The following is a 72,089-nucleotide window of genomic DNA, read 5'->3' as shown; positions in this document are numbered from 1 at the left end:
CGGTTCCCTCTTGGTGAGACTTCATTTCGCATTCTTCCTGAGCGATCAATCTCTCCAACTCTGGTGAAAGGACGTCCTCTTCCTCTTCCTCGTTTATTGTTTGACTTACTTCTCGGTCAAAATCGATTATCAAACCCTCGTTGTTAGGATCCTCAAAGAATCGACCCTCACATCTATACCATTCAAGACAAAAAAACAAAAACATGCAAAATGATATGAGAAAAGGTGGAATCGCAAGAACAGATGAAACAAAATCTCTTTGTTATTTAATAAGGTAGGTTTCACAAAACAAAAGAGAAAGGAATCTATAGCCTCTAATTACATTGAATCAGCGGTATAGACTTCCGACTGGCTCATCACGCGCCAGTTCCCCACTTGGGAATTGGGATGGCACGGTCGTACGAAACTTGGCGGATCTTGTGGAAACTCCTCTCCTATTGCCGCCACCTCTTCCTCGAACATTATCTCGGCAATTGTGAAACACTGGCTAACATGGCTGGGCCATGCCCTATTTGCCCGGAGTCTTGACGGCGCATTCCTTCTTCCCGGTTTCCCGGGTTCATACCCCAACCCATATTTGTACGGGTTCCCCCTAATGTCGACCACATTCCGGGCTCATAACCGTGCCTGAGCATTACCCGTGCCACCATTAGGGCCGCATTAGAGAGATAAGGTAGTAACGGACTCATTTCCACAGAGGCACAACTCACCACCTCGAAGGATTGGAAAGCTCTTTCCAATGATTCCTCCGCTGCTTCTACATATGGCGCGGAGGAGGGGCAGCTCACCAACATATCTTCTTTGCTTGACACTATAACCAAGAGTCCACCAACCGCGAATTTCAATTTCTGGTGAAGCGTCGAAGGGACCACTCCTAGCGCGTGAATCCAGGGTCTCCCCAAAAGGCAGCTGTAGGCGGGATTTATGTCCATCACTTGAAAAACCACATTGCAAGTGTGGGGGCCTATCTGAATAGGGATGTCGATTTCCCCCATCACCTCCCGCCGACTACCGTCAAAGGCTCGTACTACCATTGAACTTGGTTTTAGACATGACGCATTAAAAGGAAGTTTCTCCAAGGTGGTTTTTGGCATCACATTTAAGCTTGAACCATTGTCGATGAGCACCTTAGCGACGACATGGTCCATGCATCTGACAGACACATGTAGAGCTTTGTTGTGCCCTCTCCCTTCAACGGGAATCTCTTCTTCCGCGAACGCGATATAATTATTGGTAGTAATATGATTAACAATGCCTTCAAAACCCTCGACTGAGATGTCGTGTGCTACGTGGGCTTTATTGAGGACCTTTACCAATAATGCACGATGAGGCTCGGAGTTTATGAGCAGTTCGAGCAAAGAGATCCTTGCCGGAGTTTTATTTAGTTGCTCAACTACTTTAAACTCACTTTGTTGGATGAGATGAAGGAACTCATGACCCTTTTCCAAGGTCACCGCCTTTCCTTGAAAACCTTCTTTCTTTTCAGCTCCTTTTACCACCGGGGGATCCACTTCTTTTGAGGGGGTGGCCGTGTCTGTGGGCTCTTGGATCATGGGTGCTTTCCCCTTGGAGGGCAATTCCGCCGAGTGAGGGGGAGCAAACACCCGGCAACTGCGGGTTACGCCACTAAGGCCAGTGATGTTGGTAACCTTGGCTGACAAGGAGTCAACCTCGGTTGCAGCCCTTTCTTCAAAAGCGGGAGGGGTATACTTCCATGGAACGACCTTATTGCTTTGATAGGAAAACAGCGTTGGCTTGGGCACTGTCAGGGGGTACTTGGACCTGGAGCCGGTCACATTCCTAGTCAAACATATTACTAGGGCTTTGGGGGTTTGGGGAACCTTCCTTTCTTCCGATTGCATGCAAATCTATGGTTCTTCCCTATCTCCCTCGGACACTTCGAGCTGCCCCCAGTCCATGAGCCATTGAAGTAACTCTTCCACCGCGGGGCAGGTTTCCATGTCGTGTGATTCCCCGAGATGAAACAGACATTTGTCACTTTCGCCTCCGCCACGAGAGACCATGCATGCTGCCTGCAGCGACTGGTAGATGAATTGTCTAGACGTAGCCACATCTTCTAATCTTTTTGGCCCTGACGGCCTATCCTTGTCGATGGCAATTACGCTAGCCCCTCCATGACTGGCTAGTGGATTGGTTTTAACGTTGGGGCCCTCTTCTTGAAATGATAGCTAGCCGACATTTATTAGGTGTTGCACCTTATACTTGAATGGCAGGCAAGAGTCAATGTTGTGTCCGGGGGCTCCACTATGGTATGCGCATGTGGCATTTGAGTTGTACCACTTGGGGTATGGTGGCTGGAAGACCTTCCCGGGTATGGCCACCACCAAATGATTTTCCAATAATGAGGTCCACAACTCGGAATACGCCATGGGAACATGAGAGAACTCATCTTTCGGGGGGTGTTGTGCATTGTTATAGCTCGCGCCAGGAGTTGTATTATTGGCTGGCCGGGGAGTGGCTGGAGCTGTGTGTTGGGCAGGCGTTTTTTCTGTTGCGGGAGTTCTTTCCACTTGAGTTGGGAGGGAACTTCTGGCTCGGCTCGAAAAGTTCGGGTGGTTGTGTTGGTATGAGTTGTGGGCATTTTGGGGCGTTTTCATCCATGTTGGGGCGATGGTGACCGCATGGGTATCTCCTTCCTTTTTCCGTGTGCCCACCACTGGGGCTCTTCTATTGTTGTTGGAGGCGACGCTGGAGGCATATTCAAACTTGCATTTTCTCAGTCCGGACTCTATTCTTTCTCCGGCGAAGACGAGGTCTGCAAAGTTAGCCGGCATATATCCTATCAGCTTCTTGTAGTAGAACGTGGGCAACATATCTACCATAATCGTGATCATTTCCCTTTTATTCATAGGCGAGACGACTTGGGCTACTAGGTCTCTCCACCTTTGAGCATATTCTTTAATGGACTCATGTTCTCGCTTGGTCATGCTCTGAAGTTGGTTTCGATCAGGAGTCATATCCGTGTTGTATTGGTACTACCTAATGAAGGCAGTTGCCAAGTCTTTCCATGACCGGATCTGAGAAACTTCCAGATTGGTGTACCATGCCACTGTTGCTCTGGCTAAGATGTCTTGAAAGAAGTGCATTAACAGCTTTTCGTCCGTAGAATATGCCCCCATCCTTTGGCAGTACATCCGAAGATGACTTTTTGGACACGTCGTCCCTTTATATTTATCAAAATATGGTACTTTAAACTTGGGGGGAATGATGATGTCAGGTACCAGACACAGATCCGCTAAATCCGAGAATGGATAGTTGTCGAGGCCTTCTACCGCTCTCAGCCTCTCTTTAAGTAGATCAATCTTTCCCTTGTCTTTTGCAAAGGGAACGAGTTCCTTAACGGGTGCAGATGGAGACGAGACGTGGCGAACTATGTTTGGTTGGGGCAACTCATGGGGGGCTGGTTCCTTAAGGGGAAGTAGAGGGCCTAAATGGGCATCTCCTTCATCATCCTCTTGCAGAGGATAGTCGGCATTAGGAGGGAGCTGCCCCTCGAAGGTAGGGGCTTGGCTCAAATCGTCTGGAGCGGTACGGGGAGTGAAGTCTGGAGGCAAACCATAAGGGTAGGCCTGAGGACTATACCTCCGATTAAAACCCGTCGTGTTTCTATCTCGGCCCAAGTTTATTGCGGGCTGTAGCACCTGTTCCGCTTCCCTAGCTATATTGGAAGCGGCCGTTGTAGCATTATCTTCTATAGTTTTTTGAATATTTAGCATGGCCTCCGTGATAGAAGCCATTTGATCTTTTAAGGCCGATAGGTCGGCCTTCATCTGTTCTTGCACTCCCTCTTCGTTATCCATCTTACTTTTGGATCGGGTGTTATAGGGGTGCCTTTGCGCTTTTTTAGTTATGGTGAGTTTCCTAAAGAAACAAACAGTGGTGAGTATGTCACCAAAACATGAATATGCTAATGAATGATCAGAGCACTTGGATCCACCTCAAGGCCTTTTTAGACAACGTGATGAGTTTCAGAACTTCTCTTTTTATAAAAAGGAACAAAAGCTTTTATCTAGCCAAGATCATACAAAAGTGTTACAACAGAACCTAACGGTTTCTAATTATATGGGCCATTAAATCTATCATGTGTTGACAGTAATTGATTAGCCCGTGAATTTCCTCTGGGGCTGAGCACACTTCGGCGATGGCCTTTGCTTTGGCTAGTAGTCGCGGGAGGTCTTGACTTCCATTTAAGGACGAGGCGAACCTATCCATCCACATGGTCGCTTCTTGATGCAATGCATCAATCACCCTCCCTCTTGCTTCCTTCTCGGTGTACGCTTGTGCGAAGTCCTCTACTAGTTTTTGTTCATGGGTCATAGACTGGTTTAACTCTTCTTTGTACTGCCCTGTTATAGCTAGCATGCTTTGCTCCATGGCTTCTAAGTGTTGGGCCAAACTCCTCTTGGATCTTGAGCAAGCAGCTAACTCCTCCTTTAAGACCATGCCATGTACTCGTGACTGGTCTCTTTCCTCTCTTCGGAGCTTGAGCTCACTGTTGCTGCCCCACAAAGCCCCTCGGAATTTATCTCGGCCATGCTCTTCCTTGTGAGCCCTCTTGGTTTCTTGTTCAAGGGCTCTTGCGGTAGCCGCATTTTCCTCTCGTAACTCGACACACTCTTTCCGGATGTCTGTAGCGACTAACTTGAATTTTTCTTTGGCGAGTCTTGCCTTTCCTAGCTCTGCTTTTAGAGCTTGGACTTCTTCATCCTCTTCCGGAGCTTCAAAGTTCTCCTCGTTGATAATTTTCAACTTGGAGAGCCAATCTAACCCTCGTGTATGAACTCTTAGGCATTCATGATAACCACCGATGATGCCATTACGAATGCCCCTAAGTTCTTTATCTTTCCTTAACGGGCTTTCCCACGCCTTGTGGACTCTTTGTACAATCTTGAAACTTTGCGCGCCGAAATCTCTCACAAGGAAAGGCGAGAGGCTCTCTTCCGTCGGTGCTCCCCTCATGGGGTACCCTAACTGTCTTATAGCAAGTGTGGGATTATAGTTAATACAACCCCTCCTCCCTATCAACGGATTGTTTGGGTAGTCCCCACATGAGAAGAGGACTCCCTCCTTTCCTTCCTTCCATCGAGGAAACCAGTTGATTGTGCTGCCTCCTATCCCAGCCAAGTATTGGTCCCAATCTACTCTTCTCTTTTCGACGCACGAGCGATAACTTTGAAGCGGACACGGGTGCCTTATGTCTTGTTGGAATAGGTGCGAAACCAACCACACACAAAGAACGGGTAAACAACAAATAATCCGTGTGCTGTTCTTCTCGCACCTTCAGTCAAATGTATCAAATAAGTCCGCCAAGATAGCTACCACCAGGCTCTCCTTGCTATGGTGATATGCAAGGAAAGCATCAATTGCGGCTAGGTCCACCAAACCGACCACATTTGGAAAGAGGACAACCCCAAAGATTAGCAAAGCTAGTATATCCGCAAACGGGACCCACTCTTCTTGATTCGCCATATCCCTTGCCTTGCCTTCCAAGTATTTTCGCAGTAGGCCCACTACGCCGTTTCGAGTTTGCTTCCTACGATCCAACTCTCTCGCCGAATCTTCGACCACAGTCGCAATCTTGCTCAAGGAGGGAAGAAACCCGGAGAAAAGATACGGTTTTCTTCCCCCAAGAGGGCATCCTAAAATCTCCTCTAATTCTTCAACAGTCGATACTATTTGGAAGTCCCCAAACGTGAAGCATCTCAACGGGTGGTCATAGTATTGGGCGAGGGATACAACGGCTTCTGTAAATACCTCCGCTGTGGTCAAATCTAAAATCTTTCCGTACACTTTGTGAAAGGCTTGCCTTTGGAGGGGTCCCATCAACCATCCCAACTCCTTAAGGCTGGTGACATCTAGGCCCTTAATCTTGACTTGATAGAATCTTTTTCCGTTTTGATTTGTCCCCATCATTTACCTAAAAAAGGGGTGAATCAAGGCTCCGACATGAATGATGCAATGCGCATGCATGAAACGAAAAGAAAAACAAGTGGTAATTTACATATACGAGACCGAAAAAGGTCCATCTTTTTAATACTACGTTCTAGGCATTGTGGCGCCCCAACGTATGCATTAAAAAGTGACGCATTACTCTAAAGAGACAAAATATCACTAGCTATACAGCAAAACTATAATTTATGTGCTATTCGCAGAAGAATGCATGAGAACAAATGGCACAGAGCGCGTTTGCTCCTTGCCCCTATTTGGGGACCTATAGGATAATATCTAGGGGTCTCTAATAACTACTCCCAACGATCCATATCTCACATGGCTGTTTTCTAGAGGTATCATCACCCAAGATAATAATATTGTGGCGGTATGGAATACCAGCGACAACACATTATAAAGAGAGAAAGTTCTAGACGTGGTTTCACTATTATCAAGCAAGTCGGAGACCTAGCATGACCATAGATTCACCTCCACTCCTTAGATTCCTATGGACCTGGGTATAGCCCCCCCCCCCCCCCCCCCCCATTTTTTTTTACTCAAACCCGTGGGTGCTTAGAATGCAGTGTAAAAATGTGGAAAAGACAACATTTATTATATTTACACAGTTCAAAAAAAATGCATACACAAAGTTTCACAATTCCACACTTTCCTAAAATAGGCCTAACTCACAAAAAAAGTCCCCAGTGGAGTCGCCAACTGTTGCAACCTACCCTTTTACGGGCGAGCGACGCGAGGGCTCACGGGTGCGTCTTCCAAAGGAGGAAAATGCACGGAGTCGCCACCAACGTTTATTTGTGGAAAACGTCGGAAAAACCGAAGGAAACCGGTCATGAAGAATATTCCAGATTCGGGAGTTGTATTTACGTTTGAGGAAGGTATTAGCACCTCTCACGTTTGTCCCAAAGGACAACAACCTTATTTTTAGAATTGTGTGAAATTGTGTACCTAAACTTTTATTTCCTTTTTTATTTTTGAGGTCGACAAAAGCAGGGCTCTTGCTCCTACGTACCCTCCATCGAAGAGGAAATTAGACCTACGTAGTTCTTTCTAAGGGGCAAATCAAGCGATTCTTTTTACTTAGAAGGAGGTCTTTTTAAGGCGTTGGACCTTAAAATGACCCATTTTACTTGGTGAGAAAAACTGAGGTATCGAACCTTAAAATCCTTTTTAGTGATTTTTTGCGGATGAGCTTGACTTTGCTAGTTGATTTTAGCCTTAGTTTCACTTTAGTTATTAGTCAATTCAATTAAGAAAGAGAAATCCCAAAGAAAAACGTCCGATTGATTTTTTTTTTGGTTTATTTTACTAAAAGATATTTTTTGATTATTATATTATTATTTTACCTCTTTTTGGTTTCCAACGTGGTTACGGCATGACCTAACGGTCGGATTTCATTTTAACAGAAATTAACGGATATTACAATTCAAATGATCGGTGGAAATTTATTTTATTTTTTGATTAGGCGAGAAAATGACTTAAGTAAACGACTAAAGCACGTCAAAAGGGGGTACGGAAAGTAAATGAAACGAGAATAAAAGTACGCGAAACAAATGGGGACCACCAAGGGTACATAAAATGAATTGAAAAGTTCGATTTCGGGAACTTATTGGTTGAAGACCGAAGAACGACGAAGAACGAACAACGAACGATGAAGAACGGTTGAAAATCTTCGCGAAATCACCCACGGAAACGTTACGGAAGTGCCTCAGCTTGGATTTTCTTCACGGAAACAATTTTCCTCACTAATTTTAAGTGATTACGAAGTACCAGAAGGGATGAACCCTTTTCTCCTCGACTCCTCCCCATATTTATAGAAAAATAGGGGAGGAGCTTGCCACCCAGCTCGCCCAGGCGAGCCAGGTTGCTTCCTTCAGAAGCAACCGCCTTCTGGAGGAACATCCTGGAAGGCCCAAGTGGGCCTGATTGCTATTTGCACCCTTTTTTTTTACTAAATACACCCCCTGTGCTTTTTTGGTGATTCTTTTTCCGTAACGTTACGAAACTTTACAAATTTCGTAACAATACTTGTTTTGTTTCCGTAAGGTTACGGAACCTTATGGGTCATGTAATTACTCCTTTTTTAGCTTTCGGAATGTTACGAAAACTCACAGATTGCGTAATAATACTTCCTTTTGATTTCCGGCATGTTACAGAATTTCACGGATTGCGTAACAATGCTTCCTTTTGATTTCCGGCATGTCTCGGAACTTCACGTATTGTGCAACAAAGGGTGCCAAGTACCTCGAAGCGGTCAACCAAAGGTTGCATGCCATCAAACAATAGTCCCCGGACGAAATTAGGGTATGACATCATGCTATCATGGAACTTCTTGGTCTTTTCTTTGTAGAACTTGGCATTCTTATACGCTTCTAGGCGGATTTCATCTCACTCAGTTGCAACTTTCTTTCCTCACCAGCTTGATCCATAAAGAAGTTGTAGGTCTTCACTGCCCAGTATGCTTTGTGCTCAATCTCCACTGGAAGATGACATGCCTTTCCAAAGACAACCCGATAAGGAGACATTCCTATGGGTGCTTTGTAGGCAGTCCGATGTACCCAAAGAGCATCATCAAGCCTGGTACTCCAATCTTTCCTGCTTGGCTGCACAATCTTCTCTAAAATTCTCTTGATCTCCCTGTTAGAAATTTCTTCCTGGCCATTGGTTTGGGGGTGGTATGGTGTGGATACCCTGTGTACAACCCCGTACTTTTTAAGCAAGGCATGCATTGATTTGTTGCAAAAATGGGTTCCTTGATCACTAACGATTGCTTTAGGTACTCCAAACCTGCAAAACAGATTAGATCTAACAAAATCTACAACAACCTTAGCATCATTAGTTCTAGTGGGCTTGGCTTCCACCCATTTTGAAACATAATCCACTGCAAGGAGAATGTAAACATAACCAAAAGAGACAGGAAAAGGGCCCATGAAATCTATGCCCCAGACATCAAACACCTCACGTAATAGCACAGGATGCTGAGGCATTTGTTGTCTCCATGTAAGTGCACTTCCTGCTCTTTGGCACTGCTCACAAGTGCTACAGATCTTCCACGCATATTTAAAGATGGTGGGCCAATAAAAGCCACAGCCAAGCACTTTGCGAGTTGTCCTTTGAACACCCAGATGTCCTCCCGGTGCGGAAGAATGACAGAACTGCAGGACTGAGTCAGTCTCATGATCTGGAATGCATCGTCCAATGACCTGATCACTGCACAATTTCCACAAGTAGGGGTCATCCCAAATAAAATGCTTAACATCACTTTTAATTTTATCTTTTTGAGCCTTAGATGCTAAGGGAGGAAAAATAGAAGCAACTAAATAATTGACAATGTTAGCAAACCAGGGAGTAGAAAGAGAATCAGAAATACTATACAATATATACAAATGATCATTTGGGAAATCATCCCGAATGGGTGAATCCTCATCAGACACACGTTCGATCCGACTCAAATGATCAGCAACTAAATTTTGTGCTCCGCTCCTATCACGGATCTCCAAGTCAAACTCTTGGAGCTAGAGCATCCATCGGATCAACCTAGGCTTTGAATCAGCCTTCTTCAACAAGTACTTTAGAGCTGCATGACCTCAGTATAAACAATAATGCGAGTACCAAGCAAATAAGAACGGAATTTTTCAAGAGCAAAAACTATGGCTAGTAGCTCTTTCTCAGTATTAGTATAATTCGCTTGGGCAACATCTAAAGTCCTAGAAACATAATATATCACTCTAGGCAATTTATCAATTTTCTGAGTAAGGACAGCCCCTAATGCATAATTTGATGCATCACACATAAGCTCAAAAGGGGCTGTCCAGTCGGGTGCTTGGATGATGGGGGTGGTGTCATACCCTAATTTCGTCCGGGGACCTTTGCTTGGTGGCATGCAACTTTTGTTTGACCATTTTGAGGTACTTGGCATCCATCATTAGGCAATTTGTGAAGTTCCGTGACGTACCGGAAATCAAAAGAAAGTATTGATGCACAATCCGTAAGGTTCCGTGACATACCGAAAATCAAAAGGAAGCATCGTTGCATAATTCGTGAGGTTCTATAACATTCCATAAGTCAAAAAAGGGATGATTATGTAATCCACAAGGTTCCGTAACATTACGGAAAGAAAACAAGTATCGTTACGAAATTCGTAAGTTTCCGTAACTTTACAAAAAAAGAATCACCAAAAAAAGGTAGGGGGTGTATTTAGTAAAAATGGGGGTGCAAATAGCAACCAAGCCCACTTGGGCCCGGAAGATTCCTCCAGAAGGCGGTTGCTTCTGGAGGAAGCCACCTTGCTCGCCTGGGCGAGCTGGGTGGCAAGCTTCTCCCCCATTTTCTTATAAATAGGGGGAGAAGTGAAGAAGAATTTCATTCAGCTCTCCTGGTAATTCAGAATCACTTAAAATTAGTGAAAAAAATTGTTTCCGTGAAAAAAATCCAAGCCGAGGAGGTTCTTCGACGTTCTTCATTCGTTCTTCGGTCTTCAACCGGTAAGTTCCCTAAATCAAACTTTTCAATTCATTCTATGTACCCTTAGTGGTCCTCATTTGTTTTTACGTGCTTTTGTTTACATTTCATTTACTTTCCGTACTCCCTTTTGACGTGCTTTAGTCATTTGCTTAAGTTATTTTCTCGCCTAATCAAAAAATAAAATAAATTTCCACCGATCATTTGAATTGTAATATCCGTTAGTTTCTGTTAAAATGAAATCCGACCATTCAGTCATGCCGTAACCACGTTGGAAACCAAAAAGAGGTAAAATAATAATATAATATCTTTTAATAAAATAAATCAAAAAAATCAATCGGACGTTTTTCTTTGGAATTTCTCTTTCTTAATCGAATCGATTAATAACCAAAGTGAAACTAAGACTAAAATCAATTCATAAACCAAACTTTTGTCATTTCCTAAAAAGCCAATTTCAAAGGTCCATTGCCTTGAAATGGTCTTTTCCACTTCTATTGGTTTAAATGTGGATTTCTAAAAAACCCTAAAATCAATATGTAACTTTATTACCTCTTTCAAAAATAGAGAAATCATTAATGGTCCAAAGCCTTAATGTTTTTCTCATCTTTCAAAAGAATCGAAAGATTATTTAATGGTCCAACGCCTTAAATGGTTTTTCATTCAATAAAAACATGTTTTGCAAAAAGGATAAAAACAACTTAACCAAACACTTTGTTCCGAAAGAACTACGTAGGTCTGATTTCCTCATCACAATTGAGGAATACATAGGAGCAAAGGGAAACACCCTTGTCGACCACAATAAGAGAAAAATATAAAAAGGGCATAATAGATATAAGAACGTAAAAGGGAAGATAAAAATTGAAGTCATATTTGCACATTTGATTAAAGGTTGTCGTCTCTTGTGACGGGCGTATTGGGTGCTAACACCTTCCCCGTGCGTAAATACAACTCCCGAACCTTTCACTTAAGAGGTCGTAGATCACGTCTTTTTCGGTTTTTCCGACGTTTTCCTTAAATAAACGTTGGTGGCGACTCCGCGCGTATTCCTTTCGTGGAACACGCATCCCGCGAGTCATGCCTCGCCCTCCCGCCGAAGGGTAGGTTGCGACAGGTGGTAGTCAGTGCTCTTTTGAGGCAATCAAAAGCCTCTTTGCATTTATCATTAAAGTCAAACTCCACCTCCTTTTGCAACAAGTTGGATAGTGGAAGGGCTACTTTGCTAAAATCTCTTATAAAGCGCCTGTAGAATCCTGCATGACCAAGAAAAGATCGCACCTCTCGCACGCAAGAGGGGTAAGGCAATTGTGAAATAATAGAAATTTTTGCAGGATCTACTTCAATGCCCTTATTGGAAATAATGTGGCCTAAAACTATACCTTGCTCAACCATAAAATGACATTTTTCAAAATTTAGAACAAGGTTAGTTTCAGTGCATCTATTCAAAACCTTTTCCAGACTATCCAAACAAATATCAAAAGAGGATCCATATACAGTGAAATCATCCATAAACACCTCTATGCAATTTTCTAAAAAATCACTAAAAATACTGATCATGCACCGCTGGAATGTACCAGGGGCATTTCACAGGCCGAAAGGCATCCTCCTATAGGCAAAAGTGTCAAAGGGGCAGGTAAATGTGGTCTTTTCCTGATCCTCAGGAGCAATAGTGATTTGCATATAACCAGAAAAACCATTAAGGAAACAGTAGTGAGATTTACCTGCCAGGCGTTCAAGCATCTGGTCAATGAATGGCAGGGGAAAATGGTCCTTTTTGGTAACCTGGTTCAGCCTCCTATAGTCGATGCAGACTCTCCAACTGTTCTGCACCCGAGTAGGAATCAACTTCTTCTTCTCATTTTTTATCACGGTGAGGCCGGTTTTCTTCGGGACTACCTGGACAGGACTCACCCATTGGCTGTCGGAGATAGGATAAATGATTCCAGCTTGCAAAAGCTTGGTTACCTCCTTCTTCACTACATCAAGAATCACCGAGTTGAGTCTTCTCTGTGGCTGTCTTATTGGTTTAGCCCCATCCTCTAAATTTATCCGATGCATACATGTGGATGGGCTAATACCAGGAATGTCCACCAGGGTCTAGCCTATAGCCTTCTTGATGAGAATCCTGAAACTGGCCAAATACAGGCTAAAGGCCTAAGTGGAGAAGGGCGAAGGCCCAAGTGGAGAAGGACAAAGCCCCTGAGTGGAAAAGGATGAAGGCCCAGAGGCAGAGACACTATCAAGACTATTAATTGTTGCTGAAGGCCCAAATTAATTTGAAGGTCCAATTTAAATATGTATTTTAGTTATAATTTTTATTTATTGTAATTTTGGCCCAAACTGTTTAGAAGGCCCATGTCTATTTTTATCTTTTTGTTCAGATACACTATAAGTATTGGTTTTTGTTTTGAATAAAAAAAAAACCTTTTGGCATTTTCATAAAATTTGGTGAGAGCTTCTCTCTGGGTTCCTTGTTGAACCAATCTTAGACTTATCAAGGTAATCCTTGTGGCGTCTACCCTGACTTATCTTCCTTCACCGAAAGTGGCGTCTACCCTGACTTATCTTCCTTCACCGAAAGTGGCGTCATCCAAACTCTATAACCTGCATCAAGTGATCTGCTCCTAGTCAGGATCACATCATCTAGTATCAGAGCTTCGGCTCTTGATACAAGTTCTATCTTATCCTATCCTATTTTTTTTTTCTTTGTAATTTGTCTAGGTTCATGTTTTTGTCCTTGTTTTGTTATTTGCGTTCTTGTTTCATTCTTGTTTGCGTCTTCTGTTCTGTTATTTGCATTCTTGTTCTTGTTCTTGTCACGTTCTTGTTCTTGTTTCTTGTGTCTTTCACACTTTGTGTCAAAAAAAAAGTTACAGAAATTTTGAAAAAAAAAGTGGATGTTTGATCTTTGAACACGAAATTGAGGCATTTAGAGGTGTTTTTTTGGAAAGAAAATCGTGGATCAAATCCCCTTTATCTAGATTTTTCTCTGAATTCTGAGCGTTTTGATATATAGTGGGCCTCAAATGGACAACCGTAGCAAAAGTTATGAGCATTTGAAATTTACTTGTCATATCTGTTATCTTATCTATTATCTAATTTGTTATCCAAATCTGATATGTTGTCCAAATCAAATCAAATCAAATTTGTTATCCAAATCAAATCAAATCATATCTAATATGTTATCCAAATCAAATCCAATCTGCTATCCAAATCAAGTCTAATCTGTTATCCAAATCAAATCCAATTTGTTATCCAAATTAAGTCTAATCTGTTATCCAAATCAAATCTAAATCCAAATCAAGTCTAATCTGTTAACCAAAAGCAAATCTGATTTGTTATCCAAATTAAATCTGCTACACAGTCTGTGATAATTAAACTGTCTTTCCTGTTATATACCTTGTGTGTCTAATTTGATTCATCCAGGAACTTAAGAGGGAGTGAGTGGTAAAAGGCAAGAGTGAAAACATCACACAAAAACCTATATTGAGAGCATCAAACACGAGTGAACTACCATCAAAGAGAGAAACACATGAGTAGAGTGTGGTGAGGTCTTGAATCTTTTTTTTTAAATTACTTCAAAATTCTTTGTTCCTTAATCATGGCAGGAGCTGGTGACAATGGTGGTGTATATCATCAACTGGACGGATCTCAGCGCTTATCACTGGACGCAATGACTACACAAATGCAACGTTTGTTGAATCGTAACAAAGAAGAGCTCTATAGGCGAATAGTCAAATCTTCCTTGTTTACTCTTAAACCTCTATCCCCTAGAAAAGTGTGTGATGACCAAATCAGAATGAGAGAAAAGAGAGAACAAGAGAAAGAAAATAGTGAGGCACCACAGAGGAATAGGAAAAAGAAGAGTGATACACCAGAGGGAAAGAGTGATACACATAAGAGAGAGAGTGATACACATGAGAGAAAATTTAATTATTTTTCCGAGGCAAGTAAAGTGAGGAAAGTGTTGCCTGCTCATGAACCACTCTATCTACAGTATTGCAAAGACAGTAAAATTTCTAATGATAATTCTAATGAGTTTACTATTTCTATTTCTCCTAGTGTTCAACCCTTATTGCAGGAATTTAAAAATATCTTTCCTAAGGAGATTCCTCATGGACTGGCACCTTTAAGAGGCATAGAACATCAAGTTGATCTCCTTTGCAGAGCTTCATTGCCTAACAGACCAACTTACAAAAGCAATTCCCAAGAGACTCAACGTAAGGATGCACATGCCAAAGTTGAGTATGTGAAAAGATTGTATGACCAAGTGAAGGTGCAAATTGCAAAGAAGAATGAAAGCTATGCCAAGCAAGCCAACAAGAAAAGGAAGGAAGTGGTACTTGAACCCGGTGATGATCCTGGACATTTGAGGGCAAATGTTTTCCAAGAAGGAGGGAATGATGAGAATCCTGAAACTGGCCAAATACAGGCTAAAGGCCCAAGTGGAGAAGGGCGAAGGCCCAAGTGGAGAAGGACAAATCCCCTGAGTGGAAAAGGATGAAGGCCCAGAGGCAGAGACACTATCAAGACTATTAATTGTTGCTGAAGGCCCAAATTAATTTGAAGGCCCAAGTTAAATATGTATTTTGGTTATAATTTTTATTTATTGTAATTTTGGCCCAAACTGTTTAGAAGGCCTATGTCTATTTTTATCTTTTTGTTCAGATACACTATAAGTATTGGTTTTTGTTTTGAATAAAAAAAAACCTTTTGGCATTTTCATAAAATTTGGTGAGAGCTTCTCTCTGGGTTCCTTGTTGAACCAATCTTAGACTTATCAAGGTAATCCTTGTGGCGTCTACCCTGACTTATCTTCCTTCACCAGAAGTGGCGTCATCCAAACTCTGTAACATGTTCAAGCGATCCGCTCCTAGTCAGGATCACATCACTTCTTATGCTTCTTGAGAACTGATAACAGCTTCTCCTCTTTCTCATCAGCAAGGGAGGCAAATATAATTACTGGAAAACTTTTGCTACCATCCATGTAAGCATATTTTAAATTTGATGGTAGAGGCTTCAATTCTGGTGTTGGCGGCTGGATAATGGTAGAAAGAGATGGTTTCTCAACCTGTATCTCATAAAGAAAGTCAAAGGTATGTGTACTTCCTGAAACATGGTTAGTTCTATCTGACTCTAGAAAATCAATCTCAAGAGGTAAAACATCACCAGACATGTAATCAATATCAATTTCAGATTCACTGTCAGCATCAAATTCAGCCATATGATCAAGTACAAATTCAGATTCAATGCATGAAGAGTGACAGGCATGCAGATTAGAATGAAGACCAGTCATGTATTCATCAACAATATGGTCAATTATTTCAGCGCAAAATACAGAAAGATCTTCAGATGGGTGTTTCATAGCATCAAGAATATTAAAATGAACAGTTATATCGCCAAACTCCATAGATAGTGTGCCTGCATATACATCTATCTTAGTTCTAGCAGTTTTCATAAAAGGTCTACCTAGAATAATGGGAACTGATCCTTGAGAAAATCTTTCCTCCATATTCAAAATATAAAAATCAACAGGGAAAATCAGTTCACCAACTCTAACTAAGACATCCTTTAAGAAACCAGCAGGATAGGCAACACTTCTATTAGCTAAATGAATCACCACATCAGTTGACTGCAAAGGACCAAGAGATAGAGAATTAAAAATAGACAGAGGCATAACACTAACAGAAGCTCCTAAATCTAGCATGGCATTGTCAAACTTACTGTTCCCTATAATACAAGGTATGCTGAATGTACCTGGATCTTTACATTTTTCAGGGATTTGGGGAACAGATTTACCAATCAATGCGGAGACATTTCTGCCCATACTAATTCTTTCACTTCCTTTAAGCTTCTGTTTATTAGTGCACAACTCCTTCAAGAATTTAGCATATCTTGGAATTTGCTTTATTGCATCCAGCAGAGGTATGTTTACCTCTACTTTTCTAATTGTTCTGTTGTGGCTGATTTTGCTACTGAGGTTGAGGAGGTCTATTATATATGTTTGCAGCATAAGCTTCAGGCTGTTCAATTGCTTCAGATTGTTGCACAGAAGGGCAAAGGTCTGTGTGGTGGTCGGCAGAGGAGCATAAACCACAGAGTCTGGCTACAGGTGCAGATTTTTGATTCATGGCTAGTTGGGTTACCAGGTTAACCAAGGCATCTAGTTTACCTTCAAGCTTCTTAGTCTCGGCTAATGAAGATGAATTCGTGGCTACTTCATGCACTCCTCTAATGACAATAGCATCATTTCTGGCACTAATTTGCTGGGAGTTGGAAGCCATCTTCTCAATTACATTTCTGGCTTCAGCAGGGGTCATGTCTCCAAGGGCTCCACCACTGGTAGCATCTATCATACTTCTCTCCATGTTACTGAGTCTTTCATAAAAATATTGGAGAAGAAGCTACTCAGAAATCTGGTGGTGAGGGCAACTGGCACATAGTTTTTTAAATCTCTCCCAGTATTCATATAGGCTCTCTCCACTGAGTTGCCTAATGCCTGAAATATCCTTTTTGATGGCCATGGTCCTGGAAGCAGGGAAATTTTTTTCTAAGAATACTCTCTTGAGGTCATCCCAGCTCGTGATGGACCTTGGGGCAAGGTAATATAGCCAGTCCTTTTCCACTCCCTCTAAAGAATGAGGAAAAGCCTTCAGAAATATGTGATCCTCCTAGACATCTGGGGGTTTCATGGTGGAGCAGACAACATGGAATTCTTTCAGATGTTTGTGCGGGTCTTCACCTGCAAGGCCATGAAACTTTGGAAGCAAATGGATTAGTCCAGTTTTAAGAACATATGGGACATCCTCATCAGGGTATTGGATGCACAAGCTTTCATAGGTGAAATCAGGTGCAGCCATTTCCCTTAGAGTCCTCTCACGGGCTGGAGGTTGTGCCATGTTCTCAGAATGTTCAAAATTATAATGCTCAAAACCAGGATGTTCAAAATCACCAATAATATAATGCTTAGACTCACCAATAACAGAATGCTCAGGATGCTCAAAAGGTATAAAATGATGCCTAACTAATCTATGAAATGTCCTATCTATATCAGGATCAAAGGGTTGTAAGTCAGATGGATTGCCTCTAGTCATACACTACATTCAGCATACACAACTAGTTGCCTTCTCATGCAAGTAACATTATAGGTTTAAACTACAACTACCCCCAAATGATATCCAAATGACTTGAAATTTTGTGAGCAACACCCTAAAATCATGAAAAGATAGCACAAAAATTTTCAGACAAAAATTCAAAGTCTAACTATGGAAACTACCTAAGGAAAGTTTAGAAAAATAAAACAATAAAACTTGAAAAAAAAAAACTAGTAAACAGGCGATTTTGGCTAGTTAGAGACCTCAGCCGACCTATTGCGGGATTCCATGATATGGGAAATTTTTTTCTACCCCAAATACATATATAATAATAGTCATTCTGATACCCGGAGCAAAAGTTATGGCCGTTTGAAATTTTGGTAAACACAAGTTCTCAAAAATTTTTTGAATCTCTCAAATCTGGCCACAACAAGTGTTCCTGGTATTTTTCACACAAAATATGAGTCAAAAGAACCTACCACACCAAAATTCAGCCAAAAATAACAACCCTAACTATCAAAACAAAAATCTCCAATTAAATTGTTAGCAGCAGCCACTAATTTAGTCGCTAATGGATTTACACTACTACTCTGTTTTTCAAGTCAGCAAAAATGGTTGCTAAATTCGTCACAAAGCACTATTCACAGCAAAACACAAAAACTGAAACAGGGGAAGCGCTGAATAGAAAAACTAAAACAAAACACCACACTAATCAAAATAACAAGACACTGAACAACACTGACACAACACTAACACAACACGAAAGCATAAAACAACTAAATATAAAACACGAATCACTAGCTATTATGAACCTTTGGACACTGCTCCCTGGCAACGGCGCCAAATTTGATCGAGGTCGTACCCGAATCAAATAAATATTAAAAATGCAGTATCTAGGAAGTGATCCTAGGTCGTCTCCCAGCAAGCAATGGTCAACCAAACGTTCATAACAAATAGTAGGAAAATAGTAACGAATTGGGGGGGGGGGTTGTTTGCTTTTGTAAATTAAACAGCGAATAGATTTGAATTAGAAAATATCAGAATTAAAACACGTTGCTTCCCCTTGATTCACAAGCAAGTCTCTTATCCTAAGTTACGAGAGTTTATCCTTTATCAGTTCAACCACTTAATCCAACCCTAAATTAAATTACTAAGCGAAATTTAACATAAGGCATTCATTATGTGATTAAGCAACACATACACCAATTAATCATGAACGATCATTAAGCATGAACGTAAATTAAGCGCAGAGACAATTAATCAAGCACTAAGCATGCATGAATTAATACCAACAAATACAGAGTAATTGGTGAAGAGGAAAAACTGATAAAAAATTAATAGTAATAATAGAACCTCAAAGAGAGTTGTGCTTGATCCTCAAGAGAAAACAACGCTGGAGACTTAGCCTTCCATTAATCAATAGAACACGAAATTGTAGTAGAAACGAAGAAAACTAGAATTATTCTCCAAAATGAAAAAGAAACTAAAATGAATTGAGAGTAGTACTCTAAAACTAAAACGAAAAAGAGAGAGAGGAGAGGAGAGGAGAGAGAGAAGAGAGGAGAAGAGCCTAAATTAGAACCTTGGTGCTATTATATAGTTTTCAGCCCCAAAGCTTACAAATCTGTTTTAAATCCAAGCCCATAAATAAAATAAAATCTAGATAAGATAAGATCTAGATAAAATAATATCTAGATGAGATCAAATCTAAATAATATCTAGATAAGATAAAATTTGATAGAATAAAATAGTCTGCTCTCTTCAAGTCCAAGCCTAATTCTGGATTCAAGCCCAATTGCTTATAATTCTCTTAAATTAAATTAAAAACACAAAATTAATCCAGTAGGCCCAAATGATAAAACTGCATAATTAATTTGATAATTAAGGCTAATCAGTAATTAAAATGGTGATAAAAAGGGTTAAGAAATATGAGAAAATGATGACACATCACAAAGGAAAAAGACACACCAAGACACAAAGCTCTACATTGAATATCCATAAAATTAGAGTCTCCCAAATAGGGGAAACAGATCTTTAGGAGTCATTCCTTCCCTCCATCTCTACTCGTATTGTTCTTTTTCTCTCCCCATCAACCTTTTTCAATTGTAAAGCCTCTCATGACAATGAGTGGCTAAACCTCCATTTTTGGGAGCCTAGCAACCAAACGCTCGTGATGTAAACTTGCTGTATAAAATCCAAACTTGCTGTATAAAATCTAATTTTTTGGAAAGTGCCTCCTTTGTACTAGGAGATCTTCCAAAGCACGAAAATGAAGGAAAAAAAGGAGAAGTCATGAGTGGTGTGCAACACAAGGATCCCCCTTATCACAAGGTTTAGTTCACACAAAAATGGCGAGAGAGGATGATGGTGCAACCTCTAGGCCTTGCAAGCACTACACAAGATTTTGTGCAGAATTTTGGATTGCTCCTCCTTCATCCTTGTTGATTCGTGAGTGGTGTGCTTGAGAGGGGGAAGATGAGAGATTTTTGGTTAGCTTCATGGTTAGCTGAAAAAGGTGAGAGAAGAGAGTTCTTTCACTTGTGCACCTAAGCTTGATTTGATAATGAAGTGAGTGGTTAAAATGTAAGGGGTAGGGGTTGAGTGTTTGAGTGTACAAAGAGGTGATTGGGGGATAGTGTTGGCATGCATGGTGAGCCCTTCCCCCTTATTGGTGAGTGGAGATTTTCAATGATTGTGGAAAAAAAGGGTTTACACTATGTAATTAATTTACATAGTGTATCCCTACAATATGAAAAAATATTTTTCTCGCGACCGAAAATATTTTTCTACTAACTTTAAGAATTAAATCTAATCAAACAATTTTTTTTTATAAAACTGAGTACTTGAGACATTAAATAAATTCCAATGATCAATTATTTATTCTTTTTCTTAAAGGGATTAAATCACAACAAAATATCCCTCATAGAAAAATCTGTGGGTAACACTTATTAGCAACTGATCACAGGAAACTTGATTCTTAAGAAAATACTTCACTCATAAAAGAATAAATAAATTAGCACTATGATGTCTAATCAAATCACAGTCTATGATCAATTTAAATTTGATCACATATAATCATATAATTTAACATTGTGATTATTAATTAAACCACACCTAACGTGCAATTCACTCACACTAAGAAACACAAAGTTATAGTTATAGGAAAATACTTACACAAGAATAATTACACATATATTCATATAATTGATTTTTGTATACTTTTTTGCTTGACCATTATTAAGAAACTACTATTTTCCTCTATTTTCCATTATTTTCCTTAATTATACAATTACTTTATTAATCACATGCAATTACTTAAGACACATCTTTTCCTATTAGAAATAATTAAATCTTAACCAACTACTTGGGTGTCTACTTATTGGGTTGAATTTTGGGATGTTACATTGTTGACCCTTTTGTGTTCCTAAATATTGAGAGATGCTGAATTTTTTATCCATGAAAAATGGTTTACATCACGAAAGTGGCTATTTAACTTAAATGTTGGATTATTGGTGTATAATTACAAGAGAATTTTACTACAAGGGTATGATTCAGTTACTTGAGTTGTGTCATTGTTGTAAAATTACAATCTCTATGCTTGAGTTCAATTCTTATTAATATATATTTATTATGTTAATCATGATGACCAATATATCATTTGTCTCAGTAGATCTAGACTCGATTCCTTAAGCAAAACATTGAATTCATGCCTTATAGATGAAAAAAACATGATTGAGAAGAGAGATCTCACTAATGGTGATTAATTAGATTCTTCGACAAAATTAGTCATTACAAAAGTTAAGGAATATTTTACAACGATGTCATGGTGATCCAAAATTTTTAATTATGGTTATAAATAAATTAGTGACAATTATATTTATATTTAATAATATAAAACCTTAGGTAAAGAAATTGAAGTGAATCAGTCAATCACTATAAGGGGATTGAATGGTGATCCTTTACTGATTTGAGTATTTTTATTTTTCTTGCATAGGTACACTAGCTTCTAAATATGCTTCTCAAGCGTTTTTGCTTGGAAATGGAGAAGACTTGTAGGAGTAACCCGTTTCCTTACATGCACTTGGATATAGTGATAGATTCTAAAATAAATCTCCGAGTAAACTTGTTGATTATTGCTTCAAAACCTACTCACAAGTGATGTAGAGTCTATCAACCATAGTTTCTGATTTTCACTTGGTTGCACTGAGAAGGAGCTACTTCGGAAATTGTTTGATCTTTATTTTGAAATCATGTTAAAGCCTTTAGCTAACCCAATCAGTTGAATTTCATGTGACAATATAAATTTTTATAATAAGTACTTCAATTCTCATAACTATGTTAATATATTTTTAAAATATTTATAGTTATATATAAAAATATATAATTATACCAAAATTAAAAAAATTCAAAAATACATTAAGAAGTATAATTATAAACTCAACATTCATGAAAGAACACGTGTTACTACACTTGTATTTTTTTTAATGTGAAATGTTTTCTACACATAAGTACATGCAAGAATCATATAAAGCAAAAATAACTTTGAAAGTGAGGTAACAAAAATAAAAGTATATATAGTACGTGTTTAATTGAATTTATTTTTGAAAAAAAATATTATTTATTTTATCATATTCATGATAAAGCTTTGATTTTATTTAAAGAGGGAGTTTGTATTGGCACTACCAATATTGCTATTGGCACTACCAACATTGGAAAAATGACCTTCCTATCCTCCTAGATTTCCAACAGCCAACTCTTTTCCCTTCCTCTCTCCCTTTCCCTTTCATCACACCCCCACCCTTCACCATCCTCCCTCACACTATTTTCTTTTTCCCTTTCTTTCATTGGATAAATGAACTTGGTGAGTTTTTTTTATCATTTGTAACCAACATAATCATGATTCCATTTTCTTTATTTTCGTAAATCACAATAGAATTATGATTTCATTGGTTTCTAGATTTTGACACAATGAAATCGGGATTCCATTGTGATATTTTTGGCACAATGTTTGATTGTTGTCCTATTTATGAATTTACCAAATGGTTCTTTGTAGAGTATACATGGATTGGAATAAATTTATTTTTGATGAAGTTACAATGCCTCATGATTGGGGAAACTTGGTTGATGAAAGCTAGAATGATTTTTATCATCCCAATCAAGCAGATAGAATGCAGGAATGTGATAATGGTTTGGGAATTCAAGATACAATGGTTTGGACATTTACCCCCTAACCTAATTACTCTTCCAATAAATTCATGACTAATGAGGTATATTGATTAATTGATGATTGATTTTATATGTGTGTGTTTTGTTAGTGAAGGGAATAATTTTATTTTCAGGTATTTGTAGAGCAAGATGATTTGTTGAAATGGGGTCAAGATTTTTGAAGGACTCTTCAATTTGTTATTCATTCGAAGGTCATAAAATGGGAGGAAGACCTATGTCGTACTGGCTTGTGAAAATGGAGGAAAGTAAAAAAATACTGAGATAAGTTAGTCCTCAATAGCACTAGAAGCAAAAAATGGAGGTATCCATTTAAATTAAAAGGGAAGCTTGTGAAAGTCGTAGGTTGGAAACTTTATGTAGTTTGCAGTTTTCATAACCACAAAGTCAGTGAAACATTGTTGGGTCATGCATATGCTAGTCGTTTAAGCAATGAAAATAAAATCTACTTAACCAAATGACCAAAAACATGGTGAAGCCTGATCACATTTTGTTGATAATCAAAGATCAAGATCAGATAAATGTCACCACCATCAAGACCATATAAAATGAACGAAAAAATTATCTTCACAAACAAAGGGAGCCAAGAATGAAAGTACAACATCTAATGAAGTTGATAGAATGTGATGATATATATTAGTTCAAAAGGGTGGACACTCAAGATGCTGTCAAAGATATGTTGTGGTCACATCCATATTCCATCAAGCTACTGAATTCATTCCCAACAATGTTGATATTTGATATTACTTACAAGATGAACAAATATATTCTTCTGCTGTTGGAGATTGTTGGTGTGACTTCAATAGACATGACTTCCTCTGTTGCCTTTGCTTATTTACAACCTAAGAGGAAGGAAAATTTTGAATGGGCTTTAAGAAAGGTCAACTGATTATTTATGAAGGATGATGTGTTCCCTCAAGTTATTTTCATCGAGAGAGATCTTGCTTTAATGAATGTATTGGAGATTGTCTTTCCTTCTTGAACCAACTTGTTATATGAATTTCATATTTTTAAGAATGTCAGAGCAAAATGGAAGATGCACGTTAGTAAGACAGAAAAGTGGGAGACTATGATGGATGCTTGGGCTGGGTTGGTGCAATCTCTTGATGAAGAATTGTATGAGCAATGCTTGAAATGCTTTGCAAACCTATGTGTCGCAACCTACCCTTCGGCGGGAGGGCGACGCGAGGGCTCACGGGTGCGTCTTCCAAGAAAGGAAAATGCACGGAGTCGCCACCAACTTTTATTCGAGGAAAACGTCAAAAAAACCGGAAAGTTGTGGTCTACGAAATTTAATCGTGAAAGGTTCGGGAGTTGTTTTTACGCGCAGGAAAGGTATTAGCACCCCATGTGTCCGTCACAAGGGACGGTAGCCTTTAATCAAGTGTGCAAATATGACTTCAAAATGTTTTATTTTCCCTTTTTTATGTCTTTTTGTGTTTTTATGCTTTTTATGTTTTTTGTATTTTTTATCTTTTTGTGGTCGACAAGGGTGTTTCCCTTGCTCCTATGTATCCTCAATTGCAATGAGGAAATCAGACCTACGTAGTTCTTTCAGAACTAAACGTTGGTTAAGTTGTTTTTATCTTTTTTTTCGCAAGATATATTTTAACCGAATAAAAGTCATTTAAGGCGTTGGACCATTAAATGATCTTTTGATTTTTGGAAAGGAGAGAAACATTAAGGCGTTGGACCGTTAACGATCTCTTGTGGTGGTCGACAAAAGCGGGGCTTTTGCTCCTACGTATCCTCAATTGCGATGAGGAAATCAGACCTACGTAGTTCTTGCAAAAATGGTAAAGTTATGTGTTGATTTTATGCTTTTGAACGGTCCATGTTAACCGATAAAAGCAAAGAGGACCGTTTAAGGCGTTGGACCTTAAAACGGTTTTGAGGGACTTTTGCAGACGAAGCTTGATTTGTGAGTTGATTTTAGCCTTAGTTTCACTTTAGTTATTAGTCAATTCATTCAAGGAAACTTCCAAAGAAAAACATCTGATTGATTTTTTTTATTATTTTATTCAAAGATATTTTGATTGTTTTATTATTATTTTTCAAGATATTTTGATTATTTTATTATTATTTTGCCTTTTTTGGTTTAACCGTGGTTACAGCGTGAACGATCGGTTAGATTTTGTTTTAACAGTGACTAAACGAGATTACAACACAAATGATCGGTTGAAATTCATTTTATCATTTATTAGGTGAGAAAACGACTTAAATAAACAGTAAAAAGCTCGTTAAAGCAGAAGAAAAGAAAACTGAAAGTAAGTGGAATTAAAGTGAAAGTACACAAAACAAGTAGGGACCACTAAGGGTACATAGAATGAATTGAAAGATTCGATTTCGGGAACTTACCGGTTGAAGACTGAAGAACGACGAAGAACGGTGAAGAACGATGAAGAATTTCCATAGAATCGCTTACCAAAGCGTTCAGAAGCATTTCAACTCGATTTTTCTTCACGAAAACGTGTTTTTTTGCCCAAAATAGCCAAAATGCATAGCTTAGGGGTCATGAAAATTTTGAAACAGCCCCCCTCCCTTATTTATAGGGAAAAAGGGAAGTGCTTGCCGCCCAGAGGCTTCTTGAGGAAGATTTCTAAGCGCACCTCAATTACTAAGTTCACCACCCTTTTCGTACTTTATGGAAAAGTTACGGAAGTATTTCGGATTTGATTTTTATCTTTTTTTATCTTCCCTTTCACCAATGTTAAGTGAAATATGCTTACCCAAGGTTTTCGGAAATTTTACGGAAGCCACGAAAGCCCCGGAAACCATTTTTCAACAACGTGGAGGAGCTTGCCGCCCAGTTGCTTCCTCCTTAAGCAACCCAACTTCCAAAATGTTCCGAAAGGGCCTAGATTCAAATTGTTATTTACACCCCAATCTTGATAAGTTCACCCCCCATTTTTGTGTTTTTGGCCGTTTTCTTTCCGAAATCTCATGAAACTTTATGGATTCCACCGTGATGAGTGTTAAGCCTTCCGAAGCGATAAACAATGGTCCTTGGATGAAATTAGAGTGTAACTGTTTATTTACACACACCCCACTTTGCTAAATACACTCTCATCTTCGTGTTTTTGACCGGTTTCTTCCCAAAACATCTCGGAACTTTACGGATTCCTCAACGATGGGTGTTAAACATTTTGAGGTAGTCAAATGAAGGCCGCATGCCAACAAATAATGGTCTCCGGACGAAATTAGGGTATGACACTATGTTCATAGTTTTTAGTATTTTTTTAGTATGTTTACTATACATTGTTGATGCCTCATAAGGAGAAGTTTGTAGAAGCATGGACTGATTGGGTTATGCATATTGGAAACACAACAACTAATAGGTACATTCATGTAATTGCCTACTTGTTTCACATTTTGTTTTTTATAAGAATAATCTTCTGTTGACATTACATTAACATGCTTTAAAGGGTTGAAGGTACACATGGAAGATTGAAGAGGTTGTTTCTTGACAGCATGTGAGATTTGTGAAGTTGTTTGGATAAAATGAATAACAAGCTTATAGTAAAACATACTAAACTTTGTTGATTCCAAAACTCTCTCAAAGTCGAACATCTTTTGCAAGAATGCTATGCAAGCCAACATATTTACTAATGTTTCACTGGAAGTTGAAGATATACAAAGAGCAGATCAAGAGTAAGCATTCTAGCAAGTTCAAAACAAGCTCTAAATGGATATCTTAACTATGCTTTCGAGTGAGAAGCTTTTTACAAGATTTGAAAGAAACTCATCAGCTGATGAAGTCAAAACTTCCTTTTAAAGATCTCAATCTTATCATGTTGCAAATACATCAAGAATGACTTGTTTTTCATCGGGAAGCACTGACTTCATCAACAAATGGGATTTTGTCAAATATTCTGAAGCTTCTCACTTGAAAGCACAATTGAGACATACATTTTGAGCTTGTTCTAAACTCCTCAAAATGCTTACTCTTGATATGCTCTTTGTATATCTTCCATTGAAACATTAGCATATATGATGGCTTGCATAGTTTCCTGCATATTGATAATTGCTATACATACATAATTTATGTATTTAAAATCACATAGAAATGATCTATTTTTCCTCTCTTTTATTGCTTCTTTTGTGTTAAAACATTAGGAATTTAGCTTCTTTTGAGTTTTTATCTAGTAGGTGCTAAAGTTAGTCAATTTATAGTGATTTTGGTTGTATTTTTTATAGAGATAGCATGAGGCTTGGAAAAGGATTGAAGAACTGGAATGTCACGCTTAGTGCGATAGTCTCGCTTAGCGCATCATGACTGCTTAGCCCAAGAAGCCCGCTTAGTGCAAGAAGCCACCTTGGAGGCCAACTGTCATGTGCAAGCGCACTAAGAGCGTACCCTGCGGCTTAGCACATGGTCACTTAAGCCAGTTGGACATGCACAATCAATTTCAAGAAAAAATGACGGTGATGCATTAAAAGAAAAAAAAAGGAGATATTTTGGCAACGAGCCATTGGACAGAAGGAGAGAAAGCAAGGGTAGCCATTGGAGCAAGGAAAAAGAGGGAAAATCCTATTAGAGGAGAAATCTCTCATTAGGAGCACCATTTCATTCCATTTTTGTTCCATTCTCTTCCATCTCTTTTACCTCTTTTGTATTTGTAAGCCTCTCATTAACCCACCATTGTCGGGAGCTCAGCAACCAAACACTCTTGATATAATGATTTTAACCATCTATTTAAGGTTATTTTGATATTATTGTTTTTTTTCCTATTATCATGTTTGTGGTCTGATCATCTATGCTCGTGTAGTGTTTTAGGTTTTAGACATTGGAAAGTGTTTATTTTCTAAGAACTTGAAAAGAATATCTAGCTAATCCATTTCTAGGGATATAATGGTATTGTTTAGTTTGATTTATGCATCTCTGCTTGTAATGCAAATTATTTGATGTAACTCTTAAGGGGTTAGGAGCGAAATTAGGTAATTTAGGCTCTCTCACATGAGGAATCATGGTTAGGGTTGGCTAGTGGATGTGGGTAATAATTGGATTAACTTTAAATAGAGAAAAATTATTAACAATTGCAACAAGAGTAGTTTTGGTAGGCTGAGCCCCCAACGCGCCCCCATAACTTTGCATCAATCGTTGCATCATTGCTCCGAGTGTTTGTTTTCTAATCCTTGCACATGCTTTGCTTTGTAGTTTAATTTACATTGTATTTACAATTATGCATTGTCATTCAACAATCATCCAATTCAATTCATTATTTTCTTAAAATTAGATATATATGAACTCTGAGTACAATCAAAGTTCCTATGGACTTGACACTCGATCTTAACGTTTTATTACTACTTGGACGAATTGGTACACTTGCAAAGGAGTTAACACATATGATGTTCTACTTTGAGAGAGTTCTCTAATGTATATGGAAAGTCACTAAATGTTCTTGTTATAAGAATACTTTGATGAGATGGCATGACAAACTTGTATTTCAAACACTTTGGTGTGACCTTGTTATAGCATGTGATACTTGCTACTATTTTTTTATTTCTTTGACCCTTTGAATGACCAATCTGGATTTTGATGTCTTCATGAGAGTTTCATATAATTATATCCTTGACATTTAGGCACTTTTCTCATGTCATTTGGACCACTACAGCATAAACAACCTTCAAAGCGTTGTAGTTATGTTATATTGTGAGGACAAAATGACATCTTGACCATCAATTTCCTCCAAGTTAGAGGCCATATTAGCTCAGGACTTCTTCATAAAAGATTTACATCTTTATCTTAGCTTTCCACAGACACTAAGATAATCTCAAATGCACTCCTATAGCTCAAGAAATTTTCAAATTATGGGACACATCAAGTTGTCCAGGTAAAACAACATCTGCAACTTCAAGCCAAATTTTGTCCATGATCCAAGTTGTATCAAACCATGACTTGTTCATGAAATTTGAAGATAGTTCTTCAAGCTTTCCATAGTCACCAAGAACAACTCAATTTCATTTCTGAAACTCTAGATACAGTGTCTAGAATGAACTCATCCTATTGATGAAATTTCATTTTGAGTGTGTTGCATCAATGTTGTTCTTCATGTCATGTTCATTGGGCAGATCTCTGCAATATTTTTCTTGTCCTCTATCGATTACTTCTTATGGCTTGAATTTTTCTCTTAATCTATTGAGCATGTTGACTTCTTCATTGCAGTACACAACCAAAGGCACTCTAAGTCTTCTTTTGAGATTTAAACCCTATCATCCTTTTTGAGTGACTCATGAGAACCTCACGTTTACTTTAATTGGTGTCCTCTATAGAACTTGCCTTTTTTCTGAATACACTTAAGCCAACTCATTAGTAGGCATAAAATTAGAAGGCAACATTTCAGAAAAGCATCAATCTAGTTGACCATAGGTTTAATACCCTGTTTTACAAGAAAATACAGGACTTTGTATCAACAATGGCACAAAATTTAATCTTTCAAGAGTTTAAGCGCATTGCTACCATTGGTGTTGACCATTTTGCTTATGGCTACACACTTAGAACTACTCATGGTCTAACCTATGCTTGTGAACTAGCTAGATATAGTAGTATCTATGGCTTAGTACCCTTGAAGTCCATTCATGCGCATTAGAAGATGTTATCCATTAGTAGTACAAACAACACAAGTGATTCTTGGGGGACTTAACTCTTACAAATGAGGTTGATGCATTGTTAAATATATTTTCACAACTTGATGCATGCGGAAAAATCACAATGAAGAGTAAGTTCCGTGAACTTCCATTTCTGAATACCACTTCAATATGTTCTTTCAATGTGGGAGTGAGTCGATGAAATAAAGGATGCATCAAAGTTTGTGAAATATACTAAATGTGTTCTTTCAATGTGGGAGTGAGTCAATGAAATTAACAGGATGGTTGGTAGTTTGGGAATTCTATGTGTGGCTACAAAGATGTCAGCAACAAAAAGAGGATAAAAAATGACTGTTATATGGATGAATTTCTTGATTCATTGCAACAATACATCCTTAAAATTGTTGATGTGGAACCTGGTAGAAATTGTTATTACAAGGCAATTGTAGCTTTATTAGGTCAGGGTGAGTAATCATGGGCTTCAATTCATCAAGACTTGATTCATGAACTTCAAACATGACATTCTTTATATCTTGAGCTCTTTGGCATAGAATAAAGACTAGTTCAATTGATGAGCTCTTTGTATGTCGAAAGCAATCCAACAACATCATATGACAAGTGGATGACCATTGTTAGCTGGTATATTATCTTGGTTTCCTTATCTATGCTGCAAATTTGGACTTTCTTTCTGCTTATGAGTCCAACACCTTCTGTGGCACATCAACACCTTATTGCAATTGAATTTGTTAACGGAAATCATTTTGTGCATGTATACATCATCTACTTAAGAGACTTTTTAGTATTATAAGCATGCGTTGATTTGTTCACTAACTCAACTATTCCTTTTTATATGATAATATAACTTTATTTAAAGGATAAAAGTGTCCTCCTATTGCACCACAATGGAGTACATACATACTACACACGTAAGGCTCGTTTATGGCAAGGCCACAGCTACAATGCATACCAGAATTAAACTCATTGTTGTTTCATTCAACAATAGGATCTCAACATGTAGTAGACATCACTATGGATTCAATTTAGTTAAATCCTCTTGTATAAGTACGTTATGTGTATTGATTTTAGACACGGTAAAACTCAATAGCTAATGGTTTTAATCTTTTAATGATGGCTACAATGTTTGTTAATTATTGTTAACCATGAATATTGTATTGTAATTTAGGTTGAGGTCCTTATTCCAATCATTGTGTTGTTTGTCAAAACAATACAATGAAAACATGATTTTGTAAAACAAGTCTACAACGAAATCATGTTTCCATTGCACACAAGGGGGTGAAAAAAACCCAATGGAAACAAGATTCTATTGTAGAAGTCCACAACAAAATCATCTTTTCGTAGCACACTTGGGGTGGAAAAGAAATATACAACGAAAACATGATTCCGTTTTATACTTGTAAAACAAAATTATGTTTCTGGGGGAAGGGTGATTTTGGAATAACATGACAACCCACCTATATGGGTAGTGTAAATAGCACTTATGGTAGTGCCAACAATAGTTCCCTTCTTAAGATAATGGTTACCATACCAAACAAGCCCATTACATCAATAAATTCTACATTGATTATGAAAGGCATATATATATATATATATATATATATATATATATATATATATATATATATATATATATATATATATATATATATACATATATTTCAGTAATTATTTGTAATTACTTAATTTAGTTTAACTTTAGAAACTTAAACACAAAGAGTGATTAAAGATAATTACTCAAAGAGAAACATATATATATGTGTGTATGCATGTGTGTGTGTGTGTGATAACGACTTTCGAATCGTTCAAAAACAAATAAAACTAAGAAATTCTATAGCACAGTATTAACCTAGGTCGAACTCAGAAATATGATTCGATTTGGTTCCTACGTTCATTCACTTATAAATAGAAAGGGGGAAATTTTATCGAACAGTTTGTAAGCGACTATAAAGGAATGTGAAAACACACAAACAGAGATGAAGAAACAAAATAGAACAAGAACAAAATAAAAGTAAAGTTTAATAGCATCAATCCATTTCACCAAACCAATGCAAATCAAATCATTACAGTTACTACAAATGATGTTCAGTGTGAAAGTTCAATTAAATGCATTATAAAAAGTTCAATCAAATCAATCTCAATTGTTTGAGATTGCAAATTAGGTTGGAAAATCATCCAAATAATTTGTGATTAAATTTTGAAATTAGGAAATGAATCCATAACCTAATCCATTTTCAATCCTAAGCATAATCATAATCAGGAAAATCGAAAATAGGATTGAAGAGAAAGATGAACATTCACAAAGGTCAAGAATACTAAACCAGAACTCAAATCCAGCCTTGCTTGGAGTGGATAATTGGATTGATTAATTATTTATCCCTCCATGCTCATCACCAATGGAAAATCCACTAAATTTTGTGCAATAAAATGGAAGAACAAAAGTGAAAAGAGGAAGAAGAATGAAGAATAGTTGAGAGAAAAAAAGAGAAAAGAGAAAGCTTGCACAACAAATAATTAATTCTGTTTTTTTACAAAATGAAGTAACTAACTAAATAATCAACTTACTCTAATATATAGAGTGACTACTAAGAAGGAAGTGATGAGTCTTGATTAGGCCCATCTAATCTACCTAATTAAACTAATTACACAAAACAAAACTCAAACTTGCAACCCAATTATTCAAATGAAGAGGCTCTGACTTCTAAGCTTAATTTGACCCTTGAAATGGCAGAATTGGCCAAATCTTATTTGTGACAAAATTGAAGATATTTTTCTTATCTTTCTAGGGACTACTCACACGTTCCATTTGGAGTTCTTTAGTGTCCCATATTCCCTACACAAGGAAGATATGTCAAGTAAACCCAAAATAAGAAAATTAGCTACAATTCTCAATTAAGCTCAATCATTTGCTTAACACCAAAACTAAGTTAAGGTGAGAAAATAAAGGTCAAAGAGATTCCAATAGAGATAAGAAGAATAGAAAAATATTCAAATACAAATGCTCAATTAAATTTCACCACACTTTATCTTTTGCACTCCTGGGAAAAACTAAAAGAAAGATTAAGAAAAAGAAATCAAACCAAAAATAACCACAACTGAAAGAAATGTATGAACAAGGCACACATATTTTTCAATGGATCCTAACAATGCACAAAAAAATGAGAGAGATGGAAAATGGAAGAATGATCTCAAGGTAACAAGCAATCCATGAACACATGATTACAAAATGTAAAATGGACAAGTAGTCAAGTCAAAATTAAGAAAGTGGTGGAACCCTTATTTGCAGATCCAATTTTTAGCCTAAGCAAACTGGGAAACCAATTTTGGACTCTATGAAATTGGGGAAAATAAAAGGATAAAGCGGAATTAGGGAAGAAGATGGAAAGAACAACGCCACAAAGAATATAATTCTTTGATAAGAACCTAAGGTTTCACACAAGAACTAAGAGGGACACTATCTTCACAGTGTCTAATCTGAATATTTCATCAAAACTGCCAACAAAGTGTTTAAGAAGTCTATTTATAACTCCTACTAGTAACCCTAAATGAGGCCCAAGACCTAATAACTAATCTAATAATTAAAATACTTAAAAATAATAATAAAAAAGGTAGCAGCCCATTACAAGTCCAAAAATAGGCCCAAAAATATAATTAAAAAAAATAAATCTTATTCTAAAAGTTGGTTAAAATAAATAATCTTCACTTCTTCTTCTCTTTCCTCCATGAAAGAATTTAGTCTCTTGCAAAGCTCTTGAAATCTCTTACTCCTTGCTTTAGCTCTAGTGATTGGTTCATCCATGTTGAGCCCATCCAAACCAAACTCTTCCTCTTTGGATATCAGAATGTACCATGGTGATTGAAATCTCTCAAGGAACAACACTCGACCTTATTTAATGTATATGGGTTTGTGTTTACACTCAAGCACCACATGTAACTAGCAAATCCAAATTTTGACAAGATTCTAATCCATTCAACTTGTAATACACATGCATCAAAAGATCAAAAGGACTTTTATTGGCTTGTAACGTATGGCTTAGGTAAGGGTGGATATGAGAAGGATATTTAGGCTAAAGCTAAGGGAAAAAAGGGCCAATGAGGAGTAACTCAACAAGTGAAAAGAGGGTTAGAAACAAAGAAACAAAGTGGATAACAAAAAAATTAAAATAACAAGAACTTACAAGAATGAAATATGAACCACAACACATTTTTTCTTTCATTAATTTTTTTTTGTTCTTCTCTTTGTTTGTACCATTTTTTTCTTTTTGAACTTTTGTTTTTTATACTTCCATTTTTTCTTTCTTTTATTTTTATTTTTTTCTTTCTTTTGTATTCTTTTTAACAAGTCACACGAAAATGAAATGACGAAAACAAAGGAAATTTCATAAAATAAAGTACAACTCCTCTACACTTGAAATGCACATTGTCCTCAATGTGAGCATGTAATGAAATGCAAATAAAGAGACAACATATAAAAGAGAAGGGAAAGGAAAATCCTCAAGTGCCATTCAAGGCACTTCATAACATAAAATTGGCAAGACCAAAGAGAGGTCCGCCACAAATTCCTCCACTTGGGGGCTCTCATGAAAAAACTTGAGTTGGTAACCGTTCACTTTGAAGACTTTTCTAGTAACTTCATTTTTAATCTCATTTGTACCATGGGAAAAAACATTAGTAATAACAAAAGGACTACCCCATCTAGATCGAAGTTTACTGGAAGATGGCATGCCTTACCGAAAACCACCCTATAGGGAGACATCCCCAAAGGTGTTCGGTAAGCGGTCTTGTGGGCCCATAGAGCATCCTCAAGTAGCTTGCTCCAATCCTTCATGTTGGGTTGCACTACCTTCTGCAACACTTGCTTGATCTCTCTATTAAAAACCTTTGCTTGCCCATTAGTTTGGGGATGATATGCTAAAGCAACTGTATGCACAACCCCATAATTTTGGAGCAAGAATTCTAATGACCCGTTACAGAGTGGCTCCCCTGGTCACTGATAATGGCTCTAGGCACACCAAACCTGCAAAAAATGTTGGATCTCACAAAATCTACAACAACTTTAGAATCATTAGTTCCAGTGGCCTTATCTTCAATCCACTTTGAAGCATAATCAACAACAAGTAAGATATATGAAAAACCACGAGAAATAGGAAAAGGACCCATAAAATCAATACCCCAAGCATAAAAAATCTCACAAAAAGTAATGGGTTATTGGGGCATCTCATGCCTATGTGTAATGGTCCTTTATGCTCTTTGACACTGCTCACAGGTGGTGGAAAAATGATGAATATCTCTAAAAATGGTGGACCAATAGAACCCACCATCTAAGATCCTCCTAGCGGTTCATTGAGGACCAAAATGACTATCGGTAGGTGTGCCATGACAAAACTGTAGAATAGACTGAATCTCATGATCGGGCACACACCTGCGGATCACTTGGTCACTACCAAACCTCCACAAATAAGGATCATCCCACACATAGTATTTGGCATCACTCTTAAGTTTATCAATACCTAGATGCATGCGGTGGGACAACAGATGCAACAATGAAATTCACAATGTCAGCAAACCAATGTGTGACATGTGATGAATGCAACTACATCAAATGATCATCAAGGAAGTTATCCCTAATAGGGAGGGAATCAACAAGTCCCTCAATCCTGCTCAAATGATCAGCCACCATGTTTTCTGCACCACTCCTGTCTTTGATCTCAATATCAAACTCCTAAAGAAGAAGCATCTACCTAATCAATATGGGTTAAGCATCAGGCTTCTTCGATAGGTACCTTAAGGCTGCATGGTCAATACAGGCAATAATATGGGAGCAAAGCAAATAAGATCTAAATTTATCTAATGCAAAAAAAAATAGCTAAAAGATCCTTTTCAGTGGTGGTGTAGTTGACTTGGGTTGCATCCAGAGTGCGTGAGGCGTAAGCAATGACATGTGATAGTCTATAAACTCTTTGCGAAAAAATAGCCCCAAGATCATACTTGGAAGCATCGCATATGAGCTCAAATGGAAGCTCCCAATCCGATGGCTGCATGATGGGAAAAGTGGCAAGCCTTCTCCTCTGCCCCTCTAATGCCTCTCTATAAGGTTGGTCAAGCACATAATCTACGTCCTTTTGAAGAAACTTGGACAATGGCAGGGCAATCTTGTTGAGATCTTGGATAAATCTCCTATAAAAACTTGCATGTTCAAGAAAAGAACATACTTTCCGCATAGAAGTAGGGTAAGGAAGATAAGTAATAACATCGATCTTGACCTTATCGACCTCAATACCTCTACTAGAGACCAAATTCCCTAAGACTATACCTTCATGGACCATAAAATGACATTTTTCAAAGTTAAGAACAAGGTTAGTCTCAATGCATCGGTCAAGAACTCTAGAGAGGCTATCCAAACATGCATCAAAGGAAGAACCATAAATAGTGAAATCATCCATAAACACCTCCTTGCAACTCTTTAATAAATCAGAAAAGATATTCACCATGCACCTTTGGAAGGTGCCAGGAGTGTTGCATAGGCCAAAAGGCATCCTGGTGTAGGCAAATGTGCAAATGGACAAGTGAATGTGGTCTTGTGTTGGTCCTCTGGTGCAATATGAATCTACATGTAACCTAAAAAACCATCAAGAAAGCAATAATATGATTTACCTACCAACCTCTCCAGAACCTGATCAATGAATGGGTGAGGGAAGTGATCCTTGCGAGTTGCCTGGTTTAGTCTCCTATAATCAATGCAAACTTGCCGACTATTGGCCACTTTAGTTAGGATCAACTCATTATACTAGTTCTTCATAATAGTGATGCTCGACTTCTTAGGGACCACTTGTACAGGTGAAACCTGAGTGCTATCTAAAATGGGATAAATGATCCCTGTAACTAATAGCTTCATCACCTCCTTCTTCACCGCATTAAGAATGGTGGGATTCAACTTCTTTTGTTGCTACCTTACAGGCCTGAAATCATCTTCCAAAAGTATCCGATGCATGCATATGGAAGGATTTATTCCAGGAAGGTCAACAAGTGTCCACCCAATGGCCTTTTTGCGGCCTTTCAAAACATGTAGCAACTTATCCTCATGCTCAAGTGAAAGGATGCTAGATATGATGACTGGGAGCTTTTGAGGATCATCTAAATATGCATACTTAAGGTGCTCAGGTAATGGTTTTAGATCCAAGGAAGGTGGTTGAATGGTGGAAGGCAAAGGAAGAAAAATAGGAAGATCAAAACCTGCTCCTACATCACAATCAGAGTGAATTACAAAAGAAATCTCTGCACAAATACTACATACAATAGCAGACTCATCAGAATCATCACAGGTACAATCAAAAGAACCAAGATTAAAGTCATAAAATTCAGAAAGTAAATTGATGTGTCATTATTTTCTCCTATTTCTTAACCCTTTTTGTCACCATTTTAATTACTGATTAGCCTTAATTGTCAAATTAATTATGCAGTTTATCATTTGGGCCTACTTGACTAATTTTGTGTTTTTAATTTAATTTCAGGAGAATTATAAGCAATTGGGCTTGAATCCAGAATTGGGCTTGGAATTGAAGAGAACAAACAATTTTATTTCATCTAGATTTTATTTCGTCCAGATTTTATTTCATCCAATCTTATCTTATCTTGTCCAGATTTTATTTTATTTTGTTTATGGGCTTTGACTTAAAATAGATTTGTAAGCTTTGGAGCTGAGGACCTATATAATAGCACCAGGGTTTTAGTTTAGTGAGGTTTTTTCGAAGAGGAGAATAATTCTAGGGTTTTAGAATTCCAGTTTTTACTGTTCACGTAGAATAAAATTTGTTTTCTACAATTTCGTTTCTGCTTCAATCTACAATTTCGTTTTCTACTGATTAATGGAAGACTAAGTCTCCAATGTTGTTTTCACTTGAGGATCAAGCACAACTCTCTTTGAGGTTTTGTTATTACTATTGAATTCTGATCAGTTTTTCCTCTTCACCAATTACTCTGTATTTGTTGCTATTAATCCATGCATGCTTAGTGCTTGATTAATTATCTCTGCGCTTAATTTACGTTCATACTTAATGATCAGTTTCGTTCATGATTAATTGGTGTATGTGTTGCTTAATCACATAATGACAGCTTTATGTTAATTTTCACTTAGTAATTTAATTTAGGGTTGGATTAAGTGGTTGAACTGATTAAGGATAAATTCTCGTAACCTAGGATAAGAGACTTGCTTGTGAATCAAGGGGAAACAACATGTTTTAATTCTGTTATTTTCTAATTAAAATTTGCTCGCTGTTTAAATTACAAAAACAAACAACCCCCCCTCCCCAATTTTTTACTGTTTTATTACTATCTGTTATGAACGTTTGGTTGACCATTGCTCATTGGGAGACGACCTAGGATCACTTCCTCGATCAAATTTGATTCGGGTACGACCTCGATCAAATTTGGCGCCGTTGCCGGGGAGCAGTGGACCAAAGGTTCATAATAGTGTTTAGTTGTTTTGTTTTGTTAGCGTTTTGTTTTGAATTTCAGTCGTGTCCCCTGTTTAGCGACTGATTCAGTTGGTTTTTTGCTGTGAACAGTGATTAACGACTGATTTTGCAATTTAATTAGCGATTTTTGTTTAATGGTTAGAGTTGTTATTTTTGGCTGATTTTTTGTGTGGTAGTTTCTTTTGATCCATATTTTGTGTGAAAAATACCAAGAGCACTTGGTGTGGTTGAATTTGAGAGAGACAAAAACTTTGGGAACTGGTTTTTAGCAAATTAAAACGGCCATAATTTTTGCTCCAAGTATCAGAATGACTATTATTATATATGCATTTGGGGTAGAAAAAAATTTCCCATATTGTGGTAACCGGCTAATTGGGGTCTCCCAAACTCAAAAAATCAGTTGTTTACTAAGTTTTTTTTTTCAAGCATTATTGTCCTATTTTTATAAACTTTGCTTAAGTAGTTTTCATAGTTAGACTTTGAATTTTTGTTTGAAATTTTTTGTGCTATCTTTTCATGATTTTAGGGTGTTGCTCACAAAATTTCAGCTCATTTGGATATTATTTGACTATTGTTGTAGTTTTAACCCTCCCATTTGATCCTGAAATAGACAGAACCTTTCATAGATTAGTTAGGCATAGTGTGCATCCTGGTCATTTTGTGCATTTTGAGCATCCTAATCATTTTGAGCATTCTGTTGCTGGTGATTCTGAATATTCAGATTTTGAGCATTCAACTACTAATTTTCATACTGAGAACATGGCTCAACCTCCACCTCGTGAGAGGACTCTTAGGGAGATGGCTGCACCTGATTTCACTTATGAAAGCTTATGCATTCAATATCCTGATGAGGGTGTTCCATATGTTCTCAAGACTGGACTAATACATTTGCTGCCCAAGTTTCATGGTCTTGCAGGTGAAGATCCTCATAAGTATCTTAAGGAGTTCCATATTGTTTGTTCCACCATGAAGCCCCCTGATGTCCAAGAAGATCATATGTTTCTAAAGACTTTTTCTCATTCTCTGGAGGGAGTGGCAAAAGATTGGCTATACTACCTTGCTCCCAGGTCCATTTTCAGCTGGGATGACCTTAAGAGGGTGTTCTTGGAGAAATTCTTCCTTGCATCTAGGACCACTGCCATCAGAAAAGACATTTCAGGCATCATGCAACTTAGTGGAGAGAGCTTGTATGAGTACTGGGAAAGATTCAAGAAATTGTGTGCAAGCTATCCTCACCACCAGATTTCTGAGCAACTCCTTCTTCAATATTTCTATGAGGGACTTAGCAACATGGAGAGGAGTATGATTGATGCTTCCAGTGGTGGAGCTCTTGGTGATATGACCCTTGCTGAGGCTAGGAATTTGATTGAGAAGATGGCTTCCAACTCCCAACAATTCAGTGCAAGAAATGATGCTATTGTCCTTAGAGGAGTCCATGAGGTGGCCACGGATTCATCTTCATCTATTGAAAATAAAAAGCTTGAGGGAAAACTTGATGCCTTGGTCAACCTAGTAACTCAGCTTGCCATGAATAAGAAATCTGCACCTATTGCAAGAGTCTGTGGTTTATGTTCTTCTGCATATCACCATACAGATCTTTGTCCTTCTTTGCAGCAATCTGGAGTCAATGAGCAACCTGAAGCTTATGTTGCAAACATTTATAATAGACCTCCTTAGCAGCAAAACCAACAACAATAGAATAATTATGACCTTTCAAGCAACAGATACAATCCAGGTTGGAGGAATCATCCAAATCTAAGATGGACAAGTCCTCCACAACAACAACAACATGTCCCTCCTTTCCAGAATGTTGCTAGTCCAAGCAAGCCATATGTTCCTCCTCCAATGCAGCAACAGCAGCAACAGTCACAACAAAGACAACAAGCAACTGAGGCTCCTCCTCAACCTTCCTTAGAAGAGTTAGTGAGGCAAATGACCATCCAGAATATGTAATTTCAGCAAGAGACAAGAGCCTCCATTCAGAGTCTGACAAATCAAATGGGGCAGATGGCTACTCAGTTAAACTAAGCTCAGTCCCAAAATTCTGACAAATTGCCTTCACAAACTGTGCAGAATCCGAAAAATGTGAGTGTCATCACCTTGAGGTCTGACAACCAAATTCAAGTGCCTCCACCAGTAGCAACACCTGCACATGAACCTGTCAAGCTTCATTCTAAACCTGAAAAAGAAGATGAGATAGTTGTACAAAAGAAGAAGCTTCCTGATCAGGGAACTAACAAAAATTTTCATGCAGATGGACCTTCTTCTAGTAGCTCTGACTTGCAACAGCCTCCTATCCCTCTTCCATTTCCACATAGAGCAATTCCCAACAAAAAAATGGAAGAAGTGGAAAATGAGATCTTGGAGACCTTCAGGAAAGTAAAGGTGAACATACCTCTACTAGATGCCATCAAGCATATTCCAAGATATGCTAAGTTTCTAAAGGAGTTGTGCACCCACAAAAGGAAGCTCAAAGGCTATGAAAGGATTAGCATGGGCAGAAATGTGTCAGCATTGATAGGTAAATTTGTTCCTCATATTCCTGAGAAATGTAAGGACCCAGGTACTTTTTGTATACCTTGCATTATTGGGAACAATAAATTTGAGAATGCCATGCTAGATCTAGGAGTATCAGTTAGTGTCATGCCTCTGTCCATTTTCAATTCTTTATCTCTTGGACCTTTGCAATCTACAGATGTGGTGATTCATTTGGCAAATAAAAGTGTTGCTTACCCCGCAGGTTTCATAGAGGATGTGCTGGTTCGGGTTGGTGAACTTATTTTTCCTGTTGATTATTATGTTCTTAATATGGAAGAGGGATTTTCCCATGGTTCAGTTCCAATTATTTTAGGCAGGCCATTTATGAAAACAGCCCGAACCAAGATAGATGTTTATGATGGCATATTGTGTATGGAATTTGGTGATATTGTTGTTCATTTTAACATTCTTAATGCCATTAAACATCCATCTGAGGATCATTCTGTTTTTCATGCTGAGATAATTGATTAGATTGTTGATGATTATATGTTTGATTTTGATTCTGTTCTTCATGGTAGGAAACATCCATTTTTATCTGATCTGCATACTTGTCATTCCTTATGCATTGAATATGAATCTGAGTTTGAATTTGATCCTGTATCTGATTTTTATGCTGAGAGTGAATTTGAATTTGAGTCTGGTTCTGATTTTCTGGGTGTTGTACCTCTTGATGTTGATTTTTTAGAGTCAAAATGCACTAACCATGTTGCAAGAAGTACATATACTTCTGACTTGCTTTATGAGGTACAGGTTGAGGAACCTTCTTCTTCTTCTACCCTGGTTCCTCCCACTATTCAGCCACCACCCACACCAGAGTTGAAGCCCTTACCAGCAACCCTCAAATATGCTTACTTGGAGGACAAGGAAAAATTTCAAGTGATCATCTCTGCCTCCCTTGATGCTGAGCAAAAGGAGAAGTTGTTGCTAGTGCTCAAGAAGCACAAGAAGGCCATTGGATGGACTTTAGCAGACATTCTTGGTATTAGCCCATCTACCTGCATGCATAGGATACTTTTAGAGGATGGAGCTAAGCTAGTGAGGTAGCCACAGCGGCGACTCAACCCCGTCATTCTAGATGTGGTGAAAAAGGAAGTGACCAAGCTCTTACAAGCTGGAATCATCTACCCCATTTCTGACAGCCAGTGGGTGAGTCCAGTCCAAGTGGTTCCTAAGAAGACAGGCCTCACAGCGATCAAGAATGAGAGGGATGAGCTTATCCCCACAAGAGTGCAGAACAGTTGGCAAGTCTGCATTGATTATAGGAGGCTGAACTAGGTAACCAAAAAACATCATTTTCCCCTACCATTCATTGATCAAATGCTTGAGCGCTTGGCAGGTAAGTCTCATTACTGTTTTCTTGATGGTTTTTCTGGTTATTTACAAATTCATATTGCTCCTGAGGATCAAGAACAGACCACATTCACCTATCCCTTTGGCACTTTTGCCTATAGGAGGATGCCCTTTGGCCCATGCAACGCCCCTAGCACCTTCCAGCGGTGTATGCTTAGAATTTTCAGTGACTTTTTAGAGAGCTACATAGAGGTGTTTATGGATGATTTTACTGTTTATGGATCCTCTTTTAATACATGTTTAGATAGTCTGGATAGACTTAGTAGATGCATTGAAACTAACCTTATGCTGAATTTTGAAAAATGTCACTTCATGGTAGAACAAGGTATAGTTTTAGGGCATATCATTTCCAGTAGGGGCATAGAGGTAGACTCTGCAAAAATAGATGTTATTTCACAATTGCCTTACCCCTCTTGCACGCGAGAGGTTCGTTCTTTTCTTGGTCATACAGGGTTTTATAGGCGCTTTATCAAGGATTTTAGCAAAGTAGCCCTTCCACTATCCAATCTGCTGTAAAAGGAGGTGGAGTTTGATTTTGATGACCAATGCAAAGAGGCTTTTGATTGCCTCAAGCGTACGGTGACTACCACCCCTATCATTCAGGCACCTAATTGGACAACCACATTTAAGCTAATGTGCGATGCATCCAATTACGCATTGGGGGCTGTCCTTGCTCAAAAGATTGATAAGCTGCCTCGGGTGATCTACTACGCTTCCAGAACTGTGGATGCTGCTCAAGAAAATTACACTACCATAGAGAAGAAGCTATTAGCGATAGTTTTTGTTCTTGAGAAATTTCGTTCATATTTACTTGGTACTCATGTTATTGTTTATACTGACCATGCAGCTCTGAAGTACCTATTGAAGAAGGCTGAATCAAAGCCTAGATTGATCAGGTGGATGCTTTGGCTCCAAGAGTTTGATTTGGAGATCCGTGATCGGAGTGGTGCACAAAACCTCGTGGCTGACCACCTGAGTAGGATTGAGCGTGCGTCTGAGAACTCACCCATTCAGGATGATTTTTCATATGACCATTTGTATATTCTGTATAGAATTTGTGATTCCTTCCCCACTCCCTGGTTTGTTAATATTATGAATTATTTGGTTGCTTCTGTTTTTCCTCCCTTAGCATCTAAAGCTCAAAATGATAAAGTTAAGAGCAATGCTAAGCATTATATTTGGGATGACCCCTATTTGTGGAAGTTGTGCAGTGACTAGGTTCTTAGGAGATGCATTCCAGACCATGAGATTGACTCAGTCCTACAATTCTGTCATTCTGTCGCACCAGGTGGCCATCTTGGCATACAGAGGACATCTCACAAGGTGCTTGACTACGGTTTCTATTGGCCCACCATCTTCAAGGATGCGTGGAGAATCTGTAGCACTTGTCAGCCTTGTCAGAGAGCAGGCGGCTCACTTTCATGGAGATAGCAAATGCCTCAACAACCCATGTTATTCTATGAGGTGTTTGATGTCTGGGGTATAGATTTTATAGGGCCTTTCCCTATCTCTTTTGGTTTTGTTTATATTCTCCTTGCTGTTGATTACGTTTCAAAATGGGTGGAAGCCAAACCCACCAGAACTAACGATGCTAAGGTTGTGGTGGATTTTGTTAGATCTAATTTGTTTTGCAGGTTTGGAGTCCCTAGAGCCATCGTTAGTGATCAAGGCACCCATTTTTGTGGTCAAAGTGGATTGGTCCTTTTGTGGTGACTAATGTTTTTTCCTTATGGTACACTTGAGATCAAAAGTGAATCCGTAGATAAAAGCTTCAAGGTCAATGGACACCGGCTGAAACCATTCCTCACAAATCCCTTCTTAGTGAATGTAGTGGTGGAGGAGATGATGTAAGCTCCATTGGAGCTTGTAGGCCTAGGATCTTCTTCATCAATGGATTCCTTTGCTTCTTGGAAGATGAATGGCAGTGGAATGGAGAAGGAAGAGAGAGAGGAGATGCCACTTCAAGGAGAAGATGAGTCTAGAAGAAGCTCACCACCATAGGAGGTCATGGATAAGAGCTTGGAGGAAGAAGGAGATGAATGAAGGGAGAGGAAGAGAAGAGCCCGAAATTTTGTGCTCTAAAAGAGCTCTGAAATTGGAAGTTTAATATTCAAATGATCAAATTTCAAAAAAATGCACTTAATACAAGGGCTGAAAAATCCTACATTCACTTAATGAATGTGAAATTACAAAACTACCCCTAATACAAAAACTAGTCTAGGTGCCCTTAATACAAGGGCTGAAAAATCCTACATTTCTAGGGTACCTTACCTATATTATGGAGCCCTAAATACAAGGCCAAAAAATAATGAAACCTTAATCTAATATGTACAAAGATAAGCGGGCTCATACTTAGCCCATGGGCCCGAAATCTACCCTAAGGCTCATGAGAACCCTAAGGTCTTGTCTTGCATCTTTGGCCCAATCTTCTTAGAGCCTTCTATCCAATGCCCTTATGGAGTAGGATTGCATCATTCCTTCCCCCTTGAAAAGGATTTGACCTAAAATCACGAGGTTCTTGAAACTCTTGGCTTTTTTCCTCAACACCTGTAAAAAGAACAAAAACATATGTATTAGTATGGGTGGGTAAGCGGGCCGGTCCGCCCCGCATAAGGCCCGTCCGCATAAGTTTGCATTGGTAGCGGACCGGGCCAGTCCACCCCGCTTCTTACACGGACCTAATAAATTGGTCTGCCCCCGCCCCGTGGACCCCGTGGGTTAATCAGGCCAGTCCGCGGGCCTAATTTAAAAAAAATTTAAATTTTAATAAAAGTATAATACAATCAAATTAAGTTTAATACAGATGTAAATAAAATCTCAATAATTAATCAATTACATCAATAAAATAAATAATGTATTAACAAAAGAAAATCCAAACAATAAATCTAAAATATGAAATTTAAACATATGCAACAACAAATGATTCCTTATTTGAAGTAGTTTGAGTCTTCTCTATCTTCACATTTAAGAGTACAACAAAATTAGTCCCAACAAAAATAGGATAAAAATAAATTCTAGATAGAGAAGAGATGTACTTTGCGTGGTGGCGCGGTGGTGGGTCGAGGTTGTGCCGCTATGGTGTGTCGCGTGAGTGTGAGTCGCGTTTTGTTTTCCTTGTAAGGGAAAGAGTCGTATGACTTGCGCGCGTGCGTGACTGCGTGGTGGAGAAAAATCGTGAGGAGAAAAAGTGTTCTTAGCCTGCTACAATGATAAATGCTAGAGCTATCTTTTATAATAAAAATATATTGAAATATCTTTAAAAATATTTATTTAACAATTATTTTTAGCTTAAATGATAAGAATTGATATTTTTATTATTTATGGCTTGCAGATATGAAAAGGATATATTAAAAGAAAAAAAGATCAAGAAAATATCAAAAAGGAAGATTTTTAGTATGTTATCACTTATCTTTTTTATCTTAATCTTTTATTTCTGTTATTTTTTATTTTTCTTATCTTATCCTTTTTTATCTTTATCATCTGTTAATTTAAGTCTTTTATTTTTATCTTTAAATCTTTATCTTATCTAATATATTTCTTTATTTATTATTTTAAAAGAAAAATTTAAAGTAAAAAAGAGAAAATCAAACCTAATATAACTGGGTCAGGGTCACACAAATCAAACCTAATGCGGGTTGCGGGCAACCCGCGGACCCCACGAGCCAAACCCGCATCGTCCGCGGGTTAAGCGTGGCGGGCCCAAAAATATGACATAACCATGGACCGTTTAAAAAATTGGTCTGTAACCCGCGCGGATCGCAAGTCCCGTGGACCAATCCATGGACCTGGACCCGTTTACACACCCCTATGTATTAGTGGTGTTTGGTATGTTGAAGTAAGGTAAGGTCTGAAAACCTATTTCCTGGGCATCTTCCCATGAAGGAACATGATTCCTCACCAACTCAATGAGTGGTGCTACAAGTATAGAAAAATATAGGACAAACCTTTTGTAAAAGTTTGTTAAGTCATGGAAGCCCCAAATTTTTCTTATACTTGGTGGAGTGGGCCACTCGGGAATGACCTTTATTCTCTTAGGGTTCATGGGAACCCCTTGATCACTATTTAAAAAATTAAGAAAAGTAATACAATAAAACATACCTTTTTTTGTATTTTCATGTTGATTATTCCTACCAAAAAGTATGACAAACCTAAGGTGTCCCATATGAGTACCTAAGTTTGTATTGAAACTAAAAATAAGAACAAACCTACCTAATGAGTCCCTATGTACACAAATCATGAAGATGTTGGATGCACGAGTGATTTTACAAAAGAGGGTTGCACCACTCAAAACATTCATCATACCACCTATTTTAGGGATTTGGTGCCTAATAATACCTATTTTGGGCACCAACAAAGTACAAGGATTTAAGCTCTTGCGAATCAAACCCTCATCCAACAACTCCTTTACTTGAGAAATAAACTCAAGCCCAAGAGGTGTGGCAATGCTAACAAGTGTCTTTTTACAAAGGATAAAATGTGGAGGTTGTCTAAGAGGGGAAATTTCTTTAATATTTATCTTTATTTCAAAATGTCTTTCCCATTTAGCTAAGCTCTTGGAGGAGACACTTACGTCCTTACACTCCTCCTTAAACATTAAAGGTTGTCTTTCTTCTTGGGGGTAGATTTCTTCACTAGATTCTTCCCCTTTTGCTTCTTCACTTTCACTAGAGGAAGGTGAAGTAGTAGCCTCATCTTGGCTACTATAAATGTCTTGGCTCCTCATAATCGTGATTTTCTTGGTGGGACATTGAGAAGTAATGTGTCCTCTTCCAAGACATTTAAAGCACTTTATAGAGCTAGTCTTTTCTTGCATACTAGCCTTAGGGGGTTGTTTTTCTATTGTCTTCCCCTTATCATCATTGGACTTAGAAGGTGTTGCCCCTAAGATGCCTAGACCTTGGTCTTTCTTTGGATAAGAATGAGAGCCATAAGATTTTAAAGTAGACTTTCTTTTAAGTTTTTGCTCTACCCTTATTTCCCAATCTAAGTAAGCCTCTACATTGTCCTTCCCATGGAAATATGGGAGGTTAATGTTAGCCTCTTGAGGCTTTCTTTCATTTTCTCTCTTATGGGAGTGAGGTCTAAGATGTGACCTATGTCTTCCTTCATAATAGTCACGAAGTTCTTCACTTAGGCTCTTGCAAGAGTTATGACCACTATAGGAGGCATGTTTTTCTCTTTTCATTTCTTTTATTATTTTTATTTTTTCTTCCTCTCTTATTTTCTCTCTTTCATCTTGACTTATTTCTTCCAATCTTTTTTTCCTTTTTCTTTTCTCTATTGTTTTTCTTTCCACAACTTAATGGATCTCAACTCATCTAATATCTTATACAAAGGGTCCTTAGGAGTAGAACCCTCACCATTAACACTAGATGAAGAATGAAGACTCATGTTGGTTCCTAAGTTGTGGTTCTTTCTTGTTGGGGGTTTGAAAACAAAAGGTCAAAGAAAATATGGTTGAAACTAGCCAAAATGAACACTAAAAGAGGTGTGAAAGATAAGGTAAAAGGCAAGCTATCTAGGTGGTTTGACAATGGAAGGTAAAGGAAATAAGCTATGAAAGTAAGCTACAAATTAAAGTGCAAGAAATGCACACTAGGCAGATCCTAAGAGTGTTTGGATGACCTCATTTAAGGTTCCCAACAAAACACTCAATTTCCTAAGGGAAAATTGCCTAAAATTATTACACACAAATCGAAGTAGGGTGACCTATTGGAGGCTCCCAACTTACTTCCAATGAAAGGCCTTTTTGTTACAAAATTTGAAAGCAAAGCAAATTGCCAATTACAAAATTACAAAAAAAAAAGTCCTCAATTGTGGTGGCTATTCTCTCTTTGGTGTTTCACTCAATTTGGAGTGCTTCTTAGTCCAATAGCTCTTAAGGTGGTTGGCCCCTTGCTTCTTGACTCAAATTCTTCAAGGGATGGCACCAATCCTCCTTTCCAATTCCCTATATGGCAACTCACAAACAAGGAAACAAAGAGACAAACAATAACCAAAGACCCAAAAAATGAAATGAAATCTAAACCAATAGAGTTTTAACAAGACAAATTTTCAGGGATATTTTCAACAATTAAAGCAATGAAAAGCACATAAAAGCAAGCTAGGACTCAAAGAGAAACTTAGAATGGCTCTAGAGTAGAGTAGAAAAACTAAAAAAAAAGACTCAAGAAACCTCTAGTTTTGGCACTTGTTTTCACAATAATTTTAAATTGAAATTTCAGAACTAGGATTGGTATAAAATAGGCACCAATTATAGAACAAATTTTGAGCCAAAACAACAAGCACACTTCCCTTTCACTTTTTTTTCTTGGACACTGATTTTTCAGCCAAGTTGTGTGATTTTTCTTATTTTTTTCTTCAATCCAAATCGCTTGGTTCTTTTTTAATAATTTTGTTCCAGATTTCTAGAAAATTCAGTAAAACTTTCAGCTCAAAACACGCATTGACCAATTCCCAGTAATTTATACAAGTTCGTATGTTCAAGCTGCCAGCACCAGCGATTTCAACCTAGAAATCAAAAGTAGTGTTTATGTTGTTTAAGGCTTGGATAGTTACAATTCATGTTTGCTTATGCTCAATTATCTTGAATAACACAATTCAAGAGAGCTTAAGACTTATTTTGATTCACAAATCCAGCCACAATTCAGCACCACAACTCAACTTCATCATAGGCATCATGTAGGAAACTTAGAAAACAAAAAAAAAGTTCAACAACAAGACTACTTCTAGGAATTGATTTAGAACATGTTATGAACTAAATAACATGCATGAATTAGACTCAAAATTCAAAAGATAGGCTAAGAATGACAAGAATACATGAAAAAATGTATCTAGAATTCAATCAACAAAACAAAAATTCAACATAAACTTAGAACATAATGTGACAATTACTATGACTAAACATGACTCTAAGACAACATGGATTAAGTGATTTACACTTAGATTTTTTTGTTTTTTTTTCAATCAATATTTTGGAAGAAAATTTAGATCTAAGGTTCAGCACAATAATATTATGAATGAAAAATGATAGAACCTAAAATCAACACAAAAACATGATTCAAGAGTAGATCTACAAAATTTGAACCATAGAAATGCAAGAACAAGTGTAGATCTAAGATTTAATCGGTTTTTTTTTTTTTGAATCTACTCTAAACAGCACCAAACCACAAGAAAATGGAGGATATACGTGGAGAATAAGATGAAGAAAAAGGAATTAAAGAGAATTCACCGAACAAAAAGATAAAGGAAGCAAAAGAACATCACCTAGATGAAGATGCTCTTGATACCACATGATGTAAGCTCCATTGGAGCTTGTAGACCTAGGATCTTCTTCATCAATGGATTCCTTTGCTTCTTGGAAGATGAATGGCAGCGAAATGGAGAAGGAAGAGAGAGAGGAGACGCTACTTCAAGGAGAATATGAGTCTAGAAGAAGCTCACCACCATAGGAGGCCATGGATAAGAGCTTGGAGGAAGAAGGAGATGAATGAAGGGGAAGAGAAGAGCACGAAATTTTGTGCTCTAAAAGAGCTCTGAAATCTGAAGTTTAATATTCAAAGGACAAGGTATAGTTTTAGGTCATATCATTTCCAGTAGGGGCATAGAGGTAGACCCTGCAAATATAGATGTTATTTCACAATTGCCTTACCTCTCTTGCGTGCGAGAGGTTCGTTCTTTTATTGGTCATGCAGGGTTTTATAGGCGCTTTATCAAGGATTTTAGCAAAGTAGCCCTTCCACTATCCAATCTGCTGCAAAAGGAGGTGGAGTTTGATTTTGATGACCGATGCAAAGAGGCTTTTGATTGCCTCAAGCGTGTGGTGACTACCACCCCTATCATTCAGGCACCTGATTGGACAGCCCCATTTGAGCTAATGTGCGATGCATCCAATTACGCATTGGGGGTTGTCCTTGCTCAAAAGATTGATAAGCTTCCTCGGGTGATCTACTACGCTTCTAGAACTTTGGATGCTACTCAAGCAAATTACACTACCACAGAGCAGAAGCTATTAGCGATAGTTTTTGCTCTTGAGAAATTTCGTTCATATTTACTTGGTACTCATGTTATTGTTTATACTGATCATGCAGCTCTGAAGTACCTATTGAAGAAGGCTGAATCAAAGCCTAGATTGATCAGGTGGATGCTTTGGCTCCAAGAGTTTGATTTGGAGATCCGTGATCGGAGTGGTACACAGAACCTTGTGGCTGACCACCTGAGTAGGATTGAGCGTGCATCCGAGGACTCACCCATTCGGGATGATTTTTCGGATGACCATTTGTACATTCTGTATAGTATTTCTGATTCCTTCCCCACTCCCTGGTTTGCTAATATTGTGAATTATTTGGTTTCTTCTATTTTTCCTCCCTTAGCATCTAAAGCTCAATATAATAAAATTAAGAGCGATGCTAAGCATTATATTTGGGATTACCCCTATTTGTGGAAGTTGTGCAGTGACCAGGTTATTAGGAGATGCATTCCAGACCATGAGATTGACTCAGTCCTGCAATTCTGTCATTCTTTCGCACCAGGTGGCCATCTTGGCATACAGAGGACAACTCACAAGGTGCTTGACTACGGTTTCTATTGGCCCACCATCTTCAAGGATGCGTGGAGAATCTGTAGCACTTGTGAGCCTTGTCAAAGAGCAGGCGGCTCATTTTCATGGAGACAGCAAATGCCTCAACAACCCATGTTATTCTATGAGGTGTTTGATGTCTGGGGTATAGATTTTATGGGGCCTTTCCTTGTCTCTTTTGGTTTTGTTTATATTCTCCTTGCTGTTGATTATGTTTCAAAATGGGTGGAAGCCAAACCCACCAGAACTAACGATGCTAAGGTTGTTGTGGATTTTGTTAGATCTAATCTGTTTTGCATGTTTGGAGTCCCTAGAGCCATTGTTAGTGATCAAGGCACCCATTTTTGTAACAGATCCATGTATACCTTGCTCAAAAAGTATGGGGTCGTGCACAGAATGTCCACACCTTACCACCCCTAAACTAATGGGCAGGCTGAGATTTCAAACAGGGAGATGAAAAGGATCTTAGAGAAGATTGTGCAACCGAACAGAAAGGATTGGAGCACTAGGTTGGATGATGCTCTTTGGGCACATAGGACTGCCTACAAAGCACCCATAGGAATGTCTCCTTATCGGGTTGTGTTTGGCAAGGCATGCCATCTTCCTGTAGAGATAGAGCACAAATCCTACTGGGCTGTAAAGACCTACAACTTCTCCATTGATCAGGATGGAGAGGAAAGGAAGTTGCAACTAAGTGAGCTAGATGAGATCCGTTTAGAAGCCAATGAGAAATTCAAATTCTATAAGGAGAAGACCAAGAAGTTCCATGACAGCTTGATAGCTAAGAAAGACTTCGTGGTTGGACAGAAAGTTTAATTGTATAACTCTAGGCTCAAACTCATGAGTGGTAAGTTGAGGTCAAAGTGGATTGGTCCTTTTGTGGTGACTAATGTTTTTTCCTTATGGTACACTTGAGATCAAAAGTGAATCCGCAGATAAAAGCTTCAAGGTCAATGGACACCGGCTGAAACCATTCCTCACAAATCCCTCCTTAGTGGATGTAGTGGTGGAGGAGATGATGTAAGCTCCATTGGAGCTTGTAGGCCTAGGATCTTCTTCATCAATGGATTCCTTTGCTTCTTGGAAGATGAATGGCAGCGAAATGGAGAAGGAAGAGAGAGAGGAGATGCCACTTCAAGGAGAAGATGAGTCTAGAAGAAGCTCACCCTATAGGAGGCCATGGATAAGAGCTTGGAGGAAGAAGGAGATGAATGAAGGGAGAGGAAGAGAAGAGCCCGAAATTTTGTGCTCTAAAAGAGCTCTGAAATCGGAAGTTTAATATTCAAATGATCAAAGTTAAAAAAAAATGCACACACATGACCTCTATTTATAGCCTAAGTGTCACACAAAATTGGAGGGAAATTTGAATTTCTATTCAAATTTCACTTGGATTTGAAATTGAATTTGTGGAGCCAAATTTTGGAGCCAAGATTTCAATAATTATGATTAGTGAATTTTAGTTATGGTTCAGCCCACTAATCCAAGATCAAGTCCAAGATTCTCCACTAAGTGTGCTTAGGTGTCATGAGGCATGTAAAGCATGAAGGACATGCACAAAGTGTGACTATATGATGTGGCAATGGGGTGTAGCAAGCAAATGCTCACCTCCCCCTCTAAAATTTAATTGGATTGGGTTTCTCCCAATTCAATTAAATTTATTTTCCAACACACACATCAAATATTCACTTAATGTATGTGAAATTACAAAACTACCCCTAATACATAAACTAGTCTAGGTGCCCTTAATACAAGGGCTGAAAAATCCTACATTTCTAGGGTACCTTACCCATATTATGGAGCCCTAAATACAAGGCCAAAAAATAATGAAACCTTAATCTAATATGTACAAAGATAAGCGGGCTCATACTTAGCCCATGGGCCCGAAATCTACCCTAAGGCTCATGAGAACCCTAAGGTCTTCTCTTGCATCTCTGACCCAATCTTCTTAGAGCCTTCTATCCAATGCCCTTATGGAGTAGGATTGCATCAGGAGACCTCCTTACTTCACCTTACTTCTCTTCTGCCATGACTTAGGGAGTTTTCTTTTTTTGTCTCCTTCTTTACTTTTATTGCACTTGTCCAATTTTATTGATTGTTTTGATTGCTCTTGATCTTGTGATTATGCTACATTGAGGACAATGTGTTGTTTAAGTGTTGGGGGGAGATTGTTCTTTAATTTTATTGATTTTGTTGGGTTTTCTAGTTTAATTTTTTTAGGTTTTCTAGGTTAATTCTGTTATTTTGGTTTTATGTTTTATGTACAACATTGCATGTTTCTCTTTGAATTATAGGTTATGTACAGGTAATGGGTAATTGTTTTTTAAATAGGAGTTTCTTGGCATTTTGTGAATTGAAATCCTTGTTTTTCTCTGCATGTCAAGTTAGTTTTGAAAGTTCGAATTGGAAGTGATAGATTTACCCTTGGTGAGAATTTGAGCCATCATCATCTATTTTATTCGGTGTGTTTTGCCCCATTGATTGCTTGCACAATAGTCTTGGCTTGACTCTTGTTGATACTTCTTGTTTCACATGCATGTTGGGAGATGATTTAGGCATTTTTTTCTTATAAGCCTCTAGCCAAATGAGTCTACCTTGAATTAATTCCTTTGATAGCCCCTTTGAGCCTATGTTCCCTTTTCTTTGTTTTGAAGCTCATTACAAGCCTTAAGTGAAAAACCATGATCTCACCCTACCCTTAAGGAATTTTGGAGCTTTGGAATTGTTTTGGGAATAAGTGTGGGGGGGTACGTTTCATTGGAGATATGTTTTTGTTGGCCATGCTTGATGTATATACATATATTGTCTAATTGTGCTTTATTTTTCAATTTCTTTCAATTGCTACTATTCACGTTCAAAAAAAAAAGTTCAAAAAAAAAAACAGAAAAAGAATGAAGTTTAATACACGAGGTCTTGGTTTGAAGGCTTGGATTGGTTTGAGGACTTGGTTGACTTTGTTTTGGGTTTACTTTTTATGCTTAATTTTTAATTTTGGTTTTGGGGTTTACTACTTTTTCTTAGTTCTCACTTATTCCCCATTGCTCCTCTATTCCTTTGGGTTTTAGCTACTTATCCCATACTTTCATCTACCTTGTCCTTGGCCCCATTACAACCTTGAAAGACCTTTTGATCCTCATATGCATGTGTTTGTGGTGTGGTTTTCAATTTTAGAGTCTTGCCAAGTATATGTGGTTGCTCGCTGTTTAAATTACAAAAACAAACAACCCCCCTCAATTTGTTACTATTTTATTACTATCTGTTATGAACGTTTGGTTGACCATTGCTCGTTGGGAGACGACCTGGGATCACTTCCTAAATACTGCATTTTTAATGTTTATTTGATTCAGGTACGGCCTTGATCATAAATCTATACAAATATCTACACTATTTACTGCATCATTAATGGTATCTACAAAGAAAACAAAATTCTCATCTGTCGGATGTCTCATGGTCTCAAAAATGTTGAAATGCACAACATCATCACCAAACTCCATGGAAAGAGTCCCTGCATGTACATCAATTTTTGTCTTAGCTGTCATGAAAAATGGTCTCCCTATTATCAATGTGGACCCTTTGCTAGAGGACTCATTCTCCATATCCAAAATGTAAAAATTTGCTAGAGGACTCAATGTACACCAAGTTGTGCAAACAAACTCCACAAATCAGTTCACTTTTACGACATAAAATACACTAAATAATGCACACACTACTCTCTACACTACTAATCTGTTTACATTCTACTACTCCTCTATTTTTTTTTTTTTACCACTACTCTGTTCTACTACTAACACTTATTCTATATAACAACATTAACAAGACTAATGCAATATGTCAAACAATTAGGGTGTCAAGAATGATAATGCAAAATGCACAAAATGCAGAACCTACTATATAATGTAGAACCACATGCAAAAATGAGTATTATTTTCTTTTTCCAATGGACAAATGCAAAACTACACTACTATACTAATGTCGGTTATGAGTGAATCAATGTTGGCACACAATGAATCATATCCCCGACAACAATGCCAATTTTGATAACGAATGTCAAATGTTCAAAAACAAATAAAACTAGGAAATTATGTAGCACAAGATTAACCTAAGCCGAACTTAAAAATATAATTCAATTTGGTTCCTATATTCATTCACTTATAAACAAAAAGGGGAAAATTTTATCGAACAGTTTGTAAGCAACTATAAAGCAATACGAAAACACACAAAAATAGAGATGAAGAAACAAAACAAAATAAGAACATAATACAAGTCAAGTTTAATAGCATCAATCCAATTCACCAAACCAATGCAAATCGAATTATCACAGTTACTACAAATGATAAATAGCCTTAGGTAGTTATTTTGTTGATGATAAAATGCATGCTATCACATGTATACAAGTTCTATTTTTCTGTTAATAAAATAACACATCTGCATTTTGTTCTCAATTTCTGTTTTCACAACAAATTCATCTTGTTCATTCATGACACATATTTAGGGTAACAATTGTTGGTTTGGTTTATGCAACATTGTTTGTTCAAAAGGGGTTGAAGAGACTTTGGTAACAATATAAAAAAGGTACATGAGAGTTTGCAAAGACTAACAATGATGTTAAGGGAGGGTTATGAATCGCCGACGGTAATATGATTGAACGAATGAAAGGAAGCAAAGGGGTAGAAGGACTCCTCCACGTGGGTGTTATTTTAATGGAGGTAGTCTTTTTTTCATTTTCCACATGTAATATTACTGGTTATTTAAAAATTACTTAACCATTTTTAAGGTAAAAAGACACAACCGTTGGATTTTAAGTGCTATATCTGGACGATTCCTATTAATTGTGACTTGGTGCCAAACTTTCCTAACTATGGCACGCTAGCTTAGAGAAATAATTGTTTTTTCAATAAAACATGATTAATTAACTAGTCAAATGTAATTAAAGGTGAACATTTAATGATGCTTAACCTGTGCAAACTTACACAAAAAACGCGTACAGTAAAATGACTAAATTCAATTATAGACAGAAGATTTTTTTTTTATTAAACTAGACATAGAAGTTAATACTCATAAATAGGAATATTTACTTTTTCTTCTACTATGAAGAACTTTGCCAACATGATAGCCACACACACAAAGGGAATGGAGAAAAGTTTACTTTATTGGATCTACACAGCATAGTCCCAAATGCTTTACAATCCTCTGTTGGACCAAGGTTTTAGGTGGTCAACAAAAAAATTGGGTGATGGTAAAGGAAGAATAGCATTTGTTAGTCATGATGAATTCTGGCATGTGCAACTCAAAAGAAAACCTAATCTTCTACCCTGGCTGGCTCTCATTTTCCATCAAGTAGGTGGGAAGAACCTGTTGAGATTGAAAGGCAAAGTATAGAATTCTTCATTTCTGTTATCTCCTCTAAATGTTCTAAACTTAACCCACCACGGCATCCCTCGATCTTTTTTTGACCTTTCGACCTCCAGAGTGTTGTCAAGTAACACTGCCACAATCAAACCTACTGTTGCCGGCGATGAGAATATAGTGTTCAAGAAAGCATTGAACTGCAATTACCAAAAAGTAGAATCAACAGCATTTAGACTAAATTACTAATTCAAGCAAATGAAAGTCAAATTAGAGAGGAAAAATGTTCTGTTAAAATCATTAACATTCCAATTTACATTAATTAGGAAAATGATTATAACAAATCACTACAAACGTAAAAGCTCATGGCTATTAAGGAACACTCACCCATCCAGCATTAGTATGAACAGGACCATGGTGTGAGCTGGTCCAATATTGATTTGAAAATTGAGGCACAGATATTCCAAGGAACAGTGTGAGCCCTGTGATAATAAGGTTTCTCATAGAGTTCATGTTTGTGAACTGAAGAAATGATATGCCAACTGCAGCTGATGAACATAGAAAAATATTAGTGAATGTGAATAGAGGAACTGGAACAACTTAACAATACAATCTCACCACGTACCAACAAGGCCAAAGAGAACACAGTATAATGCAGCAAATATTGGGAAGGGTATGGATGCAAACACAGCTCCAAACTTTCCTGCACATAACCGAAGTGAAACAAAGCAGAAGAGTTAATCAAAACTGTTCTCTTTTTTCTCATTGCATACTGTTAACATAAAAGGCCAAACAGCTTTGATTGATCAAGTGATTTGAAACTGGATTGCTTTTAGTGTAGTCAAAATTTGTGTTTGAAACATCAATACTGACCTAAAGTAGAGAAGAATATCATAAAACCAGCAGAAATTTGAACAACTCGGCGACTTCCAACTCGGGTTAGGCCAAGGAGTCCTACATTTTCCCTAGAATAACCAACAATAACGCTCATCATGCTACCATGGAAAGATATAAAGGTCGTATACAGGCAGCAACTTGGACAACAATTCACTTAAGGGAAACTTACACAGAAACAGTGGAACCTGTCCCTGTTCCATAGAGACCGTCAAGTAAGATACCAATCCCCTAAAAAAAAACAAAATACGCTCTTAGACACATATATAACTATTATTAGTATAAATATGAATGCTGATTAAGTCAAAGGATTGATATCTTAAGTCTTAACAGTATCTGATTTAATGAATAATGATCAAGTATAACCTTATGCATTTCCATTGTAGTAACTGCACTGTTTGAGCCAACAACAAAGTAAACTTACCTGCCAACCGATGCCTCGACTCAACACATAAGCAGGAGGTGGAGTGGCAATAGCCAAACGAGATGCGGCCTTATATGCACCAGTTGACTGCATGAGAAGTAAATGGTCAAGCCATTGTTGGAAATTCACCAAAATGGGGGAGGTGGGGGTGGAGTATTACTTCGCCTCTTTTAATCATGATTGGAGAAAAAGACTTTACCACAACTTAATCAAGTTTCAACATCAGAACACTATCATACTGTAGTTTTTATTTTGTCACACTGTAGTTACAAAAGCAATAAAAATAAGAGTAAATTGCACTCGCACTCCCTGAGCTTTTCTCAAATTACACATACAACAACGACAAAGCCTTATCTCATTAGGTGAGGTTGGCTACATGTATCACACAACGCCATTCAACACGGTTAAAAATCAAAGTTTCAAAAATATTATTCCTACACATAACACGAGTCTTTTTTCTATTCCTACAGTAACCTCCTTTATGTTTAAAAACGTTACACTAAGATCCCCTTATATGTTTGAAAACATTACACCGACACCCCTCATATGTTACACAAACACCCCCTACAAGGGATGTGATTGTATTGTAATGGTTAAAAAACAGGGGGTGTTTGTGTAATTACACAAAACCTCTAGGTGGTTAGCCTAATTTACTCTAAAAATACTATACAGGTGAATATAATAAAGTTCTGAAGATGAGCCAGAAGCAAATCCCAATGACAGTTGTCTTGCTAGACTAGTGATAAGTGTGGGGAGGGAACAAAATAAAAGAAAACTAGGAATGAAAATAGATACCTCCACCATTGATACAATAACCGCAGACATCATTGCAAATGAATGACCAGCAGAAAATGTTGGTGGACCCCATTGGAGAGGGTATGGGAACATGAACCTATTAGCATTAAGAAAAAGATAAATAAACCGAGACCTCACCAAAACTAATACATATCAGACGATGCAAAATTAGTATTTTGATGTTACCATGGGGCAGTAGATATCAGATTAGCTCTGTCCGTGCGACAACTGTTCTGTGTTATGGTGGGTTTATGCCGATAAGCTCCACTGGCAGTCAAAATGACAGAGTATATCCAAACAATTGTGACACAAATCAAAACTGGAAAACGTTCAAAGATAGGAATGTCTCTAAACGGTCTCACATGCTTTAGATACTGCAATTTACACCAAATTAGTTTGTCTCAAGGAAAAAAAATTAATAACTTGATAACACTACATTCTGGTTATACTAAATCACTTACTTGTGACAACCCAACAACCAACAACAACATTGGTATGCCAATTTCTACACAGTTCCCCAACTGAAACAAAAAGTAATAAATAAAATTATGTGAAATAGTATGGAAATATTGTTTCCATTGAGCAATAGTGAGCATGGTTAATCAAATGATTTTTCTGAAGAAAATTTTATCCACACTAGTATCAGTAGACGGATTATGCAATATTAAATATTCCAGAAAGACAATCAAGATTAAGACATCTTACCCCAAAAGAAAATGAAAAAAGAAACCCACTAGATGAAGCCCTCAATTTTGTAAGCTAAAAGCAGAATATCAAAACTTCAACATAGAAAATTTACTGTCATTTAAAATAGCTGACAACTTCAGGAGACAGATTTAAGACATGTTCCAGAATTTTATTTTTTTTGTCGTACAGAATAACCTTTCTTCTAGATGATATTGATAATATGATAGACATTCAAATGGCCATGTCATTAGATCTGAGATCATTCTGTGAATGTTTATGAGCATGACAAATAAAATAGATTGAGCCACACCTACCGCAGGAAATCCTCGTTGAATTAACCCTAATCCAACCAGTCCAACTACAGGTGCCATGCCAAGAGGACTGAAAAATCTGGAGAAATTCATATAGTAGTAAATGATTGAGCATTGTTTTGTTATTTTCAATTTTTAAACACGTTACAAGCAACTAGAATACCTTGAGAAAAGACCCCATACTTGACTGTAACCCAGGACTATCTGAATGCTTGAGGCTACGATTAGAGCTCCTTGTATAGCTCGCATTGTTTGTAAAAATCTCTGCAAACCAATCAGATTGCAAGATCTCTTTCAATACCCTACCAAATAAAAAAGTATTTTAAGTATATTTCTAAGAAAACTCAATTTTTTTTTATCGGCAAAAATATAAATTCATTATAAATAATAGAGAAAGCAGTATAAGTGGTACTGATTTACATACAGCCTAACAACAACAGGAGCAGAGCTGTGGTTAACTAATACAATATACAGAACAAGTATTAGGGAACCAAAGCTCTGGCTATAGACTAGGAACCACCCACACACAAGATCTGTAAATTTTATATACTATTCCCTAATACTACTAGACCAAGAATGAAATGGGATATCAAATCCTTTTTCCAGGTTTTTAAGCCAGGTCCAGCAGAAGAATAAGGCATCCTCCATCAATTTATGACCATTGAAACTTTCATTTAGGAATACAATCCTATTCCTATGATGCTAAATACACCAAGTGAGGGCGATCCACCAACTCTGCCATCTTTGACCCTTAAAACCATCAGAATTACAATAAGAAAGTTGAAGGAAATGGTTTTTCAGGATTTCTGAGAAAGCCCCCACAATATTTACCCACGACATCGACTCCCACCACAACGGCAAGATTTTAACACAGCTGAAAAATAAGTGAGATTCATCCTCCTCATGACTTCTGCAAAATGGGCAGCTAGCATCATTTATTTCCATGCCTCTTCTTAAATTATTCCTTGTAGGCAATCTATCCCGTATTAATCTCCAAGTAAAGATTGAGGCTTTACTTGAGATTTTTAATTTCCATATTGCTTTAAACACTTCATCCTGAGTCACAGATGACAAGACTCTATTGAGAAGTGTATAAGCATTTCCCATTGAATACTTCCCACTTGAATCCCCTCCCCAAGTCCAAGTGTCTTGTTGCTGCATTTGTACTTCCAAACCCTGTATATGTTAGAAATTTGGCTTTTCTGCCTTTTCTTCTCTCCATTCATCTCTATAAATAATACATAGCATTTATAACTACTTTAATGACAATTGATCCTAATTCCTGATTTGTACAACCTAAATTAGGAATCCTAAATATATCTAATTAATAAGCTGAATACTATTCCTAATTTATAATAGGAAATAAATATACATATAACAGAGCAGCTGATTTTTAGGAAGATAATAATGGTCCAGCGAATTCCTTTCCTAACATCCCCCCTCAAATTGATGCGGGTGATCAAGGAGCATCAATTTGTTATTGAGAAACTGATGCCGAGGACGAGGAACAGCCTTGGTAAATATATCTGCAAGCTGAAGTTGCGAGGTAATGTGGGGAAGAGAGACAATATGATTATCAAGAGCCTCACGAATGGAATGACAATCCACTTCGATATGTTTGGTGCGTTCATGGAAGACTGGATTGGCAGCAATCTGAGTGGCGCTAGTATTGTCAGCATAGAGAGGTGTAGCCTCGGTTTGAGGGAAACCAAGCTCAGCTAAAAGACCACTAAGCCAAATAATTTCAGAACAGGCTAGAGACATAGCACGATATTCAGACTCAGTGGAAGACTTAGAGACCCGGGCTTGCTTTTTGCTTTTCCAAGAAATAAGTGAAGAACCAAGAAACATGCACCAACCTGCCCAATCAGCATCACAATAACCACCAAATTAAGAGATGTCCCAGTAGGAAAGAATAGCTCCCTATGAGAAGTACCTTTCAAGTAATGAATGATACGTCGGACAGTAACTAGGTGAAGGTGGCAAGGAGTGTGCATAAATTGGGTAACCTGCTGGACTGCAAAGGAGATGTCAGGACGTGTAATAGTCAAATAATTAAGACTACCCACTAACTGACGATACAACAAAGGATTAGGTAGAATGTCACCCTCATCACGAAGAAATTTGACATTAACTTCGTGAGGAGTATCCACAGGAGCAGCAGATTGGAGACCAGCCAAAGAGATCAAATCGTTAGTATACTTGTGTTGATGAAGAAAGAGACATTTGGGATGAGAATTAACCTTAAGACCCAAAAAATAGTTAAGATTGCCTAGATCCATCATATGAAAAGAAGCTTGAAGTTGTCGTTTGAGGTGCTGTATTGACACATGATCAGAACCAGTAATGACCATATCATCAACATAAATAAGAAGAAGAACAATACCAGCTGTGGTGGTTTGAATAAATAAAGAAGAATCATATCGACTTTGAGTAAAAGAAAAGCCAAGGAGAGTAGTTCGAAAATTTTCAAACCATGCCCGTGGTGCCTGCCTTAGACCATATAAAGAACGTTTGAGCTTGCATACACCGACAAAAGAAGAAAACAAACCTTGTGGATGGGTCATATAAATATCTTCAGCTAGGTCACCATGAAGAAAGACATTCTTCACATCCATTTGATGGAGAGACCAGCCCTTGGAGGCAACAATAGATAGCACAGTTCTAATAGTAGTCATTTTGGCCACAAGTGCAAATGTCTCATCATAATCCACTCCATATTCCTGTTTGTTTCCCAAAGCAACCAATCGAGCCTTGTAACAATGAAAAGAACCATCAGAATTAAGTTTGATAGAATACACCCATTTACAGCCAAAGGGTTCATCATTAGGCGGGCATGGAACAATATCCCAAGTATAATTCTCCTGAAGTGCCTGCAACTCCTCTTGCATAGCTTTGACCCAACACACATCCTTAACAGCCTGTGAATAGCATGTAGGAATAGGAATGCTAGATAAAGTGGCAGTAAGAGAAGTAGGGGAGTAACCATACCTATCTAGTGGACGAGAAATACAGCTGGATCTACGAGGTGCTATTGGTGTACGTTCAGGTGACGGTTCAGAGTCGGGAAGGGGCGGGACAAGAGGGCGCCTAGTATATACATAGCCTGGTTTAAACCGTTATGTAACATGAGAAACCTTAGGAAAAGAAGGAAGAGTAGCAAAACCATTAGCATTAGGAGAAACAAATGGAAAGAAATCTTGATGATCAAAGAAAACCACATTCCGAGAGATACGAAAACGCTGGGCAACAACATCATAACACAAAAAACCCTTCTGAGTGGTACCATAACCCATAAATGCACATTGAACAGACTGAGCCCCAAGTTTGTGACGTTCCAAAGGTGGAAGGTGTACAAAACATACACAACCAAAAGGGTGAAGATCATCATATCTCGGTTGTATGTTATAAAGTCGAAAGAAAGGAGAATCAAGGCCAAGAACCTGGGAGGGAAGGCAATTGATCAAGTAGACAGCAGTGGTCAATGCCTCAACCCAAAAATGAGAAGGAATCGAAGCCTGAAGAAGTAATGCTTGTGTGACATCAAGCAAATGTCTATTCTTTCGCTCCGCAACGCCATTCTGTTGAGGTGTATATGGACATGAACGTTGAGAAATAATGCCTTGTTGCTGCAAGTACGTTTGAAACTCAGCAGAAATATATTTCCCACCAGAATCGGTGCGCAAAATCTTAATGCTGGTGTGGAATTGATTTGCAATGTAGGCCAAAAATGTCTTAAACATAGAGAAAACTTGATCTTTAGAACGGAGAAAATATATCCAAGTAAAGCGGCTATAATCATCAATAAATATCACAAAATACTTGTACTTGGCATGTGATAAGATAGGCGATATACCCCAAACATCACTGTGAATAATGTCGAAACATTTGTCAGCGCGATGAGCATTAGAAGGAAACGGGAGGATTTTGCTTTTAGCAAGTTTGCATACAGAACAGTTAAAGGATGAACCAGGAATGGTAATTTTATTGCTTAAGAATCTATTTTTCAGTAAATGAGACAAAACAACTGAATTTGGGTGACCCAACTTTTTGTGCCAATCCTCATACTTATTTGTGACACCAGTACAATTAAAAGACAAAAGTCTAGGTAGAGTAAACTGGAGTGGAAATAATATACCCACTTTAGGCCCCGTCGTGATCACCTTCCTCGACACCTAATCCTGCACAACACAACCAGCCCGAGAGAAATTAATATTGCAATTGTTATCCACCAATTGTCCAACCGAAATTAAATTCGAAACAAGTCCTAGAGAGACAAATACATGACGAAAGGAAGGAGTAATATCACCAACGGCAGTGATTGAAAGAGTATTACCATCAGCAATCTGAATGTTTTGAGTGCCATTATAAGTGCGAACATTGTTTAAATGTTCCGAGGTACCAATCATATGATTGGAGGCTCCAGAATCAACAAACCATGGTGAAGATATATCATTAGACTTACCCTGGATGCCTAAGGCAGATAATGCAGAAAGCACCATTTGTTGCACCTTCTCTAGAGTTAAGGCATCAGCATTGGTTGGGACAGAAGTGGGTGTCTTAGTCATAGAATTAGCTGCATGAAAAGGTTGCACCTGACGCCGTGGTGGTCTAGTGGGACAGTCCGTGATGATATGGCCACGCTGCTTACAATAGTTGCAAAACTTCTTGGTGCAATGGTGAGCAATATGACCAAATTGCTTGCACGAATAACATTAAACCTGTCGTGTATCACGACCTTTGCCTTTATCCTGGGCAGTATAGGCAACAGCAATAGCTACTGAAATAGAAGAGTCACGGGACAAAGCTGCTTGAGTGAGAAGACGTTGTTCTTCCTGAAGCAGTTCACCAACACATACATCCAGAGAAGGAAATGGGTGTCGATTTAAGAGAGCAGCACAGACAGCTTCAAATTCAGGTCTCAGCTTCATGAGGAATTGGTCCCGTTTAGTGACCTCATAAACCTCTTGAACAGTAGCCAAAGAAGTTTTCAGAACAGCAACATGAAGTATAGCAGAGTGTTCAGCCCATAAGTTCAGGAAACAAGAATAATATTCCTGAATAGAGAAATTAGCCTGACTGTAATTGGCTGTCCAATTCCAACTGAAAGCGTTTTGCGGAATGGTCTTGATTGAAAATGCTGTTGAGATAGTCCCACATGTCTTTGGCAGTAGAAAATGAACGCATGTTATTGACCATTAGAGGCTCAATGGACCCCAAAAGCCAAGAAATACTCTGGGCATCCAGCGTCTCCCAAGCAGCCAACTCAGCCATTGTCGTGGGTTTAGAGGAGGACCCATCGACATGTCCCCATATGCCTTTTCCTTTCACGAACATCTTGAACTGAAACTCCCAAGCAGCATAGTTCTTGCCGTTAAAGCGAACACAAAGATTCTCCATAGTCATGAAAAAAAAAAGCCAAGAGCTCGTGCCCAAAAATAAAAAGGGACAAGAACCAGGAACTGAAACACGAACCACGAACGAGAGAGTTACAAGAACGAACCAGAAGCACACGCAAACAAACGAGTGCCAGTGTCGTGCGTGCGGCCAAGCAAGGACCAAGACGAAGAACAAAAATAGAATCACGAATCAAGTGAGAACACAAAACTGGAAAGATTCACGTCGCTGTCAAGGAGACTCGTGATACCATGTTAGAAATTTGGTTTTTCTGCCTTTTCTTCTCTCCATTCATCTCTATAAATAATACAACATTTATAACTACTTTAATGACAATTGATCCCAATTCCTGATTTGTACAACCTAAATTAGGAATCCTAAATATATCTAATTAATAGGCTGAATATTATTCCTAATTTATAATAAGAAATAAATATACATATAACAGAGCAACTGATTTTTAGGAAGATAATAATGGTCCAGCGAATTCCTTTCCTAACAGTATATCCTCTATAAAACTTGCAGCTGCAGCTATTTCTCCTTCCATTAAAAACCTCCTCCATTGAAGTTGTCATTCCCAACCTGCATTTGTTGTTTTCCCCATTCCCAACTAATACAATCTTGGATACTTCTCCTTCAGCAATACTCCATCCTCCTTCCAAGCATCTTCCCAAAACAGCACCTTTGAAACACTTCCTATTTTCCATTTTATGTTGCTGTTAAACCAGCTCCCTTCCTCCGGCAAATTGCAAATGAAGCTTAGGTCCCTCCACCAAATAGATTCTCTGTTGGATCTTCTAATCTCATCCAGATTCTGCCATCCTCCGTATTTTGAATTCAGAACTTGTGCCCACAGTTCACCTTGACAGTGAAACAAGTTCCAATGCCATTTCCCAAGTAAAACATAGTTAAACTTCCTCAAATCCCTGATACCTAGACCCCCTGCCTCCTTTGGCATACAAACTGTTCCCCAGCTCACCCAGGCGATCTTTTTCTGATTTGAGTTTCCTCCCCACAAGAACCACCTCTTTAGCTTTTCCAACCTGTCCCCCACCTTCATCGGCACCCTGAAAAAAGAGAAATAGAAATAGAAGTTGATTTCAAGCAACCTTCAATCCATCTAATCCATTTAGGACAAAAACCCATCCTCCTCATCATATACAATAGAAACTCCCAGCATACAAAGTCATACACCATTTCATAGTCAACTTTGAACACAAGACAACTTTTATTTTGTCTTTTTGCTTCATTGACCACTTTATTAGCTATAAGCACACTGTGCAACATATGTTTCCCTTCAACAAAAGCAGTTTGGCGTTCGTCAATGATGGTTGGCATGACCTTCTTCAATCTTCTAGCTAACACTTTGGCCACAATTTTATGCACACTGCCTATTAATGAAATAGGTCTATATTCATTTAAACTTTGGGGACCATGGACCTTAGGGATTAGTGCTATGAATGATGCATTACCCCCCTTCAGAAAAACTCCATTAACACGCAATTCATCCAAGAAGCGAAACAAATCTGATTTGATATCATCCAAAAACTCCTTAATAAATTTGAAATTTAATCCATCCGGTCCAAGACTCTTCTCGCTGTTACATTCCCACACTGCATCCCTCGCCTCATTTTCAACAAATCGAGCCACCACAAAATTATTGTGTTGCTGTCCAATGGATCTGAAATTTACCCCATCCAATTTCAGTCTCTCCCACTCAGATTTCTCAAATCTCCTCTTGAAGAAATTATGAGTTTCCTCTTTGACCCTACATGGCTCCACTATCTAGCAACCATTAACAAACACACCTTCAATTGCTTCTACGCCTCCAAGTTATAGTCATGTGGAAGAACCGGGAATTATCAAGCACCTTCCTTGATCCATCTAGTCCTTGCTTTTGCCACAAAATTGATGCATTTGAGTGTGCAGCTACCCACAAATCCTCCTGTAGTTGCCTTCTCAATTTTATTTCTTCAGCCGTCAATTGTCTATCATCACCTTCTACTGCCAACTTGTAAAGCTCCGACTCTAGTCTTTTTATTTTCTGTAGAATGTCACTGAACTAGGTTTTGTTCCATTCTTTCAACCTCTGTTTTAGTCTCTTAATTTTTTCTTTTAATACAACCCCCCCCCCAGCCACTTACATGGGTCGCTACCTAGCTATCACGAACCACCTTCCTAAATGATTTGTCCCCAAATCAACAGTCTAGAACCCAAAAAGGTTTCGGGCCCCAATCAACAAACGAAGATTTGAATAGAATTGGACAATGGTTAGAAAAGTTGCGGTCCATTATAAATTGTGTGCTTCCTTGCCATTTAGCAAACCATTCTGCAGATACAAGCACTCTATCTAATGTACTTTTGGCAGCCCCATTTGGTCTGTACCAAGTGAACTTTCTCCCCACTAGAGAGCATTTTTCAGATTGCAACTGCAGATTTGTTCAACGTTGGATCAGACTGATTTTTAGACAGTAGGTTCTACGCGCGTGATACTTCAAATTGTCCGGTTGGATCGGGAAAAAGATAACTGTAGAGAGAGATAAATGTTTCGCATTATGTGCTCTATATTTTGAAGTTTTATCTTCTTGTCTCTATATTTTGTAGCACGTTTTAGTGTACTTGTTGGAGGTTCTCTTGTATCTTCATTGATTATAGTGGAGTTATTTCTTTGGTCTGGACCCGTGGTTTTTACTCTGGCATTGAGTGGTTTTCCACATTCAAATTGTGTCTCTGTTTTTCCTTATTACTCTATTATAGAGCTTTGTTATTGTGCTGGCATATTTTCCCCATCACCCTCCCCTCGTCTTGCCGCCACTATCGTTGCAGTAAGTCGCTGGTATCCTTTTCCGGCATAGCTGAAACCGGGTGTCTCAATTATCCTCTCTCTGTTTCGCTCTCTCACTTGGTCACTCTTTCTCTCTCTACTGCTCTCTCTCTCATTCTCTCTCTTCTAAGAAAACTTAAATAGTCTTATAGCAGTTCCCTAAATTATTTTAGGTTGCCAATGTCATCTATCAAACATCTAGTTCCCATGTCAGCGGGAATTAAACTTTAAACCAGAAAATTTATTAAATATTAAATATTGAGACTAAAGTCAAGTTTAAAGTTTTGGGATTCACCTAGTACCATGACGCATAATACCATGGAACCCTACAAGTCTTCTACAACTTCATAATGTGCATTCGATGAAGTGCATAAATACTAACAAGTGATTTTCCCGTAGATCAATAATTAGCATATCTGCAACTAAAATCCTCCTATTTTCCTTTTAAATAATTATTGACTAAAGTTTGTCGAAAATATTAAATCCTGGCTTCTATGGCCTTTTTGTTTCCAAAAGTGCATTCAGAGCATTTCCATCATCCATTACATATCCAGAACTCATGGAGAGAGAGAGTACAGAAAAATTATTAGTGCATTGATGCTTCTTGATCAGTCGTTTAATGCTAAGAATCAAAAGGCCAATATTTAAATTTTATGTTCTTCAAAATGCACAAAAACGAAAAGAAGGAGCAGGAAGCTTACTTCATGAGGATCATTGATTCGTTGCAATGAGGAGTCACTAATAATATGAGCAATTGGAATTACATATGCAAATGAACCTCCAACTACAGCAGGAAGTCTTGTTCCAAAAAGTGCTTGGAGAAGTGTGTTAATGCCAGCTACAAAAAGTAGTGTCTGTATTACTTGTGCCTTGTCACCCTGTTTAAACAAGAAGCCAAAACACTAACAATTAAAATCAGCATCAAACTGAAAAGCAACAAGTGATTTCACATGAATTGACAGATCCGGCTAAAGAACACCCCTTCCAAAATATTAACATGAAAATAAAATTAAAACCTAGAAAACCAAATGTTGAACTAAGACACAATGGATTGGATGAATATTATAATGATCCTACTATCTAGATCAGAACAAATGCGTGTCTGAGTGGCTCTTTGAGAATGGAGGACTGAAGAAATAACACAAGGACAGAAATTCAACTTACAGAACTTCCTCCCATAGCTGGAACAAGCATTGAAGGGATCATCACACTTGTGCCAAGCATCAATATGTAATTTTGAAATGCTAATAGGATGGTTTCAGCTGCAATACAAGTCATTCACAATGAGGGAAGAAAAAAAGTAATAGATAATTGGTTTCTTAATGTCAAGACTAACAATAGATAACACCCCTAACATTAGATTTTAACTTTCAAAATATACCCTTTAAATCATGCAGAACATCAGATTGATAATTAGTTTCTTGAAATGAAGCAATATCACACACAATTCACAGCATTGTGATATTGCAAACTTCTAAAAAATTAAGGATTAGTTTTCAAAATCTAAAGTGGCACTACCGACTCACTTCTCAAGAACAACATATCATGAGCCTTAAGAGACACCAACTTGTTGGTGACATATATATTGATATCATATCATACATATTAACATTTTGAAATTTGAAGACTTTTTTTTAAATCTACTAATCTGTCTTTTGTGTTTATTCTCCTCACAGAACCATCATAAAACTCTAATCAAAGGACGAAAAGAAAGAAAAACATATATTTCATCCTCAACAAGAAAAACAAATAAATAAATAAAGTAGTTTGGTACGAGTGCACCGACTGTTTAAAAACCAGCTCGGAAATGGATCTCAATTCTATCATTTAGTGAATTAGCAAATAGCAGGAGACGGTCCTTAGAGGGAAAGACACAATTCTTTTGTAGTACAAATTCCCAGGACATTACTGCCCCAAAAGGTCGTGAACATTAAAATCATTAAATATTTTTCAATTTCATCATAACCGGAGTGACTAGATCCTTCAGTTCTTTAGACAAAGAACCCAGAACATAAACACAAAATAATAAAACAATTGAAATAAATAAGGGTGAATTATAAATTAATATAAGTGGGGCCATTACTTTTAAGACGTTGTTACTCGAGAAGTAGTAGAAAGTGCTCTAAAATGCAGGGTAAAATGGTAACTACCAGATAATGCATGATTACTAGCCTTATTTTGCTATTGTCATTACTTATTACTGTTTCATAGCTAAGGAAAAGTAGAAATGATAATGAAATGCAGGTCTATTAAAAAAACAGAACGTCAACGCAACTATTTTTTTTTTCAAATAAAAAAAAATGACCTCTTGAGAAAACAAACAGAAAGGAGAACAAGTTTTTTTTTTTTTCTTAAAAAAAAAACTAACAGAAAAGTGCAGAGTCCCGCTCTATCTCAACAGCAACAACAACAATATAAAAATTTGAACTTTAAGTCCACATTTTCAGGACCAATGTAACAGCCTAATCTCACTTGTTACAAAACGTGCAGTAACATATCACAGAAAACCCCAACAAGGAAACAGCTTTAATTCAAGTAAAGCAAAGAGCATTCTATTATTTCTTCAGTCCATTTGAGTTTGATATACTAAAAGGAAGCAACATGCTATTAGGAAACTGAAAAACCAAAACAATCGCCATGGTGTTCCAAAATAGAAAACTTAAAATAGCTAACATAAACAAGCACTTTTTTTTTTAATTAGAGGAGAGGATGGAAAAGCACATTAGAAACTAAAAATAAGAATAAAAAATGTAAAATGAGGAGTGAAAAAGTAAGTTTGGAAGAAGAGTGACAATCAGAGGCCTTTGTGTTGTGTTGTGCATGAGTGTAGATTATAGAAAGTGGAAAACGAACAAAGAAAGAAACTCAAATGAGAGAGAAAGAAGAATAAGGTACCCCATGGAGGATTGGAGTCTATGCAGTACTCAAGGTCCTGAAGCTGCTCCATAGGTTGATGAGTAATGTCAGCCATTGTCTTCAGGCAAAGAGAAGAGCTTCAACTTCAAGGAAGAAAGAAAGAAACGCAGATAAAAAGAAAACGAAAGGAAGGAAGGAGGAAGCAGAGAAGAAGAATTCAGAACAAAGTAAAGTGAAGTGCAGCTAGATATAAAGTGAACTACAAAAGCATTTAATTTTTACTTTAATGTAGTATATCAGAAAGAAAGTGATGTGCTTGTGTAACGCCTTTTTCTCTTCTGTCATTTTTATTATTATTAATTCAATTTGAAAGGGTGGTGATTTACAGAACTACCCCATCAACGAGAAGTGAGGTAGGCCCCACAAATTCAGAGCTGGGTCAATGGAGCAATGACGTTCTACTGTGGAAGTTATGTTGGTCTATCTGGCCTTGTCAATGACGTCCACCATTGTTGGTAACTAGTGTTCAAATTAACATGAAGCACACTAAAATTAAATTTTATAGTAAAATATCTTTTTTAGAGAACAGTAAAATATTTTAAATCACAGAAAAATTTATATTTTAAAGAAAACAGCGATATAATATAAAATTATGTTAATATTTAGTGTTTTAAATTTAAATTAATCGAGTTTTATTATGTAATTATTTTAAGAGTATATTTAATATTTAAGTAAATGATATTATATTTAATGTTTCCAATCCTTTTTTTATGTAAATGTTTCCAATCTTTAGCTTTCTGTGGCTAAAAAGTTAACGCATAATCACACAATGCTAGATTTAATTAAAATAAAAATATTTACTTTCTATTCATGAAATATTTTTAATTTTTTTATTTTTAAATAATTTTGTTTCTAATTTAATTCAAATTAATTAAATGATGAAAATAATAATGATCAAGATGCAAGATGCAATGTTGGGGTTATTTTTAGCTTTCTCTTTAAATTTATAGGAATAACTAAGATGATATAAAATGAAATTAAATTTTCAAATGATTTTTCTGTTTCAAAATAAAATTATATATTTTTTAAAAATCAATGATATAATATTATTTTAGTTAAATTGTAGTTTTGATTCCTTTAAAATTTCAAATCTATAATTTTGGTTTCTTTATTTTTAAATCAAAATATTTAGTTTTCTTATTTTTTAAAATAAAAAATTTTGATTTCTCCTTCAATTGACTATCCAAAATAAACATTAATTTTGATGTGATGTATTGGTGTTGATGTAACAACATTTGTATAAATTATTGATATTATATTTATGTAACAATGTGTTAAATAAAGTAAAAAATAAAAAAAATGTGACAAATGATAAATAAATTAAAAAATAAAAATAATCTTAGTAAAAATTGAACTCGTGACTTTTTATCTAATGACAAAGAAATAAAACACTTACTTTTATTAGTTAATTTTATAAACATTATATTTATCATTAATCAATAGTTATTAATTTTTTACAAATTATAAATTTTTTAAAATTAAAATAAAATATTTAATATTTAAATATATTTAATCTTTAATTTTACATGTATTTATTTTTATTATAAAATTTTATTTTAATATAAATTAATAAATTATTATATATAAAATTTTGTTCTTTTTTTATTACTATTTAAAAAAATTACATAACCTAATATATAGATTATTTAAAAATTATTTTATTTTATTTATACAAATTAAATAAATTTAAGATAACATTTAAATAATCTAAAAAAATAAAAAATTTATTACTTCATATAATTAAAATAAAAATCGGTATTATTTGCATATAAAAATAAATTTAGATAATTTTTATAAATTACATAAATAATTTACATAATAATTTATGTAATTTTAGTGATTTATATAATGGGTATTAAAAACTTATTTACTAAATAATTTTTTATAGTTAAAACGAAAATATTAACATGTAATTTTCCTAAAAAATAAATATAAAAAGTTAATTAATTTATATAATTAGAATAAAAATATCTAAATTATTCAAAATAAAAATATAAAATGAAATTTAAAATATTTATATATAATTTTTTTTTAATTTATAAAATTGTATAATTTGAAAAAAATAATTATTGGTTAATGATACATACAATTTAGTTTTTATAAAGTGAACTAAACAAAATAAGTATCTTAGTGATTTATTATCTTATTTTTAAATAAAAAGTTATAAGTTCAACTCTTATAAGAATCCTTTTTTATTTTTCACTTTTTTTCCT

General features: G+C 37.3%; 1 protein-coding gene and 1 non-coding gene across 2 annotated transcripts; both read right to left on the bottom strand.

Moving 5' to 3' along the window:
* Positions 1-38,956: 38,956 nt before the first annotated feature.
* Positions 38,957-39,063, bottom strand: LOC114382903. The gene has a single exon (XR_003660358.1). It is a non-coding gene; the product is annotated as a small nucleolar RNA R71 (small nucleolar RNA).
* A 16,552-nt stretch (positions 39,064-55,615) lies between these two features.
* On the bottom strand, positions 55,616-70,037 carry LOC114381313 (nucleobase-ascorbate transporter 1-like). The gene is made up of 14 exons (XM_028340533.1): positions 69,856-70,037; positions 68,125-68,222; positions 67,662-67,838; positions 58,903-59,003; positions 58,743-58,818; positions 58,203-58,262; positions 57,928-58,115; positions 57,742-57,838; positions 56,947-57,033; positions 56,695-56,753; positions 56,502-56,593; positions 56,254-56,331; positions 56,016-56,176; positions 55,616-55,828 (listed from the first exon to the last, which is right to left on the bottom strand). Exons 1-14 carry the CDS (start codon positions 69,929-69,931, stop codon positions 55,616-55,618), a joined length of 1,563 nt encoding a protein of 520 aa, XP_028196334.1. The 5' UTR covers positions 69,932-70,037.
* Between the last annotated feature and the right edge of the window lie 2,052 nt (positions 70,038-72,089).

Source organism: Glycine soja, chromosome 13 (genome assembly GCF_004193775.1).
Source record: "Glycine soja cultivar W05 chromosome 13, ASM419377v2, whole genome shotgun sequence".
Classification (NCBI taxonomy): domain Eukaryota; kingdom Viridiplantae; phylum Streptophyta; class Magnoliopsida; order Fabales; family Fabaceae; genus Glycine; species Glycine soja.
The sequence above is the reverse complement of the archived record's forward strand: the minus strand, read 5'-3'. Positions and strand labels throughout refer to the sequence as shown.

Excerpts from the sequence above, each read along its gene's own strand:
- LOC114381313 (XM_028340533.1), bottom strand. The coding sequence starts at position 69,931 with ATGGCTGACATTACTCATCAACCTATGGAGCAGCTTCAGGACCTTGAG. Across the intron at positions 58,116-58,202 it reads TGGTTGTTGGGTTGTCACAA|TATCTAAAGCATGTGAGACC; the intron begins GTAAGTGATTTA and ends TGTAAATTGCAG. Across the intron at positions 56,594-56,694 it reads ACAGGTTCCACTGTTTCTGT|GGAAAATGTAGGACTCCTTG; the intron begins GTAAGTTTCCCT and ends TGGTTATTCTAG.